This window comes from Mastigoproctus giganteus, chromosome 14, assembly GCF_048544385.1.
Source record: "Mastigoproctus giganteus isolate SK-2022 chromosome 14, ASM4854438v1, whole genome shotgun sequence".
Classification (NCBI taxonomy): domain Eukaryota; kingdom Metazoa; phylum Arthropoda; class Arachnida; order Uropygi; family Thelyphonidae; genus Mastigoproctus; species Mastigoproctus giganteus.
In genome coordinates, this window is record NC_143588.1 from 44,048,911 (window position 1) to 44,120,999 (window position 72,089).

Consider the following 72,089-nt stretch of genomic DNA (forward strand, 5'->3'; position numbering starts at 1 on the left):
GTTCCATTATTTGGATTTGAAAGAGGGAGATGAATCTGACTGCTTTTTATATGTGGGTTGTTTGTGACGATCCAGCTTAGGTTTTTCTTTTCTGGGGAAATTGGGGCGTGTTGAATTATTGCTATCTTCCATTTCATCATCTGCATGTAATTCAAGGAGGTCTTGGGTAGTCGTATCGTCGGTATCCATCCTTGTTGAGGGTGGTTGATTAACCTCGACATTATCTGATTTTTGAGGTTTTTCTGTTACTTTACCTTGGGTTATGATTTGGGTTGGAACTGTGATAGGTGTATTCATACTTTGGTCAACTGTGTTTGGCTTTGATGTAGGCTGGGTCGATAGAACTGATCGAGCCCAGTCTGCAATCGATTTATCTGGAGATAGTGACACTTCCGTCTGACATGCTACTGATTGGTGAGAGTGGATAATCGAGGCATAAGAGCTATTTGGCATGGTTAGTTTAATTTGTTTCCTAGCTTCTTGATAGGAGACTTTATTTTCAGTCTTATATTTTTGAATTTTTTTGCCTATCTTCCAGAGGTCACATTCTTTAGAGTATGCTGGATGGCTTCCCCTGCAATTAGGACACTGTGGAGTTTGTGCTTTGCATTCTAACTGGGTATGAGTTGTGGAGCCACAGTTTGGACATGTTGAAACGCCACGGCATGCTGTCTGGGAGTGACCAAATTTCTGGCACTTGTAGCATCTTAGGGGATTTGGGATAAAGGGTCGAACACGGCAATTTAAGTAACCTGCTTTGACTGATGCTGGTAGATTCGGTGTATTGAAAGTTAGAATTATGTTACGTGTTGGGACTAAGGTACCATCTTTTCGTATCATGATTCTTTTTGCTTGAGTTACATTTTGTGACTTTAGTTCTTGTACTACTTCTTCTTCAGACACGTTCAGTAGATCCCACTCAGTAATCACTCCTCTGGATGAATTCAGGGTGTTATGCGGAGTGACTTGTATTGGAATTCCGCTTAGAGTGGTGAGTTTCAGTAGTTGTTCAGAGTGTCTTGGGAGAGAAGTCTCTATTAACAAGTCCCCGGATTGGAGACGTTTCACCATTTTTGGAGATGATGCTGCATGTTCAAGGCATCGTTGGATGATGAAAGGGGAGAGCTTGCTAACAGGCTGTGCCGACAGAGAATGGATAATCAGGAACGCTGGTGATTCCTGTCTGCCTGCATCTTTTTTCATTCTCTTAGAGGTAGAAAAGTCATGGTCGGGTTCACGATTGTCATATTGAGCACTCTTGGGCTCTAGACGTGGAAATTCATTCGTTTCCATTACTGCTCCTTTTAGCCCCGAGGGTTGATTTATCCCCCAGGTTACCGGCCCCGCCACGTGGAGGCAGGAGCGGTGCCACCAGTGACCAAGCGATAAAAGGTTAGTGGTTAGTGTGTTAGAAAAGTAGTTATATATACAAAAGAAAGGTGTCTTTCCTTTCTTGTAGGAGGCTTCCTTCTTTATTTACAAAGAGCCAGAAAATAAATAACTTTGAAAGTAAAGCCTTTGGAAATCTCTTTATCAACTTCTCTTTAGAGTGTGTGTGTGTGGTATGGGTGTTTATTGGCGCATTAGCTGCTATGGCTATAGTGCGCCTATTCTTAGGAATATTAAAAAATAATCCAGTTTAAATTAGTTTCAGTTCTGTGGCCTATTTATAAAAGATGATACACTCCAATTTGTTTTAAAAAGCAGAAAAGTTTGTTAACATTTGCATCCTCTCCAATGACATGATGTAATGTCAATGTTTCTGAATGATTATCCATATTTTGAAGTATTGCATCTCGATGTTGTTGATACTGCGGACAGTCAATCAGAATGTGTTTGACTGTTAGATGTTCTAAGCAGTGTGGACATTGAGGAGGATCATCGCCCATTAGTAGGTGGAGGTGTGTCAGATGGGTGTGTCCTATTCTCATTCGTGTGAGTACCACTTCTTCCCGCCGCACTGTCTGATTGCTGGAATGCCAGAACTTTGGTTTTTGTTTCAGCTGGAAAAGTTTGTTATTCGTTTGGTTATGCCATAATTCTGTCCACTGTGCATGGCATGCTGCTTGAATTAAGGTATTATAATCGGGCGCTGGAATAGGGACAGAAGTTAGGTCTGAATTTGGACTTTTGGCAGATATATCAGCCACTTCATTCCCTTTTATGCCTGAATGTGCTGGAATCCAGCAAAACTTCACTAGTTGTTGACGATCATAAATCTGCAATAACAAACTCCTGATTTTCATTACAATATGGTGATTCTTTTGAGATGTATTCTGCATTGCTTTGATTGAGCTGAGAGAGTCAGTATAAACTATATATTTTGCAGATGGATGTAAATTCAAATTTTCTAGAGCTAACTGTATTGCATACAGTTCTGCTGAAAAGTTGCTATACTCGGGTGGAAGAGAAGCTGATATGATAGCAGAGGGAAACACTGCTGCTGCTCCAACAGTTGACAGAGATTTGGAACCATCCGTATATATCGGTAAGAAGTCGGCATAGGTATGAATATGGCTAGCATGGAGTTGTTGCACAGTCACTGCCGGTAGGCAATTCTTTCCCCATTGAAGGAAATAGGTATCAGAGGTCAGATGAGGAAAGGTGGTCCATGGTGGATGAGAGTAATTCTTTATCTGTTGCCTATTGTGGAGAGGAACATTCCAGTTCTGCGATATTTCAAGGAGCCGTAGGCCAGCCGGTTGGATTTTACTTGGTTTATTTCTATAGAGATTAACTAGTGGTTGATTAAAAAGGTATGGCTGAATAGGATGCAAAGGGCAAGTCTGTATTTTGGCTGCATATTTAAGTAGTAACATTTTTCTACGAAGATGCAAAGGGGGCTCATTAGCTTCAATGTATAGACTCTGAGTTGGAGATGTCCTGTATGCACCGATTGCAATCCGCAATGCATTATGTTGAATAGGATCCAGCCAGCGTAGCACACTCCTTCGGGCAGAATCATAAACTGGAGCACCATAGTCTAAACGGGATCTAATCAGTGCTCTATATAAGAGCAGCAAAGTTGTACGATCTGCTCCCCAAGAGAGGGCAGATAAAGCTCTTAGCATGTTGATCTTTTTAAGACAGGCAGTACGTATTAATTTAACATGATCTAAGAAGTTGAGCTTACTGTCCAGGATTAGTCCCAAGAATTTCATATTGCTGGCAATCGGAATGGTGGAATTTGAAATCCGAAGTTCAGGATCTGCATGCAATTTGCGTTGACAGCAAAAGTGGATCGCAACTGTTTTCTGTGGGGAAAGACGATATCCATTGAGCTCAGCCCACTTTTGAACTTTATTGAGGGACATCTGCAATTGCCTTTCGATAGATCTCATGTTCTGAGAATGGCAAGAAATAGCGAGATCGTCAGCGTAAAGGTAAGCCTCTACAGTATTTGGGAGTACTTTTGTAATGGAATCAATTTTAAGGGCAAACAAGGTTGCACTCAAAACTGATCCTTGTGGTACACCTTCTTCCTGCGAGAATGTAGCAGAAAGGGAATTTTGATATCTCACCTGGAAAGATCGGCTCTTCAGGAAGTTCCTAATAAATATGGGTAGGTTGCCTCGTAAACCAAGATTATATAGGTCACTGAGAATGCCATACCGCCAGGTTGTATCAAATGCCTTCTCTATATCAATGGAGACCATGACTAGGTGTTCGTTTTTCACAAAGGCATTGCGAATTTCAGATTCCGCCTTGATCATCAGATCTAGGGATGACCTGTTTTTGCGAAAGCCATGTTGACAATTACTCAGTAGATGTTGAGTTTCAATGATCCAAGTGAGTCGACTATGGATCATTTTTTCGAGAATTTTACCAAGGCAACTTGACAGTGATATTGGTCTGTAACTATTAGAACTGGAGGGATCTTTTCCAGGTTTCAAAAATGCCAAAACTGTAGCGTGGTGCCAAGAGGTTGGATAGATATTTTCCAGGAAGATCCGGTTAAAAAAGATTAGAATCATTTGTAAGTTTTTCTCATCGAGATGCTGTAGCATGACATAATATATGCCATCTGGCCCAGAGGCACTGTTTCGTGTTGTTCTGATGGCCTGTAAAAGTTCACAATATTGCAGAGGCTGATTATATGGAAGTGACAGTGAGGTTCGAAAGTTGATAGGTCTCTGTTCTTTGGCAGTCTTAATTTTCTGGAATTTTGGAGTGTAGTTTGATGCAGCCGATATTTCAGCAAAGGTTTTGCCCAAGGCATTGGCTATATATACAGGAGCAGAGAGTTCTTGCCCATTGCAGGAGAGAATTGGGGAAGGAACAGTTGGAAACTTCCCAGAAAGCTGCCTAATTTTTCTCCATATTAGTCTGGAGTCAGTGTTCCTATTGATAGTTGATGCGAACCTAGTCCAAGAATCTTTCTTGGCCTGCTTTTGAATGTAACGCGCCTTTGCCCTTAGTTTCTTGTAGCTAATTAGATTAGCTGTGGTTGGAGATCGACGGAATAAATTAAATGCTTTATTTTTTTCCTTCTTTGCTTTTGTGCACTCTTCGTTCCACCAGTAATTTAAATGCCGTCGGGACGGGGGATTTGATAACGGAGTTGAGTACTTAGTTGCAACTAAAAGGCGGGATGTAATATAATCAGTAACTTCATCAATGGGCTGTAGTTGAATAGTTTTTTTGTCAAGAGTGATTGCTGACTGAAATTTCGCCCAATTGGCTTTAGAGAATTTCCATTTCCTACAGGGATATTGTAATTGTGGTTGGGTAGTGAACAGATTACAAACAATTGGAAAATGATCACTGCCCATGGGATCATCCAGGGTGGACCATTGCATAGCTGAAAACAGTATCGGGGAGCAAATCGATAGGTCAATGGCAGAAGTCTGTCCATTGGGTAACTGTATATGGGTGTGCGAGCCACTGTTAAGAAGAGTGAGGTTTTCTTTTTCCAGTAAAGTTTCAATCAATCTGCCGCGTCTGTCTAATTTAGATGAACCCCATAAAGGGTGGTGGCCGTTGAAATCCCCTAGCAGGCAGATAGGGGAGGGTAGCTGCAGTAAAAGTTCTTTAAGATCGTTATAAGTGTAAGCATGGTTTGGTGGGAGATAAACTGAGACTAGAGTTAATGCAGTTTGAGTAATCAGACGCACAGCGACAGCTTCGATTTGGGTTTGGAGAGTAATTTGCTTAGCTGGAATCCTTGTACTAATTAAAATAGCTACACCACCTCGAGCAGAATCGGATATATTCCGATCTCGCCTATAGACCGAGTAGTTTTTGACGGAAATGGAAATTTGAGGAGTTAAATAGGTTTCTTGCAGGCAGAAACCAACTGGAGAGTAGCGATTAATTAAGTAACGGATGTCGTCAATGTTTCCACGAAAGCCTCTGCAATTCCATTGTAAGATGTTAGACATTATTTGAATTTAGAGGAAGAAGCTGTACCTGACGTGGCTGTCTTATGGCGTTCTGGCTTTGGTTTGTCTCTTTTCGGGAAGGAAGGGCGACCAGTGTCCATCTCTTCTTCAGCAAATATTTCCAGAATCGGATCTTCCTGTTTTGGTGGATACTCTGCCTCCATCGATTTGTCCTGGATAATCTTTTTCAAAGTCGAACTATCTTTATTTGTAGTGGCATTCACTGGCGGAGATTGAGATTTTGCTGGTATTGTGAGAGGCGTATTATTTGCTTGGTCTGAGTGCTTAACGGCACTGGACTGTTGTTGAGAGAGGACAGCCCGAGCCCAGTCAGAGATGGAAGTGTTTGAAGGAACGGTAACATCGGTTTGTGTGGCAATGGTTTGGTATTTTTTTGTAATATTGGCATAGGTACGGTTAGGTATACTCGGTGCAATTAATTTTCTAGCCTCCTGATAACTAACTCTGTTTTCAACTTTATATTTCACAATTTTTTTCTCTGTTTTCCACCTCTCGCATGTCTTAGAGTAGGCCGGATGGTTCCCTTTGCAGTTGGGACATATCATTTCTTTCGCCACACAATCACTTTGAATGTGATCGGAGGATCCACAGTTGGGACAAACTGGGTTGCTTCTGCATGTCGTTTGAGAGTGGCCATACTTCTGGCATTTATAACATCTCAACGGATTTGGTATGAAAGGACGAGTGCGGCAAAGTAGATATCCAGCTTTTACTGATGAGGGCAGGATTGGACTGTTGAAGGTAAGAATGATATTTCTGGTAGGTGTTAGAATATTTTCTTTTTTTATCATTATTCTTTTTACAGCTATTACATTTTGTTCCCGAAGCTCTTCTTTAATTTCTTCCTCCGTCACATTCATCAGGTCCCAACTAGATATTACACCCTTTGATGTATTTAGGGTTGCATGTGGATGTTGTTGTTGTTGGAGTGGGATTTATTGGCGCAAGGGCTGCTATGACCATATTGCGCCTATACCGTTACTTTGGAGTGTTTGTCAATATAGGAAAGGAGACTATTCTAGAAGTGATTGTATGCGTTAATCATTTTTAGAAAGGTGAACAGTTCTGATAAAGTGGCATCATTTCCAAGTATATGGCTTAGTTGCAGAGGTTTTTGTGAGCTAATTAAGGATTTGAAACATGCAATTCTAGCTGAATGATAATGTGTACACTCAATGATAATATGTTTTACAGTAAGTATGGAACTACAATGCGGGCAAAGTGGAGGATCTTCTCCTAGCAGTAGAAATAGGTGTGTAAGATGTGTATGGCCAATTCGTGCTCTTGCCAGCACGACCTCTTCCTGCCTGTTTGATCGGGAACTGGATCTCCACAGCTGTGGATTGTGTTTTATTTCAAGAAGTTTGTTACCGGTTTGATTATGCCACATTTCAGACCACATCTCAGTACATATCCGCCGTATGACTGGTTTGTAGTCAGAAAAAGGAACAGGGGTGGAATCGAAGCAAGTGGGGTGTTTTGCTGCTTCGTCTGCACGCTCATTTCCTGGAATTCCAACGTGGCTCGGTATCCAGCAAAACGTAACAGTCCGATTATTTTTGTTGAGTTGGCATAACTGTGACCTGATTTGTGAGAGGAATGGATGCAAATGTTGTGATTTATTCTGCAGAGCATTCACCGCACTTAAAGAGTCTGTATATATTATTACTTGGGTGTTTGGAACATCGTTAAGGAGTTTTAAAGCCATTTTGATTGCGTATAGTTCGGCCGTAAAAACACTGCATTCAAGTGGTAATTGGACAGAGACAGTGCATGCAGGACTCATTACTGCAGCTCCCACGGAGACATCAGTTTTGGAGCCGTCCGTGTATATCTGAAGACTGTGAGCATTGGTCAATGCGTGATTCGCATGTAGTTGTCTGAGATTGTGGTTCGATAAGGAGTGTTTTCCCCACTGAAGAAAATAGTCATCGCAATGAGGTATATACATTGCCCATGGTGCTTGTACTGCGTCCGTAGCTTGAAAGATATTTCCAAGATAGATGTTCCAATTTTGAGTTACCTCTTGTAGCCGAATACCAGCAGGTTTGTTTTCGTTGGGTTTATTTCTATATAAGTTTTCCCACTGCGGTTCAAAAAGATATGTCCAGATGGGATGAGACGGGTGACTACGTAATTTGACTGCATAACTAAGAAGCAATACTTTTCTCCTAAGATGTAGTGGAGGTTCATTGGCATCTATATACATACTTTGCACTGGGGATGTCTTAAAGGCCCCTAAGGCAATCCTGAGAGCACTATGCTGGACCGGATTGAGCCAAGCCAATGCTGTCTTTCGTGCAGAATCATAAACTGGGGCTCCATAATCTAGACGAGATCTTATTAAGGTTCGATACAGATGTAGAAGAGTGAAGCGATCGGCTCCCCATGTCATGGAAGATATAACTTTGAGGATATTAATCTTTTTCATGCACTGAGTTCTTATTTGTCGTATATGTGCCTGAAAGGTAAGTTTGGTGTCAAGTGTAAGGCCCAAGAACCGGATACTTTTGCTAAGTGGTATTTTTTGGGTTCCTAATATTAGCTCGGGATCTGGATGGAGCTGACGCTTTTTGCAAAAATGGATAGCAGTTGTTTTTGTTGCAGAGAGACGATAGCCATTGTGGGATGCCCATGATTCTATTTTATTTATCGAGAGCTGCAATTGTCGCTCAATGGACCGCATGCTTTGTGAATGATAGGATATAGTAAGGTCATCTGCATATAAATAGGTGTCAACATTAGCCGGAATATTTTCTGTTGCATTATTTAGCCTAACCGCAAAGAGCGTTGCACTTAGAACTGATCCTTGTGGGACCCCTTCTTCTTGGACAAATGTACGGGAGAGTGAATTGCAGTAACGCACTTGAAAGGTCCTGTTTTCTAGAAAACTCTGTATGATAAGGGGTAGTTGACCCCGGAGCCCTGTGGCATACAGATTTTGAAGTATGCCATACCGCCAGGTGGTATCAAAGGCTTTTTCGATATCCAAGCAAATCATGACTAGATGTTCTTTACGGATAAAAGCATTGCGTATGTTGGATTCTGCCTTGACCATAAGGTCTAGAGTTGACCGATTTTTCCGAAATCCGTACTGATTCTTATTCATCACCGAATGAGATTCTAGATACCATACTAAACGGGCGTGGATCATTTTTTCTAGTGTCTTACCAAGGCAGCTGCTGAGAGATATTGGCCGATAGTTTCTTGGATCTGATTGATCCTTTCCAGGTTTAGCAAACGCTAGAACTATTGAGTGACGCCAAGAAAGAGGAAAGTAGCCATCTGAGAATATCCGGTTGAAGTATATTAGCAATGAATTCAAAGCTTGTTTGTTTAAATGTTTAAGCATTATATAGTATATCCCATCAGGCCCTGGTGCACTATCACCCGACCTATTTAGACAGCTCTCTAGTTCAAATGATGTAAAAGGTCGGTTATACGGAGGAGATGCCCTTGTATTGAAGTTCAGGTTATGCTTTTCTGCTTTAGCTTTTAGCTGTTTAAAAGTAGACTCATATGCTGATGCTGCGGAGATTTGGAAAAAGCAATCTGCCAGGGCATTTGCAATTTCTGTTGGAGTGGAGAAGTCTTTACCTTTCCAGCTTATAATCGGCATTGATTCGGGGAACAGTTTACCATTCAGTTTTTTGATTTTATTCCAGATTTTTCTAATCTCTGTATTTTTAGTAATAGTGGAAGCGAACCGGATCCAAGAGTCTTTTTTCGCTTTTTTCTGCACATAACGTGCCTTTGCTTTAAGTTTCTTAAAATTAATCAAGTTTTCAGTTGTTGGATACTTGCGAAATCGATTCCATGCTTTATTCTTTTCTCTTTTAGCATCACGGCATGCATCATTCCACCAGATATTGGCATGTCTGCGAGGACTGGCTGTGGTTTTTGGTATAGCACAGGTTGCAGCTGTTATTAACTGTGCAGTAATGTGGTCGGTAACTTTATCTATGGACTGGCTTTTGATGACTTCATTATCAAAGGAAATTGAATCTGTGAACTTGTTCCAGTCTGCTTTTGAAAATTTCCATTTTATGCGGCTGGCTATATGTGTGGTTCTGTTTGTTTGCAATTTGCAAATAATTGGGTAATGGTCACTGTTTAGTGGGTTACTTGAAACTATCCACTGAATGATTGGGAATAGTTTTGGGGAACATATTGACAAGTCTATGGCAGTAGATACTCCGGTGGGAAAATGAATATAAGTGTCAGCACCAGTGTTTAATAATGTGAGATTCTGGCTCTCAAGAACTGTTTCAATAAGTTTTCCTCGTTTGTCTATCTGGGGAGATCCCCACATAGTGTGGTGCCCATTGAAATCTCCTAGTAGAATGAAAGGAGATGGAAGCTGCTTTATAAGGTCCTCCAGTTCTTTCACAGTGAATTCTTTGTTTGGGGAAAGGTATACAGAGACAATGGTTAAAGTAAAATTTAAAACAATACGTACGGCTACAGCTTCTAACGTGGTCTGCAGGGAGATCTGTTTTGTAGGAACTTTGTTGTCAACTAGTATGGCTACACCTCCTCTGGTTGAGTTAGTATTGCTTATGTCTTGTTGATAGATACTATAATTTTTAATCACTGGAGTCACCTGCGGAGTTAGATTGGTTTCTTGCAAGCAGAGGCTGATTGGACTGTGCTGTTTGATTAGGTCATAAATATCAAATATATTGCTTCGTAGACCTCTACAGTTCCACTGTATAATATTCTGCATTATTTAGTTTTTGGGATTGAGTATGGTTCTGTCTGTTTTTTATATCCAACCTGCTTGTGTCGTTCTGGTTTCATCTTTTCTTTTTTTGGGAAGCTAGGACGCCCAAGGTCCATATCATCTTCTGCATGTAAATCTAATATTGTCTCATCATGCGGGGTACCAGTATCTGTGTCCATATTTCCTGAGTATGGTTGTTGTGCAATATTTGGGGATGATGCTTTCAATTTCACAGTTTCTGGTAGAGTATCAGTTGCAGTTGGTGGGACTGTTAGCGGAGTATTGTTAGCACAAGTCACTTTACATTGTTCTGTAGGTGGCTGCTGTGGGACCGACAGCACTGATCGGGCCCAATCAGCAATTGAGATGGATGGAGGTACTGTGACTGCCGTTTGTGTTGCAGCTGACTGGTATTTTTTGGCTGCCGCAGCATAGGTAATTTTTGGCATACTGAGCATAACTTTTTTCCTAGCTTCCTGGTAGGTGACCTTTTGCTCAACTTTGTATTTCTGGATCTCTTTTCCTACCCTCCAGAGTTCACATGATTTTGAGTATGCTGGATGCTGGCCTTTACAATTTGGGCATTGTGGTGTTTCTGCATTGCAGTCCGTTTGTGCATGAGCTTTAGAACCACAGTTTGGGCAGATGGCGTCTCCTCGACATACTGTTTGCGAGTGTCCAAATTTTTGACACTTGAAGCATCTGATTGGGTTCGGAATGTAGGGACGTATTCGGCAATTAAGGTATCCGGCTTTGACACATGATGGTAAGGTTGGTGTACTAAATGTGAGGATAATATTCCTAGTGGGAACAAGTTCACCATCTTTTTTAATTATTATCCGCTTTGCTTGAACTACCTTTTGATCTTTTAGTTCTTCTACTATCTCGTCTTCAGTGACATTCATCAGGTCCCACTCTGCTATTACTCCTTTGGAGCTATTTAAAGTGGCATGAGGGGTGACCTGTACTGGTATTCCGCCGAAAGTGGATAATTTCAGTAGAGACTGAGAATGCTGGTGCTTAGTTGTTTCGACTAGAAGATCTCCAGATCGGAGTCTTTTCACCATTTTCGGTGAACCAGCCACACTTTCCAAACATTTCTGGATTAGAAATGGTGAAAGTGAACTCACAGGTTTGGCAGAAAGAGAATGTAATATGAGGAACGCTGGATATTCCTGCTGATTCTCATTTTTGCGTAGTCTCTTAGATTGTGATTCGTCACGTTCGGGTTCATTTGAGTCATGACATGAGCGTCTAGGCTCAAGTACTGGAAAGTTGTCATAATCCATGGTTGCTCCTTTTAGCCCCAGAGGATAACTTTTCCTCCAGGTTACCGGCCCCGCCACGTGGAGGCAGGAGCGGTGCCACCAGTGACCAAGCGATTAGAGATTAGTGGTTAGTGTGTTATGTGTTATTTCTATATACAAGAAGAAGAAAGGTACCTTTCCTTTCTTTTTGAAAAGCTTACTTCTTTATTTAGAAGAGCTGAAAATAAATAACTTAGCAAATGAAACACTTGAAATTTCTCTGAAATCTATTAACTCTAGAGAAGTCGCTTTGAAATTCACTTGTAGATTCGCTTTGATCACTCGCTTGGCACTCGGGGCCGTTGCATGTGGAGTTACTTTCACTGGAATACCAGCGAAAGTTGTCTTTTTTAGTAATTTCTCAGAGTGCCTGCTATTTAGAGTTTCAATAAGTAAGTCCCCTGATTGCAGTCTCTTAACCGTCTTGGGAGACCCTGCAATACTTTCCAGATGTTTTTGAATTAAGAAGGGGGATAGCTTACTGAGAGGCTGTTCAGATAGTGAGTGCATTATTAAGAATGCAGGTAAGTCTGTCGCGGAGGGATTGGTTTTCAACCTCTTTGCTTGCGACGAATCATGGTCATGGTCATTTTCTGTGGTTGGCCGACAGCTTGACGGCTCTAAAGTTGGAAACATATTTTGTTCCATGTTGGCTCCTCTTAGCCCCTGGCAGATGGACTTTTCTGCCAAGGTTACCGGCCCCGCCACGGGGAGGCAGGAGCAGTGCCTGGTGTGACCAAGCGAAAAGTAGTAAGTGGTTAGTAGTAAACTAGAAGAAATAAAGATAGGTGCCTTTCCTTTCTTGCTCTGTACAAGTGTTTTTGTTACAAGAGCTGTTTTTAAATGAATAAATTTAATAACGACAAGAACGTAAAATAACTATAGATCACTTTTGGAAAATCGCAGTAATAGCACAGAGAAATCGCTCAGTCACATTCGCTTGGCACCCGGGGCCACTTCTCTTTAGAAAAACGCTTTCAAATTCGCTTTGTAAATCGCTAGATCACTCGCTTGGCACTCGGGGCCTGTTGTGTGGCATTACAAGAATGCGAAATGGGATGATGTGCGAGATTTTTCTTCTTTTCCTTGGTTGGATTACTGTTTCAAATCTTCTGTTGTCAACGTTTGCTGTGATCGGGTCAGTGAAATTATTCTTGTAGGGATGAAATCCTTTATTCCAATAAGTGTAGGTTCGCGAAAAGAATGTTGTATATCCTAATTGGCTGGCATCTAAATCTTCAAGTTCATTTTCTGCCTACACAAAACTTTGCAGCAATTGTAAAGCAGTTATTAATCAATCAAATGGTAGTCGAGCATTTTGGTCTCTTGCCAGAGCTATTTGCCACAACTTTTACCCATCTATACTTCCACCTCTGTTAAAACGTAATGGTTCTACTGCCTCTTTAGCTAAAGATAAAGTTGACTTCTAACGCTTGAATAGCCGATCTTGATAAGCCACCTCCTACCATTCCCAGTACACTCCACTCAATGCTTCTCGTTTTCTTCAGACAGAATGACGTTACAATTCGGTACAATTTGATGCCAAGGAACCTTCCATTCCTGATGGAATTTCTTCACTTGTTCTCAAAATCTGGGCTCCTGAGCTTGATTCTAATTTTGTGTCGCCTTATTACATTTCTTTTCTTCTAAAGTAATGGAGAAATCCATTAACAGCCAAATCCTAAACTGCCTCGAAACCTTCCATCTGATCAATGATCGTCAGTGTGGATTCCGTCAGTGTCGATCCAGTGGTGATATTCTGGCTTACGTTATCCATCTACGGATAAATTCAATAGAAACATTTGATAAACTGAAGCAGTTGATTTTGCTTTTTCTAAGGTTTTTATCGTGTTTGTCATGAAGGTCTTCTAAACAAGCTCCCGTGTTACGGATTTCCGCTCTTTTGCAACTGGGTATCCAGTTTTCTCTCTGACCATTCTCTGCGGTTTTTGATGGCTCTTATCTTCTAACTTTTTCAGTAATGCTGGTGTTCCCCAAGGTTCCAACCTGCTACTCTTTTCATCTTGTATAGTAATGGCCTTCTTCCGCTACTGAAAATCCAATCGAAAGTTTCTCAGATTGCACATTGCGTTCCACCTTCCAGTTTGAGAAACCTCGCCCTGCAATGTCAACCAATGTCAATCACCAGTTCCTTAAATGCTGGTCTCCAGGTAATTCTCCAATGGGACAGAGATAACTTAGTTAATTTCAATCTCTCTAAAAGTCTGTCCTGTCTTGTATCTCGCAAAAAGGAGTCTACTGCCCTATACTTATCCTCGATGACACTCAGATCTCATTTTCCTATTACGGGTTCCTCTGATTTGTAATTTCTCTTTTCGCAGACTACTCATATGCAGCTGTTGATATTTGTTTAGTTTCATGATTCTAGTGATGGATCCAAGATTCCTCCGTGGAAAAAACTTCTCTTGCATTTCCTGGCACATCGACAACCTCCATGTACACATTGTGTCCTTTCCTTCTTCTGCTAAGGGGTTCCATTTAGCAGACTACTGATATGCAGCTGTTGATTGGTGATGATTTCTAGAGACCCTACACTATTTTTGGAGCTCTGTAGCCAGTTCTCGCTAATTGGGCGTTCTTCCAGGATTAATGCCTCAATTTTTGCAACACTCTTCTGTTATTGCAGTTGCTGGGCGTCCTGGAATTTCTTCATCATGCATTGAGGTTCTTCCACATTTGAATGATTATACCAATGTGCAACAATACTTGGACAATCTTCTCTATAAACAGCGACCATTCCTTCGTGGATTGATTTGGGTGTCTTCCCTTGCAGAAAGAGAAAAACGAATCACTGATCTGCATTTCACTTTATACATTGTGACATTTCGTTTCATTCAGTGCTGCAAAGAAAATGAAATGTCAGATAGATTTCAAGGTATCAAACAAAAATTCATCTTTCTGTCACAACTACTTCTGTGTGAATACAAATCTGTTTTTGAATCCCCCACCAGTTCTGGAATGTTACTAACCCCTCTCAGACCCTTATAAACCTCAATTAGGTCCCCTGTAAGGTGGCTGGTTGCCAAGCTCTGTAACCCACATAATCGAAGTCTGTCCTCGTACAGTCGCCCTTTTGCCGATCTCGCAATATATGGTGCTCGTCCTTGGACCCTCTCAAGAAGCTCAAACGTCTTTTTGCCAGATGAGGTTTCCGTAGTTGGACACTGTATTCCAAATATGATCTTGCAATTACAGTGCGATGACAACCCTATATCTACAGGATATTGTTTGATAAATCATTAATAGGACACCACTGGCTTTTCTAGCTGCCTGTTTACACAGCTCAGAGAACTTCATATCTTCCCGTATCGTAACTCCCAGATCCCTTAATTCCTTTACTGTTTTTCAACCTCGCAAGTATATACTTTATTTTGGGGTCGCTATTCCTTGTAAGACATTGTACTTTTCCCCATTAAAACACAGATGCCACTTTTATGACTATTTTTGAAGTCTGTTCAAGTCATCTCCTGAAAGAGCGCTGCTTGGCACTGATCATTAACGACTCTCACAATCTTTGCATCGTCTGTCGTCGATTTTGTTTACGAAAATCAGAAACAACAGTTGTCCAAGAACCAATCCCTGGAGGACCCCACTTCCGCCTTTACACCAATCTGAAGAATGTCTATTAATCACAATCCTCTGTCTTTTGCCTAGCAGACCACCAGTAATCCATCTTAGAATCTTCCCAGTAATCCCAACATGTTCCAGCTTATGCATTAACCTCTCGTGAGGGACTGAGTCAAAAGCCTTGCTAAAATCAAAAATATCATGTCGAAACTGACCCTACATCATCTCATGAGTAGCTGTGCCAAATAACTTAGCAGGTTAGTTGAAGAAGACCATGTCGTGTGTCTTTCAGAATGGCAATGTTATCTAAATGTCCTTGGTGTGCACCTTTGATCACTGTCTCCACGATTTTCATAACACTGAATTCAGACTAACTGGTCTGTAGTTATACGACTTCAGTCTTTGAACAGCCTTTATCTACTGGCGATACGTTAGCAATTCTCCAATCCACAAGAATCTCTCCCGAGTCTAACGATGCCCGCATCATAAACTTTAGTAATTCAATACAATCTCTAGTCTCATTCTTCAAAATTACTAAGACTTTCCAATATCCACTTACAAGGGTCGGATCTGATTCGTTTTATTCTTCGTTGTATTCATATACACGAAAAACTCCTTGTCCCAATTGTTTTGTCTTCTCAACTTCCAACTCACACAGTACTAGAATACCATAGATTCCAATGCCTTTCATGCTTTGGGGTTACCAAAACAAGGTATAAATGAACAGAATCAATTGCAAGATTCGGTAGGGTTTTAGGAGCATCAGCAGATAAGGCCATATTGCACTCTGGTTTTCCTTAGAGATGTTAATGGTAGATCAACGAAGGTCATCTATGCCCAAACTGTTGTAAAGAACGAGGCTAGGAGATGAGCTTTATCATCAGATGTAGATGGAATAGAAGCACCAGAATATAAAAGACCTGGACGAATGGAGAGAAATTGTAGTTAATAGTTTTAACAAGGGATACAAAATTCATATTTGCTGTATTTGGATTGGAGACAAAGTTTTTTTAATATTGGACTTTCCAAAATCAAGTTTCGATTTGTTAACATAAGTACGGCGAGGTGGATAATGAAGCTGGAACCCTGTACAGATCAGTTGTGGTGTCCTTTTTTGTCCTGGATAATCTTAACGGATCTGCTGGTAAAATCATTGTTTAGATAAAGGAACAGAGTGGTGAAATTAGAGATTTCAGCGATGCTATCGGAGAAAATACTAGGAGATTTAAAACAACAGTCCCCCCCAAAGAATTGACGAATAGAAATTAGAGATTATTTTATATGGCACTGTTGTAATGCGAACCAATATGAAGCTGAAAAAATGATCAAGAGAGAGTCCATGGTAGATGAAGTCATCATCAAGTTGCAATCTGGGGTAGCCAACTTTAACTGCGCACTCTGAAGGACTGTTGATGAAAAAGAGATGAAGAATATTGGTAATTTGTTCGTTGTGCTAGCCGTGAAGGACTCATTTAGGAGTAAAACCAATAGTGGATATTCCTTTACTAAAACTAAGTGGGGTTTAGAAAATAGGCGGAAATTACGTCATTGAGTTAAATTAAGGTTACTTATAGATCCTATTTTTAAGACGCGAATTAGGAAGTTTGTTTGGAAGGATAAATGCTTTTCGCAGATTGAATTTGTATTATTAACTTGTGGTCTTGTTGTTGTTGTGATGGAGTTTTATGATACATAGGCTGCCAGGGCCATATTGTGTCTTTCGAATGGGGTCCCGACAGCGTTCTATCAATAGCGAGGATCCAGCCTGTGTTACATTTGGTTCCTTCAAATTTAAGGAAAGATGGACCGTGATAATCATAATCTTAAGAGATTTTCTTTCTCATACATTCTAGTTAATTAAGAATTAAAATAATTGCGATTATTAAATATATTTTTTTATGTTTAAATGTACATATCTAAACTCTCTTTTCCCCCTTTTCTTACTTAAATATCAATTTATTTTAAGCATTATTCATTTCCTTCTGCTCTTTTAATTTTGGAAACTCGGTGAGTTTAAGAACGATTGGGCGGATGGGGCAGAAAGAGTGAGAAAATAAAAACTATAATTGAAATAATGGTCGCCATTAACTTCAATTTGAAGTATGCGAAGGCAGCCACGTAATTCGAGGAAAATAAACATTCATGATAGGGAGGAGGAAACAGAAAAAGAAAAACTTCTCATACATTAAAATTGGAAAGCTGGAGATAAGCCTTTCATCCTTCAATATCAGTATTCCTCGCGATCAAGAAATGCCAAACCAGTGATCATAGAAAATTCTGGAGCAAAAATTTCGTGATAGCTAACTGGAAATTAATCAAGTGCAGCATGAGACGGACCCACGTGCACATCGCCGATAATTTACATGTATTACAGATAAGTTGTGAGAGAAGAAGAAAATGATCCTGACGTGTTAGGTGTGACAGGTGATCCAGTGGCGGTGAGGTTATAATTATGTCAGGTGGGGCCAGGAGAAGGAGTGCATTAAGAACGCCGTAATTTATTGCATTTAGAAGTCGCCGACGGAGGGTTATCGCGTCAGGTATCAATTATATGGCGACGTATACAAGGTCTTAACCTCAGACATAACTTACAATTGGAAGAATTGAACTGAATGCGGCTCAATTGTACTCCGCGCTAGTAGAAGGAACAAAAAACTGTGGAAATGTTCAATGGCGCGTAGAATTTCTGCTAATTCGTTGGGTTACACACATCATGGAGCCTAGTATCTGTCCTTCAACATTCTTGTAGAAATCTTGTGCCTCCCAGCTGTGTAGATTAAAACAACCAAAACAATAAAATCACCAACGCTTTATTTCTTATTGTAGACAAAAAATATACAGAGAAATTCTAGACACACAAGGTCTTTTGCAGTCCAGTAAAAGATCTGAGCTAATATAAAGAAAGAATGGTGTCAAAAACCCAAGGAAACGCCCGTGTTAGCAATCATCAAACCAAAAATTGGGATTTTCATTCAGCGTTTGATTTTTATTCTTAAATGGTCATCTTTTGCTTAAAAGAAGCCGTTGAGTTTTTAGATTGTTAGTAGAGCCTATAAACTTGGAACTTCTTTAATTAGCAGTTGATTTTAGTGATTGTTTCTTTACAATAAAAAGTGGGCCATATCTGTTCTACTTTTAAAATATTTTTGTTGCAGAACAGAAGAGCGAAGATTAACCTATTGTATTCAACAGAAACTCGTTGGACCCCAAGAAGAGTAATACCAGCCACGTTTCTTCAGTGACCTCAAGGTTAATGCGATGGATCGTCTGTGACTTGTACAGTTCTTAAGATGCTAGTTTGAAACATTACCCAGATCCTGCTAATCTTACAACATGGGTTGAATGATAATGGTGATTTATTAGTTCACTTTTAATATTCCTTATTTTGAGAGATTCGTGTTAATTTTAACTATTATCCGTTTTTGTTTAACAGAACAAATATTTGTTAAGATATCTTCCTTTTTTTGAAGAAGAAGACATTAAATTGTTACACCAATTAAATAAACAATTCTCATCCTGAGGTCAGCCCACCGTTAGAGTCGTCTAACCGGATTATGGCGATCTAAATGGTAGTCACCAAGGTACAAAAGGCGACCTACCAGATGAGTTACGAATGTCCTACATCAGGTAGCCTGGAGGTGAAGAAATCTGTGTATTCTTTGCGGTGTAAGAAACGAGGTAAAGTATAGACATCCGCGCCTTAATTGGCATCTTCCTAAAAGAAATTAACAACTGTGTTTCCAGAATGGGATTACAATAATCAATCCTCACGAGCAGTTAAACTAATGGGAAAAACTTTGCACTGAAAGGAACTAAAATTCCAAAAACTTCCTAATACATTTCAGAAATATTCTGATTTCAATGATGTCTCAATAGACATCATTGAAATCGACCCAGAATCATTGAAATCGACCCAGAATCATTGAAATTGACCCTGAATCGATTCTTTTTTTATCTCTTCTGACTCTTTGCAACATCCTTTCAAATTCAATTTTCATCTATTATTCTTCAATTTTTCTTCGCTGCTTTTAAGATTCATAACTCCAACTAGTTTCAGTTTTATAGTTATTTTAAATATGCAACTTGTTGTACCAAATAATCCTAAGCAACACTTTTCATCTTTGCCAAACCTTTAAAGTACACAGTTAACTTTAATTTGCCCTCTAAGCACTTAGGGTAACAACCATTCCAGTGAAATTATTATTGCTGAAACGAAATCCATTATTGAACTCTTGTCCCTCATCTAAACGTTGATGCTCCAATGAATATGCTAACGTTGTTCAATATAAGAATATAGCATATTTCAATTGGCTGCATCCATCCATCCAGCTTCATTTCCTGTACGTATGTTTGGAAGGAACCATAAACTTTTTTTGATCATGATTTTGCATCATGTTCTTCCAAACGATCTCTCATTTTATGGTCTGCTTTCCAATTTTTACCATTGGACAGTATTTTCTCACTGCCCTTAAAACAGCACCCCGTTTCCCAAATAATGCTGGAGTTTCCCAAGGTGGTTTCTTCAAACCACTCTTTCCCCTCCTGTACTTTGACATCCTTTTATTGACTGAATTATTTTCGATTACTATGCAGTAACTAAAGCAAAATATCTTTGCTGATCCAGCTCTGGTTCCAAGAATAGCACAATTTGGGTTGACTGTTCTTTTAAACTACTATGGTTGAGGTATCGTGGTAGATTGCTGCTCATCAAGTCCGAAACGTAAATAGGAGACTATATGCCAGAAAAAGCATGTCGCCATTGCAGAGAAATTGATTGTCTGTATTCAACAAAGAGGAGTCTTTTATTGAATATAGATTGTTTAATATCACTTTGGAAAATTTACAATCATTTTTCATTCCAGCTGCACTACCAAAAGCGTCACTATTTTTTGGTACTGGAGGTCCTAAAGATGAATTACAATCACTTCCAATCTGTCTCGGAGAGACAAAGCTTCTAGTAACAACTTGTCAGGAATGATCCTGCGAGGTTTGGGTAATTCCACCAGCAGAATTCAGTCCGGGTGGTCGAAATCTGGATGATGGTTATGGTCTGTTGTACTGTGCCTTAGTTCCAACAGCGATCGACTCTCAAAGGATTGCGTAGAACTTAAAATGAATCTTGGAAAGTTAAATTCTATATCCACTTTCAGATTTTGTATTTATTTCTGGTATTTTCAGGTTCTTCTTGACCTTAAATTCCACGTACTGTACTTTAAACTTTATTGATCTATGCCATTGAAAGTTATAGTCTGACTGCTTGTTTCTTACAGATAACGAAGTATGGTGTGTTCATTGGTCGAGAGCAGCACCAGTGAGGTTTTATGGTGCAGGTTTTTCATTGGTTACTCGAGAAATCAGCAATACGTCCCCCTACAAGTACAGCGTTTCATTGGTTGTGAACAGTATCTCACTTGCACTGTCTTATCGGTGTATTGCATTGTAAAGCGATTCAAATGGTTATATGGTAATTGCAAAATAGCTTGCCAGATGTTGTTAATATATTCCACGAGTGGTCTAGAATTTTGAATCTACTTTTCAGAAGAAAATTGGTCTTACAAGATCTGCTCTACACGTTTCTATGCGAGTGTATTTCATTTTCCAATAACTTTTAGCGATTACTGTTGTTGTTTCTGGGTTGTTTAGTAAATGCATCCAGGAAACCAAGATCACGAGACGTCAATATATGTCTATAAATTGTACGTAATCTGTTTTCGGATTTCATGATTTGTGGGATGAAAAATACTCTTAGAAGGAAAGGTATGCAACCCCCTGTTTATAGTCCGATTCATATGAATATTTATGGTGTATATTAAGACCTAGGTTACTGCGATATTCATGTCCCCCTGTTGCTTTAAATTCTCCCTATTGAATAGTGTATTCTTTTCTGTTTTTTGATCTCGGTTGGAGAGACACGATTCAGAACTGTTCAGGGACCATGAACATTTGCCTGGAAATTTTTGCTCATTTAAGCTCAATTGAAGCCATTGTTTTTCCTATTTATTGCTTCAACAGTTGATGTAATTACCAAGAACTCAAAAACTTAACCATGTAGTAAGAGCTAATGATTCGTTGGAGTGTTTGTTTACAACAAATAATAGTTAATTTGTTTTTTAAAGCAATTCTATATACATTCTGCAATTAGAAGTCATCATAGCAGTCTTCTGAAACACGCAGGACTTTGTAAAAGACTGTTTTACTATTAGACCGCATCCTATATTGCAATCAGTTTTTTTTCTGATTAAAGAAAGGGAATGTTTATTTACTAATGGAATAAAACCAGGTCTTGTTTCATCATCAGAAAATGGGTCGCTTCCAAACAAAGCAACTTCTTATGTCATTGTAATTGAAAGGATACTTTGAAAAGATTTGGTAAATCATTTAGACTTTTTTTTTAAATGTATTAGGGTGAAAAAGTAATTTTATCACGTTTGTCGTGGTACTTAAATGTTCTTTTAACTCTTGCAGTAAACAGAAGTTGATTTTATCGTTTTCTTTGTAGCAGAACAGAAGAAAAATTAAGATGTAATTCTGGCTCTGCTTAGTTATCTCTTGTCGGCCCAGTTATAATAATGTCGAAGACCTTGGAAGCAGACCTGAGAAATGTAAATTGATAAGTTACCCAAAGACCTAACGCAAACCATTGAGAGTGTTTGCATTCACTCCAAGAAAGCTTGAGATGAGTATTAAGGTCTACTGAGCAAGAAAGATACGTAAAACAGCCTCGAATAGACTTGGACTAAGAGGGCCTCTTTAAGACCTTCTGTACACTTAGATTCTTTGGAGGGAAGCTTCTAGTCCAACTCATAATATATAATAACTTATAATAAAAACAATTTCTTAAATTATCAGCTGAGAATTTACATAGTATTTGTTGTAAATTGAACTCTTCTGTAAATTAGTGTTCTAATAACGAGAGAAATTGCTATTATGAACCTGCTTTCGATTTTTGGTGAAGTACTTCCTTGATGAGCATTTCTCTCTCTGGAAGACCTTGGAATGTTCGTTAAGAAATTCACCTTCAGGCCATGTGAAATTAGTGAGCGAATACTGCAGATCTTGTCCACAGATATACAGTTAGAAATCGACGGTGAAAAAAACCTTCAATAGCAATTTGCCATCATTGGTAAACTGATGAAGAATCTACCATGGAATTTAAACCCAATACCACTCCAAGTGAGCGCCAAGTGCCAAACTGCTGTACTATCACGAAGGGTGGTTTTCTCGCTGAAGAAGTTCAATTTGTTTCTTCCTTTCGTACAGGTCCAAGATTTAAAAAAGAAAAATTAATCCATCTCAAAGAGAATCCAAAATTTCAACCTAGAGAATTCCAAAACGAATAATCGCTTCGGTTTCAATTCCTTAAACTACCCTGACTTTACAATACTTTACGTTTTAACAAACTTTCCCTTTGGAATCATCAAAAGAGTGGGAAATATTGGATTTAGAGCTTTTAGAACACATCCTCTTATATCACTTGGCTCTTCATTTTTTTTAAATAATTCAATACAGTATAAATTATCCACCTGTTTCACAGAATATACAATATTCATATCCCGCCTCTGTACATCCAATTTCATCAGCTACATGCTATGAACAGCTACTCGATTTGAATATTAAAAAAGAATTTTTGTTTTAATAATTCATTGAGTATAATTCATTTGGTACTCTTTGAGTACCAAATTAAACTACGTTACATAATAAATTTATGAATATATTGATGTTATAGATGAAATTAAAAATGTATACTGGTCTTTCCACGTCGAAAGCGTATATTTTATTTTAATTGGGGGTGTTTTGGTTAACGAAAGTGATGCAAAAGTATCCGATCATTACAGCAAAAGCTGCAGAATAACTACAGAGATCTGTAGAGAATTTGAAAGCGAATTGAGTAAGCCTCTATACAATTTCTTAAAGTCCTATTACTCGCAAGAGCATCTCAAACACCTTTATTTGAAATGAGAGAGAAATTGTGTGAAATTAAGTGATCTAGCAAAACCATTTCATATTTCAAAAAATCGTGATGCATGTTGGGAAGCTGTTTGTATGCGCATCAGAAATACACCACGTTCAGCCAACTAGCACTATAATTTGAAAGCAAGAGGCAGTTGAAGGATAATTATATCTGATATTATTAATTATCTTCATATATAATTAGCGAAGGAAATTAATTCGTGGAGTTCAAAGGTCACAAGAGATCTATAGATAAACTAGTAAAGACATGATCGCCAAATGTGTACAGGTTAGCGTTTGATGGGCTCTAAATTACTCCATTTTTTTCGGATAATTAACACCGAAAAGACAACACCTTATCTTTCCACGGTAGTTGGTAACAAGAAGGGCAGAGGGCGCTGTGCACTGCATTCAATCATATAATTGATGAGTGAATTTTAAAATGCCTAAAACCAGAATGACGGTGGAAAAATAAAATTATGTTAAATCGGAACAAATTATAGGTCCAAAAACTCCGAAGGGGGAAGAGGGATCGAACTCAATATTGCGTGATAGCAATGAAATCCAGATTTTTGATCCCAAGAAGTGTTGGGCACATCGCGAGGCTATTAAAATAGCATTATCTTTGGCACTGCTGTTCCCCTGCAAGATAGTAAACTCAAGATAGCAGTGGCAAAGACAAGGGATCTTAATTTGGTAATTTCCGCAAGAGTAAAGAAGAAATTAACCATCCCATTCATTTGTTGAGAGAGTACAGAAATGACCAAAGACGGAAGCTATAGTCCGGATGATCAGATGTCTGTTTTCCTCTATCGAGACCAGAGGACGGAAAATGTCATTTGGGCTATCATCAGTGGAAAGGGTTAGCCATGCCTTTGAACGTTAGTAGACAGCAGTCTTAAGAGGGACTAGTTCCTGTATTGATATAAAAAAACTTGGAAACTTTTCAGAAAATGACCAATGTTGGAAACACTATTTAGTACTTGTGGCCAATATTAGCATTTAAATGCACAGAGGTCGAATTTAACAAAGATATTACGATATTTAGCTTGTTATCTATAACTGATGTTGAAGCTGATAGTTTATTATACGTAAACCAGCCTACATAATTAAATCAAGTGCCTTTTACAATAAACTCATACAAATTCTAAGAACTAGAGGGCAAGTTGAGTCAATTAATTGACAAAATGTGATTTTTGGTATGATATTTGGTAAGGAAGATTTCGCATATTTTTATTTTGTTATTGCTAAAAAAAAATTTGATTTAAATAAATGAAGTATTTTTGTGGATGGTAATTCAAAGATTGTTATTTTTAGATTATAATTGAAAAGTCTGTTTAGTGTCCAAAAATTCTAAGTTTGATTTCCTTCTTTTTTCAAATTAGGTTTAATCACAATTTAATTTAAGGATTTTTCCTGGCGAAAAAAAAAAAAAGCTATAACAGCTATGATTTAGATCTGGAAAACCTTCTTCTATTCATTCCTTGTTGCTGGAGCATCTCAGATCACTAGACCAATTTTTTATTGAAATAAAATGAGAGCATACCCATCAATAGCCATGTCTCAAGAAGAGATTAAAACTATGGTTTTAAAAACTACGTTTGTAAATATAAAACTATGGTTTTTAAAACTAAGTTTAAAACCAGATATTTTTCACTTTATATTTAATTTTTTTAACGTTTTAATGGACACTAAATATAACTTTTCGGTGTCCAAAAATTATTAACTGAATTTAATTCCCAGATAAATAAGAGTTGGTAATTAAACGAAACCTATAAAAATCAAAAATCAAGTTACCAAATTGAACGTTCTTAATTACGTTAAAACAATGTACAAATGTATCGAATTAAGCTGCTCAGAATGTTCGTTGAAGCAAAATAAAACAGCACCACGAATATAAATTATTAATGTAACATTCCTTCAAAGGAGGGCGCCACGGATTAGGTACTCTCGAACGCAGATGAAATATCGATCTTAATGGCTCTGCTGTGTTTGGTTGACATCGCGTGATCCTTGCAGGAGGTACGAGATATGAAGCAGTTGTTTGGTACGAAATCATACGTCCAGTTTTAGTTAAAATGGGAGGAATATTATTTCCAAAATATATTAATTCCCTCAGATCGATAAATAAAATAAAAACAACATTATTTTAACCGAAGTTACCACATAAAGCAATACCACACAACGGAACCATTCCAATACCACCTAGTTATTACAAAACTATTTAATAGGTTGTCTTTTGTCCCAATCTGATTTAAATGATTACAGGTTTGCAAAGACCGTTTCAGTAGACTTTTTTTTTTCTTTTCTTTCTTTCTTTCATTCTCCCCTATACACTCTTGTGTCTAAAGGTTATCGACTTGGAAGCTTTCAAACCGGACGCAATTTAGTTGCCCTGTCTCTTCGCCATTATGCAGCTGCTGACCATGAAATTATTTGCTATTAATTGCAGGGTTCGAGGACTTTGTTCTTACGGCATGTCATGGCAGCTGTGAGAGAAATTCGTGCTAGCGATGCTACATGTGTGGCATGCCTCTTGTATTTTCGACTCTAAAAAAGAGGACTCGATTGTTCTCGACATATCTTACTAACAAGCAAAGAAAGAAATACTACCATTGGTTTTAGAGCGGTGCTTCACACACGCACACTTGCGTGTTATGCATTTGTGTGTGTGTGTCTGTATCTGTGCGTGCTCACATGAAAACTTGTACGACTTTTACGAGGTATTCGAGTCGAGCTTATTATAAGAGTTTAAAATAGGAAATATCGTAGCAAAAAATGCTATATTTTTACGACATTTTCTATGACTCTTTGTACAATTACAGAGAAACTTTTGATGGTGTACAAAAACTTGTAATGAAAGTAGCTTTTTATTTTAAAGCATTCTTAGAACCTGATTTTCAAGATTGGTAGTGGTTAGCATTTTTCGTTTTTAAGATGCAATGATTGTTTTCTGGAAATGCTAACATCTGTGGAAAAGGTCAAAAGGTCAAAGGAAATGTAGTTTTTTCTGATATGCAAAATTTTAATCTTTAAAATTAACAGCGAGAAAAGAAAGAGCACATTGCTGCCTGAAACAGGAAATCGCATTATGCATTTTTATTTCCTCATATCGATTCAGATTTAATTTTTTGAAAGGCGGGGAAATTAGACCTCTAATAAAAAAAGAAGAAATGATTATAATCACATAATATTCTCTTAGTGTTATAAGAAAATATTATATATTTAATTTATTATATATTTAAAACGAATATTTGAATAGAATCACGTGATTTCTATCCATAAAACTGCCAGCTTTAAAATCATGATAGAAACAGTCCGGTTACTCTAATTGCCATGAATTGTGATCTAAGAAATATCACAAAATCCATTGCAATAAGCATGCTGTCTCTACATATAAGAAATCGTTTGAAAGTTCGCTTTATTTCTTAAATGTTTCCAAATGTGCCAAAAGAATATTTTCCATTAGCAAAAGCCATTTATATTCTGAAGGCTTCAGAATATTTATTTCCCTTGCCCACTGCCTGATGGAGTCCAAATACGATCAAAACACTGCGTGGTGGCGAGATGACCTCCGTCTAAGGGAAGTTTAAAGAAATAATGAATTATCTGAAATTTTACTCTATCTGCTAACATTTATTAACTAGTATCTACCCAATTATTTTTACTAAGCCTGAATCATTATTATGTACAGTACACATTATTTAATATATATATTTTTTTATATTGATCACGATTTAGAAGGATAATTTCAAGGTGGGTATGTACCCAGAAAAATGAAAAGATCCGGAATTACTAACCCAACCCCCCATAGCCAAACACAAAGCTCAGCAAAACGATCTAAGATAAGCAGTGGTTCATATTAGCTTGCATAATAATGCTATGATGGGTGCGGTGTCATAGGCCTATGTATCCAACCCCACCCATAGGTTAATCTCTACAGACACACCTTCACTGGCCTTGCTACAGATCAGAGTCGGTGATGCCCATTTGGGGTCTCTTTTCCTCAGTTAGATAGGAAGGATGGATTTCATTGCGTTAGTCATAGATGTCTGTAAACGTACCGGATTCGATGCGGTTATTAAAGAGTACAAGAGTCCACTCTTGGAGTACTGATAGCCAAATAATATTTGGTAAAACCAATAAGTATTTGTTGATGTGTCATCAATTATTATCAATAATTATCAATGATCCCAACAACAGGATCTGTTTAATAAATAAATGGAATGCATAATGGGAAATCTTTATAAATAGTAAAAGTGGTGAGACATGTATGCAGTGAGCTGGTGTTTCTATTTTAATTAAAATAAATCAGTACCAATTTAAAAGTAAAGAATATATATTTCTGTACATCTTCGTTATTAACATAAACAGGTCTTGAATATCAAAACAATAAAAACATAGCAGTTTATGATGGATCATAAACATCTTCAATAATTTCTATTAAAATATTAACAGCACGAACCAAGAGAATCTATGAAATTTTTTATACAATTTCTAAAAAGTAACTCGAGTGCAATGCAGTAGAATAAGTTTTTATATAATATTCCTGTAAATTAAAAAAAAAAAAAAAACACAGCGGGAATAGAGATAAGTTTTTTTTATAAACGTAAAGCCAAATAGAAAATCCTCTTATATATTTTTAAAGTTTCGTACATAAGCACTACATATAACAGGTAGAAAAGGCTTATTACAAAATCTCAAACATAAATAGCACACATCGATGGATAAAACAAACAAAAATGTAAGAATAAATCCGTAATCCAATGGACTTTTGTTTTTCCTTTCTGAACAACACTACAATGTAAATTGCTTTAAAAATCACTATTGACACATTTGATAAATTGCTACCAAAAAAAGATTTCCCCCCTTTTTTTCTTTTCTTAAAGCGGTAAGGACAATACTCTGGTTGCTATCATTTATTTCGAGTTCAGTTCTGATTATTGCAGAAACATCCAAGAAATAGCACTGCGTTGTATGAAAGCCCTGTCAAAGACATTCTTCGTTCTCATATGTATATATAGATGTAACAAGACTCCCCCAACAAAAATTTATTTTCCGGATGATTAAATTATGTTCCTAGCAAACGGGGGGTTCCGTATTTTATCCTATTTTTTCTTCTTTTATTTTTAAAAGGACCACAGTACCAAGCACAAAAAAAGGAGAGGATATAATTTGTTTTTATTTGCGCCCGTATTCGTTTTGTTCTGGAGCAAATGCTATTAGCTTTATAAGAAAATCCTATCTTAAAATTAGGTTCTCTATGTTTGATACATAACATTTCCTAGTTTATACAGCAAAGTGAGTGCCCGTTAAGTTACGCGCGATATACCCATTCTAGCCTTATAAATCATAAGCCGCATGGTAAGCTTTGGGAACAGCGAATCATTCATCATCTTTGCTGAGTTAGGAACATCAGGGAGACCCAAGTAAAAGAAAGACTGCCGACGCTGCCCGAACACATCAATCAAGGTGGCTGGCTACAAGTTGTGTCGGTTTGGAGCGTTTCACGTGATGCCAAGCCAGTAGCGGGAGAAGAGAGCGTGCTGGCTGAGAGACCTGAGAGACAAGAGAGGGAAAAACTGTGTTTGCCGATTCTGTAACACAACACATGAGCCTACAACGCCATCAGGCGGCGAAGTTGGCTATGAGGCTTCTCAAATACCGGACACACGATAGAGCAGGAAGTAAGGTTGTCAGCACAAATACGATCCCTTTTCCACCTACTTCAGAAGCAGTAGAGTAGGCCGGTTAAGAATAAATCACAGCGAATTGTATCCCCCCTCCCCGAGGCAACATGTAATACTATTGTCATCTGCGGGGTTGTCTTGAAGGGTATCTTCCTTAGTTAGAGGTTAGGTTTCGTGTACCCCACACGAACCTCCGTAGGACCGAATTTGTTATACTCACTGTGACAAATTCGGATCTACAGGGTAGATGTAGAGCACAAGACACCTCTCTGCTTCGTTACTTTTCTTCAGGAACTTCAGAATTGATGACTTAGTAACGTTTAGAGTATCGCAGTAGATGCTTTTTCTGGTTGCAACCCTCAACACCCCACGGATTGTACGAAATAGAAATAAATAGTACTCTACAACACGAAGAAAAACAGAAATATTCGTATTTATTGTATTTTTATATGCTGATATGATTTTACACGCGCTCTGATAATAAAAAGTTTATTACATTGATTTTTTGCTGCTTTAGTTGTGATTTGAACGTTTCACGTTCAATTTGGAGCGTTTCACGTTGGCTCGTGGAAACAATGGTTCAGCAGAATTTTCACGTGAATTGGAAAAGCAAAATATCAAGCACGTGAAAAGTATTTTGATAAACTGAAGTTTTGATTATGTTTGTTAATGATATTTAGGTTATAAATTTTGTCTAATGTTCAAAACTAAGTGCCGTTAGGAATTTAAGGCTAAAGTGACTACAATTTATAGTAGGAGATGCAGAATAGAACAAAAAGAAATGGGGAAAAAAGTCATAGTTAAAGGATAAATATTTATATCTGTATTTTTAAAACTATAAACAAATACAGTTTTTAATGAATTTACACACATTAATCGAAATATGAGTTTAAGAATTTCATGGTTTGGTACATATATTATCAAAACTTTTGATTGTAGAAAAATCACCAAGTTAAGCCTATCGGTTTTGGACTCAATGCTCTTGAAAAACTATAGGGAGGGAATTTTAAAAAGAAAAGCGTCCTCGCATATCACAAAAACCCCACAGACTTGAAAAAAAAAAAAAAAAAAAAAAACGTAAAGCATTTCCTCTCGCGAAAACTAAAACGAAACCATGAGACTTTATACGGAAGGAAGAAAGGGAAGGGGGGTTTATGCGGGTCTTTAACCTTTCACATACCAAAACTTGCAATGCGACAGTTTTTCCTAGCAGTCATAGTTGAACTTTCCTTAAGCTGTGAATAACTCCACAACCTCCCTCCTTGAGATCTCCTTCCCGTCTAAGCTTCGTAAGTTGAAGGGAATTTGAAAGCTCTATCGCAGCATGTGCCCGGGATTGTAACCTCAGAATCATGAATCACTTTTGACATTCTAGTAGCCGCCATCTTGGACCAGCTGGGCTCTCCTCTCTCCCCGACAGTTTAGAATACTCCAGCTGTATGTAAAAATGTCAGGGAATCTGGTCGAGAGTGAAAAATAAAGCACGGGGTTTTCATTTTTCGGTAGTGTGAAGGGTAGTTGGACGGCTATTTGATGGATAGTTGAGATATGGATATTTGGTAGCAGGAGTCGCTGTGGGCCAGGCTAAAGGACATTTATGGAAATTAAGGTAAAGTAGGCTCCATCAAAATGTACGCTACATTCTATTAAAGCCGGTAATGCGAAATTAATATTAGCAATTCGCACTTATTTTTTTGTTTACAATTAACATAAATTTAGTTTTCACTATTCAAATGGTTTCTGTAACACTTTGCGTTCTTCTGCCAGTCATATATAACATCAGTATAAAGCGATCTCGAATTTAGTTTCCACGCATCTGGGATCGAAAAAATAAAAGATTTTTAGGAATACTCGGAGGAAAACCTTCCACAAAATTCACTCGATAAGTATTGAAACTTCTATCTACAAGTCCAATTAAAAATCGAACCTGCTTTTTATTTATTTTAACTTACATTGTTGGATGATATAAACTTTTTAGGCCAAGAAAATGATAATAAAATAAGTGAAAACAAATAGAATTTGAGCATTATAATCCTGACATACATCTCGGTAATCCAAAATAATTTTGAGATAGCATCTCCAGATGAAATATAACACGTCAAAATAATGACTGTGTGAGTTAATTCAGCATGCGCGTACGGACAACAATTGAAATTACGATTAATTGTAGCACGATTGTTGCAAATATAGTTGCGCATTGTTTAAATTTGCGTCGTCTGCTTGAAATTAAATACTCAAAATACAACACTCGATCTATTTCTTCTTTATAGATTCTTGAATATGATTCATATTCGGGATTTAACGCGCTAAATAATTAATTCCCCGCAACCGGTATTTAATCCCTCAATTATGTAACTCTCTGTACGAAATCTTCTTTTCCTTAATCTATAATCCAGCGCAATTACTGATATCCACAGGGAAAACTGGGCTTTGATTCTAACCAGACAGTGGAATGATTAAGGACCCTAACAGAACAATCCGTGTAATGTTTGTCCGAAATGTTTTTAAAGAACAAGCGAGTGCGGAAGATTAATTTATTGGCTCGGGTTATAAATAGTTTCCGCCATTGTAGTCATGTTTCATTTCAGACATTCACTCACCAAGTTACAGACTACTCATATTGCAACACAAACACACGGCTTAAATAACACAACGCTAAATAACAACCCTGTTCCTAAACTCCCCGCAATTTCATTGATTCCCTCTATTCTTACCACCTTACTATAAATCGTCAGTGTAGTGTTCGCTTTTAATGCCGCTGATCATGAAGTCTGTACTGGTGGAGTTTGAACTGCACGCATGACCTGTCATACCGGCGAAATCAGCGGTCGCTCCGAGAATTCATGTTTACAGCAAACGTCGATTAATTTTCTGTGTACGTACAGTTACCGTGACAACAGCAACGCTACCTTGTGCGCGCGCCACTGTTCGGCCCTTACAGTCGAGTTCGCGGACTGCAATAATATCGATAATGAAATTTAGTTTTGTCTCAGTCAATAGTAGAGACAGAAAGGGGGGTAAAATACGGGACACAGTTCTTTTTTTTTACCACTTTATGTTGCTATAATAAATCCATATGTCCGTGTCCCGTTGGGGGGTTCTTTTTATGGCCGTCATTAACAAAGTCTGTCAACAAATCATTCTGCAACCTAACATTTCGCTTAGGTGAGGAAACAATTTTCACCCAGTTGTTTGACCATTACGCTGTAGTCTCAGCCGTATGACATAATGGCGATTTGAAAGTACGATAGTAAAACTTGATGAGGTAAAACCGCAAGAAAAGTCTCAGGTCGATATGTGTCGGCAATGTTGAAATTAAAGAAGAATGTAAGAGACAATGATGAATGGATGTCCTTCTTTCGTGCGTGTGTGTGTTACGGTTCTCTCCGTGGTTAGTTGCAATTTTTCACTAGACCCAAAAATGAGGCTTGTTTCGGCACGAGCACAAATTGTATTAACAAAGTTTTCCTTTTTTTTTTTTCACGTCCAGATGAAATATGTACTGAACACTAACATAATTTATTTATCAGCAAATAAATCCTGTTGCGAATTCATTCGTATGTCCGATAATATGCCGATTTTGAGAACGCAATTTCAACAATTGTTAGAATCGGTATATCAAACAAACGAATAGTAAGATAAGATTTTTATTGCATTGTTAGAATCGGCACATTGTCGTGGCAAATTAAGATTTTTATTGCATTGTTAGAATCGGCACATTGTTAATACATTAGGCAATGTTAGTAAAACTCATATAACCTCATGGACCCCCCCAAAAGAAGGATTCTTGCCGAGGGTACTAAAAGTGTTAAATACTTTGCTATTTAAAACAATCTTAGAAAATTTATAGACTTTTAATGAAAATACTAAAATAATTCCTACACAACTTTTCTTAATAACTCCTTCATCATAAAGACATTTTCTAAAGAGTTCCGTCTATAATTTTCATAAACATGAAGAATCCTAGGGAAGGTTTGTCTATTTTAACAAATTTCTTACAATTTGCATATAAAAGAACACTAAATTTCCCAGTTGGTCCCCCACTTCTGATTTTAATTCTAGAATTATTAATTCTGAAACTGGTAAAAGATGAAATTTTAGTTTATAGAATAAAGAAATAACTTTTTCTAGTAGCTCAAAAGTTATTGGTGATTGATCTACCAATCATGATTGCGATGCTTCTTCTGTTGTTCGGGTGTAATAAACTTTAAAACCACTTTATGAAACAAAAGGCTCTTTCGGCTTTATAAATTATTTAACATTGCAAAAATATTTATAGGTGAAACTCTACTAAAAGGGCTTCCCTTCCCACCCTATTTATAGCCTACCAATTCACCAATGAAAGACAGCAGAGGTATCGTACATCCAATCAATGAATGGTGGGAGTATTTCTTTAACCCCTCTATAAAAGCTGTCCTATTTTCAAATTTAAACCACTATAGATGCAATCGTTGCTTATTTATAGAAGTGACATGCATATTATTTAGTGAATTATAATAATTTATTAATTTTATATTAATGTAAAATGTTCTTATTGTGATGCGTTGTCATAACACCCAAAATGTTTAGAATAAAAGTGGGATGGATTGTAAATGCAAATTATATGGTTTATTTCAACATCAACAACGTAGCCAAGTGGTAAACGCGAAGTTACATAAAAATGCGTGCATTGATTGGCAGGGGTTCGAGCCAGTGACTGCGTTAAATACGCTGCTGTTTCTTGTATTCTGTTTTCAGAAAATATATTTATTTAATTTATAACAGCAAAAAAAAAAAAAAACGAAATTACACAATAAACTTCAACTGTAAATCGGTTTCAGAAATTTTTTTTTCCTGATAAAGCATTCATCTCTCATACATACATATAAAATGACAGTTGCGCGTTTTATTCCAGTAGAGACCAAGATTCGTTCGGTCTCATAAATAAATTATCACGTGATTGATGTAGAAGTACCCTTAATCGGAGATTTTCCCCTTTGTCCAATGGTTTTAGCTAACCAAAGAAAAACCCGTAGGCGAATGACAACTGGTCTCTTAACTCGCCCGAAAAGTCTGCCTAAATCGGTCACGTGATCTTTGAATTTGTTGAGAGTCACGTGAGAGTGTTGGAAAACTTTGGCGTCGACTCGTGATCCGACCGATGAGAAAATGTTAAGAAGAATATTTTTGGTAATGTTTTGGTTGTTGTAGCTGCTAACAAATTATGTTTGGTTCCCTTAGACAACTCACGCTTGACCCGGTGGGCAGTTTGCCTTTTGTGTTCTCGATCCGAGATTTACATTCTCTGCACAGTCAGCATAATTAGGGTTGCTAAGATTACAGTTGTTGTTCAGATGAAGCATGATAGATACACATGAAACATTAATCATTACATAATATTTGTCATTTGGAAATTAGATACGGAATATGATACATTAAACAGCAAGAAGAAAATTACAGGCCAAGTCTTATCTTGGGGTAGCCTTAGCTTTAGAAGGTCTGCCTGTCATTTTCATTGGTCCACAATGATAAATTACAGTCTAGAATACATGCGCACGGAGAATTTGCAGTTCAAGGATATATAATTAAGCAAATTGTAATCGGGAAGGCTCTTAACCTCCAGGAAGTTTCATTCTGGATTCCCAAGAAATACATATGCATCCTTGTAGTTTTTAAACCAACGATTTACATACAGGTTTGGTGAAAGAAAGCTCATGTCCCCTGTAATTACACTTTTTCTTCAATATAACACCATTCCTTACGATTTTTATCTGTACGTCTGAGTTTCTACGTCTGTTTCCTTAGTGGCTGGAATAATAATCAGGGGGGCACCGATTAAAATTACTATAATCACGCCGGCTTGGATTGTAGACGGTAATAATAATAAAAAAAAGAAAGGAAAAAAAGGGGCAACCGAGGCCCTGTTTTTGTCGTAGTGAATTTAGATATCATTTATGGTTACTTGGACCTTTCGGGTAAGATATATGGTCTCCTTCCAGTTCGTTATTTTCGCCAAACAGATGGAGAAAAACACAATTTGTCACTGCAATGCCCGTTTTACACAGAGCCGTATTGTGCTTCTTGCTAGGGTAAATCAATATATAACTGTCAAGAGGGAGAAAAATGGACAAGATGTAGAATACAGCGAATAGTTACATCTTTCTAAGACACGATGGTTACAAAATCCACCTCCAGATGGCATATTGCGCAGAGATAGATGTGTTATCTAAAACGAAGACATTAAAAATAGAAAAAGAATTTGAATTGTTTTAACGATCATAATCGCGCCTCGAAGAATGTACGCTGGAAGGAGAAAAAATATATTGAAGCACTTAATAAAACGATTATCACCTATCCTGTTACATTCGGTGTGGGGTGCAAACCGCAGTCTCTTCAGTAATCCCCGAAGACTATAAGAAACGAATGCAAGTCCGCCGTGAAGGCGAAATTAATGCCGCTCACGAGAGGTTAAAAGGCACCGTGAAGGGAAACCATGTCAGTGGGTTTTACGCTGCAGTAGAGACGCCGGGGCAAGCACGGCGTTCTAGGGCGATGAATCATGGAGTCGGCGGAAGATATATCTCAGTTTCAAGCTTCACGGTCATCCCCAGGAGCGAGCTGGCTAGCTGCATGGCGAGAGAAAAGAAAATATAACAGGCAGGGATGGATGAGACAGTCATATGGTACGAGTGAGAGTTTGTGTTGCTTTAAAATATCGGACATCCAAACATTATATATTATTCTCTGAGAGACTTAAAATGTTGCGTTCGTCTAGTGTTTGCAGATTACGTCTCCACTGTTTGATTTTCTCTTCCAGCGAATGTCATTCTGACTGCAAACATAACGTGGAAATAGATTATAATGTATTACGATATTTCTCTTCTTTAAAAAAAAAGTATTTATTGTTCTGCTGAACGTAAATTATTACAATCCAGGAATCTTTTCTTATTTAAGCAGTGGACTGCTGTGTTAATACAGTTATAAATCCTTTCAGTCACTTTCTATAAATAATTTCTATAAATATCAATCTCAGCAAAAGCAGCAATTTATAGAACTAGTTAATACCATTAATGGTCACCGCTATTAAAATTACAGATCTCAAATATCTATTAATTATATAGCAATTTAATTTATATAAATGTTAGGTGAACTAAAAAATAGTGTTACATTGTATTGTGCATTATACTTATTATAAACTTATTATATTGATATTAATTAATTTTCTAATTGTTATTAAATATTACTACTATTTATCTCTTATCAAATAATATTTTTATCGCTTGTTTTGATTCTGTCGAAGTTAGTACCGCTTTCTCAGAAAAAATGTAATATTAATAAAAGAAATGTCATAACATTAGTGAATACCATTACTGATACCATCAATTACCTTTAATACCATTAATGTTACTACTACATCGCTATTAACATTATGAATCTCGAATTCCGAATTAATTATACAGCAATTTAAATTCTGGTGCAATGACGTTTTAGAATTACAGATCATATTTGATAAATAAATAAAAAAAAAAGAATTGCATTTAAAATGTAGTAGATGAAATAAAATGTTGTTTTATGGTTCATTAATGTCTATTAAAAATAAACGTAAGTTAGTAATTTATATAATGTCCATTATAAGCCATTATTAAATTGTATATTTTTATCAGCATTTTTTGTAAAAAAATATATTCTATGCTTTATTAATATTATTTATAAATCTTCATAAAATGATAACTAAATTGTTTATTATATTGTTTGAATAGTAATAAAAGATTCCAGTAATAATCCATAATCAGCTTCCCAGTAAATTTAATTTATTAATCTTTCAGACTTTGTACTAGTAGTAAATTCACAACTATTCATGCGATTAGAAGCAGAAATTAAAGAAATATGTAAAGAGAAGGTTTAAAACCTAATGGTAAGTACAATTTTATTTTAATAACTAAACTTCATTTAACATTATTTTCTAGGAATATTCCACTTCATGTATACGTATTTGTTGATTTTGTTACCAGTATAATTTGTATACTAGGTGTCAGACTTTATGTTAACGAATATTTTAAAACAAAATGTCCCACACATTATATACAGAAATACATTTCCCGCAGATTTAGTGGAAGAATTGTAAATTGTAAGAAAAAATATATACAATTATTTGAAGAGAACGCAGCCAAAAATAAATAAGTAAACAGATATACTAATACTACTAATAATAATATTAATTAGCTCAAAATATTCTAATCAGGGTGTTTACTGTTCTACTATGCAATATTTAAAGTTATTTAAAGAAACTCATAACAAATATATAACAATTTCTACGGGATCTAAACTGCACAACAATTCTAAATGAATAATAAAAAATCGTTAATAAAAAAAATCGCTAAATAAATCTCAAAATGCAATACGTATATCTTACTATAAGGTTATATCTACTCTTAATTTACATAATATACTAAATATGTATACAGTGTTATGGTATTTTTCGATAAATTAATTATAAGCTACTGTTTAATGAGTTAATTTGCAGTTAAGACTGATTTGAGAAGTCTTTCTTTCTGAAGCAAATTTATTTACTCAGCATTTTTCAAATTGGAATTCAAAGGAAGCGGGTAGTGAAAGTGGTGTCTGAATTTATTGCAGTATTAAAATTAAGAAAATTTTTAGCATAAAAATAGTTTCATAATATTAAATTTATAAGAAGAAATATATTATTAAGAACTTTAATTTTGGTATAGTGTTTTTTTTTTAATTTAAAATATGAAATAAATATAGAAATATTAAAGGAATTCTTAAGATTGGGGATCGGCAAAATATGTTTTAAAATTAAAAAATTGGGTCTTTGGGTTAATCATGATTAGACACTGCTGATTTAGTCAGAAATCCTGCCTTTCTATTCAAATAAAACAGCATTTTATTATTATTCTGCCCATATTATTCATATTTAACATCAGCAAGCACAACTATTAATATTTCTGAAACATGAGAAATCTAATAACAAAAATCAAGTTCAATAATTGTTAAAGTGATATGAACTTGTGTTTTTCTTCCTGAATCAATATGAAAATCAACATGAATCCTACTATTCATAAGGGCATTTGTTCATTGCAGACAAGACCTAATAAGCTAAGCCAATTACGCAAATATTTGATGCTATGAGACTTTTTTGGTTGTATAATAATATTTGAATAAAAACAAATCCTCTAGTTAACATCATGCTCGTATGACATTTTCACTCCTCTGGAATAAATAATAAATTTACAAAGTCAAAATTAATATGAAAATGCACGAAACATTGCAATTATTGAAAGAAATATCCTTCTACTAGGCCAATTTGGAACTAAAGCAATTTCATGTATTTATTTTAACAATACGATTATTTTCTACAAGTAAAAAAAAAATACTGTGATGTGAGTAACATTTTAAACAGTTTGGTTAAACATTTCCATTAACAGCTATTTTTTTACGCTATTTATTTCAGTAAACTGAAGCAATTCCTAACCGCTGGCAAAGGAATGTTTTACAAAATGGCCGATAGGGTGTGTTGGACATCAGCCATTACATTCGGCTTTTTCTTTTAAATTCAAAATGTCGATATCCTACTCTGGTTAACATAATATCAACTAATGGGATATTTTAAAAATAAATTAAATAATGAGTAGCTGAAAAACAAAAAAATAAATAAATAAAAATAAACGAATGAAAACTAAAAAGGCAGCTTTATACATATATAACAAATTAAACCATGTCTTATTTAAAGTGACAGTAATATTAATTTTTGATTTCATGATGTTTGTAAATAACACTGCTAACAGCCAGCACAGTTTTTAATAATATTATTCTGATATATTCTCGAGTGTGTCTTATACTAATTTATAATAAGCGAATTTGAAGAATGATCAACATAATTGAAACTAATCATTAATATCACTACAAATAAATTTGAATTATTGATAATATTGATGGCCTATTGTTTGAAAGACCATTCATTACAACTGCGCATGCTTACAAGTAATTTAAAATGAATAATTGTTATATAATTGATTTTATTGACTAGTACAACATACATAAAAAAAATAATCAAAACCTAAGAGGTGAAAATATATTTTTCTTCTTTAATAACTAATGATAGTAATAACATGTAAAATGAATAACTAAAGGGCAAATCAAAAGGAGTGAAAATGTCACGTGTTATTATTCTAGTTCCTGCGACACATTTGCTTCATTATGAAGACAACTGAATATTTTTCAGCAAAGAAATCCATATAACTTCGAAACGTTTGCTATTTTAATGATATTTTGAATATCAATGTCCCTTTAAATTTTATCTTCCACAAATATCATCGCGCACACCACAATAAAAATTATTTATAAGATCTTTTCTTATTCTAGATTCAATTTACTCATTTTGATCTGTAGAGTGAAAATTTTGGACAAATGTATCGCGGTAGAAGAGTGGTGGAAAAAAAATTACATCCCTTAATGTTATTTATTTATTTATTTTTAAGTCTTTCCACTGGTATAATAATCTGGTGAGCCAGCCAGCACGGATTCCCGGTAGTAACAAATGGTCTGATAATTCTGATTGACATGGCAGCTTTAGCGAGATTTCCACTCCTTTCCACAAAGAACAGTAGCACCAAAGGAAAAGATTTGCTTGGCTTACCAACGACTCTCTCTCTCGCTCTCTCACTGCTACGATGGCCAAAGCCATCGTCTCAGTACACCTAAGCATTCCCTAGCTTCGTTATCGTAGGATAACCCTAAAAAAAGTCTCCTAAATTTCAGTCCGATGGTCTGTCCACTGTTTTAAAGTTGATACTTGTGGTCTCTTGTCCGAAGGTACAGCTTACCTCGGCAAACTATGTCCTGAAGTTAGGCCTACTCGTCCTATTATCATGGCGGTTCACCACCTCGACTCGGAAGATCGACGGTTTAAAGCATCGTGCGTAAGGGGCTTATTTACTGTTTCCGAACATTTCTTCCCGTCGACTCTTGGCGGAGGGACAGCGAGCACGCTCAATAATGCTGACGTACACAAGTCGCCAGCAGACTGGCGTCATTTTGCAGAAGGCAGTGCCATCCATGGCGGGTCGCTGCTAGAGAAAACCCCGCCCGTCTGTACGGCAGACCAATGCCGAGTGTTGGGGAGTTACGTTGCTAGGCAGTCGGGGTGAATTAATAATGACAGGAGGGTTGTATGAAAGGCCGAAGTGCACTCCTTACAAAGCTTTTCTTCATCTTAGTCGCACCTATTGTTGCTTGGAGATGTACAGGTATTAGAATAACTAGAGATCAACGTCTTCAAGTCCTGCCTTAATTGGGAGTTTTGAAGAGGGCTTTCAAAAGTTAGGACTGCCTTTGGGCTGAGATATGGGTGGAGTTAAACGACTTTTGTATATATAACAAATGTGGGGCAGAGCTCAAAATGTTAATATGATCGGTACATATAATATGGAAATCATTTATGATAAATGCCTCTACTTCAATGGATGATGGAATGTTTACTTACAAGACAAAGCACTCTGCGCCTGTAGTTGATACTTTTCTTAGCCCGAGGCCATGTTTAATTCACACAACACGCGCAGCCAATGAGTCTTTTTAAATGCAAATGAATAATGACTATAAATTTAGGGAGTTCAATATTTAAAGGGAAATTGGTTTAATACATGGCAGTGGGGTAAAGAAATCGGCGAAAATAAATCGTAGTATCATAAGGCTTAAGAGAGACCGTTGTTGTATTTGAGGTTTATTTGGCACAAGGGCATTTTGGAAGGCTTAAGTGATTGAGGTTATAATTGCGGCATGCTTCTTAAAAAAAGTACTGTTTTGGAATTAGGAACGGCAATCATTAGGGAAATTTAACTTACGAAACATACGTTTTAAATTAAATCTAAATAAAATCACTATAAGAAGAGAATAATTTATAACTAAAATTCATTTAATCAATTTTTATATAAACAAAATTGATAAAGCCTCTTGCATCGCTTTTTAATATATTAAACAGTAAATAAACAGATATTTTTATGACTTTTTCAGGTTTATAATAAAATGGGAATCCGATTATATATAACGGATCAGTAAAACAGAGATCATAAAGAATTTTGATACAATGTTGATGCACGATATGTTCCATCTACAAAACAACACCTGTATTAAAGCGTTTTTAAATGAAATCTCTCAGTATGAATTGTAAAAGCAATAATTATAATTAGTTGTGACCATTAAAGTACTCTAGAAATAGTTTTTAGGTTTAAGATCATAACTTTTTTTTTGTTTTTGCACCAAAACAAAAAGGGCTATGAGGCGTCATTATATTGTATTTTACTGGATGAAAAACACTTGAGTTTTTAGAGGTGGGGGACATGCAACCATTGTCCGAAACAACTGGACCATGGTGTAAAAAAAGCCCATAAATATTCCTCCCGTCTTTAAGGGTTCGAACCCCCTAAATTTTCCACAGGGTGTTGAAGAACAGCAATCACTACCTTCGAGGAGTTATCTAATTAATTATTAGATAACTCATAATCTAATTATTTTAACCTATTTCCAATAACCAGCAATTTAACGGAATTAACTCATTAATCTATAAAATGTACGAAAATGTTTTGAAAGTAACTACAACAAAAAAAAAAATTTGTGCACTATACTAGCCTTTTTATTTATTAAAATGAATTAAAATTTAGTGTGTACGGAGTTATCACTATTATTTCATTAATTAAAAATTAATAATGCCATATTAAATATCCATAATTTCCCATATAAAAATATTAAATAGATAAATAACAAATACAAATAAAAACTAATTAGAAACGTAAGAAAAATAAGTCCGAAATTGTCTCGTTGCTGCTTTTGATAACCACGCAATAAAATGGATTCTTAAAGCAAACTTTCCGACCACATTTACTACACTGGAGACATTAACGGCAACGGTATCTAGTTCGTGTTAACTACGGCAATTAGTCTATTTAAGAACGATGAGAAGACAGTGGTGATTAGAGGTAAGAAGCAGGACGATGTTGGATCTGTAACAGTGATAGCAGCATATCACCCAATTAGGCTTAGCAACAACGCTTATCAGTAAACCGACATGTTAAAGATAACGGAAATGTCTGCTACCACTGTAAGACTTTTTGCACGTTATTTTATACTAAATACCTTTTACAGGTATACGCAGAAGCGTTAGAGTGGTGTGAGATGAGATGACAGCAAGAACGCAGACCATCATGAGGCGAAGGATCATTTAAAAACATAATAAGGCCGAGGAGAAATGAGAAACGGCCCCAAGAGACAGGAGAAAATGAGAAGGAATTTTATCATGTTTGTTATTTCATAATGCTATGGAAAGCCGGATATATTTAGAGTTATTATTAAATCGCTATTATAAATCCAAAATTGCTTTAGCCAAAATCATTAAAATTTGAAGAATTTATTTACCGATTCTGCTAATTATAAATTTTTTTATTAGCATTATTTTAGTGTAGATTTTTATGCATTCTTCGTTAGATAAACACCAAAACAAATATATGTTATTATTATTGTTGTTGTTTTGGGATTTAACGACACAGACTGCTAGGGCCATATATATGTTATCAATAATATATTTTGGTGTTTTCTATAACACGTGGCATTTCAAAAACATAAGTTTGCAAATACATGAAATTTCTTGAACATTTATACCACTGTATAAACATTGATTAAGCGCTTTAAATATGATGGTAGGTTAGTTATACAAAAAGACATTGAATTACATAAATTCGACCTAAATAATTCAATCAGAACTATTGTGATCTGCAGAATATCGTATGGTATGAATATCTCTAAGCCTAAATATCAAATAATAGTGTGAATATGCTTCCAGTACGATTTATAACATATGGGCTTTGATTAGTTGTGTGAAATGAAACCCTGTTGTGACATATCGCAGCAATCATGAAAGAATTAGTCGACTTTCTGTGTTTTAACTATTGCTGGTTTTCCTATAAAGAAACAATGTTAAATATATATGGAGAAAACTGAAAACTAAAGTCCGAAATGATATATTAACTGGGTATTGAAACATGTTTTGGTAAACCTTATGGTGGTCGGTATTTATCGTAGATCGATGAGGATGACGTTAGTTCGGGAATAAAATACAAGTCTAAAGAGACAGGCATGATCAACCCAAGTGTTTTCCAACTTATCATGTCTACTTACAGGATGGATATATGAAGAAATAAATGGTTGGTAAGGAATTTACTAGGATTCAGTAAAATGCTACGCAGTATATCTGCGGTGGATCTTTGTAAACTGTGATGAGGGCGGAAAAGCAACTGCCTGTACTGAGAAACCATTTTAACAGTTCAATATCAGTACATTAATATTTCTAAACTGAATATATTATTTATTGAAATCATCCCAAAAGTCTAAATGAATCCTCAGTAATAATATTTAGTTTATTTCCCTAAATGAAATGTAATTATGATTGAATGAATGTAGTTCTGGCACAGAGGGTATGGCTTTTGTTTGTTTATGTTTTTATTATTTCTGGCGAATTGTCAACATAGGCTTCGCATGGCTGGCAATAGTCAGCAACGTATAAAACAGAAGAGTAATTTGCGTACATTATTCTTTCAGATGTAAATCAGTATACTGAAATATCAACATCATCATCAATATTAAAAAGACCTTGGTGGGAGGGCGGACTATGTCAAGGATACGAAGACTCATAAGAACTATTTTTGATGCAAGGAATCGAAGCATTTAATTCTTATATTTCCATACATACATAAATTGAAACTTTCGGAGGAGGGTAAAGGAAAGGGGGACTGGGAGGTGATGTTCAATGCACATAGCAAAAATGCTAGTATCATTGTTTTTAGCATTGAGTATACACAAACTCACGTATAACAGAGAATGGATAATTCAAAGCTGTATAAAAATTATTTCAAATTGACCATTTTTTTAAATAATACTGATAGAAGGTTCAAGGTAAAAAATCGAAATAATAAATTATCTAGTTCCACTATATATATATATGACTAAATTCGCTAATTCCAATAAACAAATCTGGGCCTTTAGTACAGTAGAAACCTGGATAGAATGATATACTGGTAAAATACACTTTATTTCTTATTATTCTTTAAATCAAATATACTTTTAAATCTCCATCTTCAACACGTTCCTTCAGTTCCCAAGTGTTCTTCATCAACACCTTCAGCCCTTGGTCTAACATAACATTTTGAATGCCAACTTCTAAACACGTGCGAACGCTGCTTCAATTAAATCCGATTTCAAAATAGTTCCAGTACAATCTTAAAAGTCTTCTTATCACTATAATCAAAGATACTGATTTGTCGATCTTTCAGATAATTTTATTTCTAATGAATCCATACAATTCTAGTGTACATAAACTTTGTATTTACTGAAAATGGTATATATAAAAAGATATGGTAATTTGCGAAATATGTTGATGCACTTTCGGCAAATTGTTAAAACATGATATATATATATGCTCGCTAGTTGTTTATATTTTTAGATGGTGGCTGAACTTAACTTTTAAGCATAAATATTAACATATCATGAACCAATTATTTCTATATCAGACACCAAAAAATTGTTTTTAAAAAATCTGTTTTTATTTATAATACGAAGGATTACTGCTGAAGAATTTATTAACACCCTACAGCTTCTTGTGTATGGGAAAAAAAAAACAAAAAAAAAACTAAACAATAGCACACCCTCTTATATTTTATATGCTTCTGTAAGCATCTAAAATATATTTTCTGCTTCAACGTTAGATATGACTTTAAAACTATACAATCCTCTCAAAAATTTACTGCTAGCTGCTCGAATAGTTGGATAAAATTCTGTTAAGGACTGACCAATATATATAAAACTGAGGAGAGCACCATTCAAATATGTTATGTAATGTTCAAGCAAAAGTAGATTAATTCGACTATCGCTATATACTCTTACACGTCATAATAACGTACCTGTATGCTATAGTAACATTTATACATACATAGTTAAAGGCAGTAATAAGGAGGTTAGTAATATCTACTGCTTATAAATACTGCTAGAAGCAACAGTTCCAGTGTAAACTCTATATACACTCTTAGAAGCAAAAAAAATAGTGAATACTCTAAAATAGTGAATAATCTAGAATTATGACTAGAAGAAATTACAATTTTAGCTTTACATGCGATTAATCTTAAGATTATACATCAAATTTTACAGTTCTAATATGCCTTTCTATTATGTAGGCTTTTATTTGAAAGATGTCAGAAGGCAAAAGGAAAAACCGACCCACTAGGGATATGCAATTTAAAGTAATGGAATATCAACCTTATTCGTGAGATCTGACTCATGACTTCTGTTGTTACCAAAACTGAAGGAACGTGTTGAAGATGGAGATTTAAAAGTATATTTGATTTAAAGAATAATAAGAAATAAAGCGGCATATACTAGTATACACAATATTGCTAATTAAGTTTAGGTCTATGTATTATCCCCAAAAGCAGCAATGCCAAGAACAAATTCTTATACATATATGAATGTATAATACGAAACAAATAATAATAACAAAAGCGCTATATACTATTATAATATAGGTAATAATTTAAACTAAAAAAGTGTTTGTAATAGGTTATATACTGTTCCAAACAAAAATAACAACAGTCTTGTACACTTAATACACTATAGGAAACATATTAAATGCACATTATAAAGGAACAATAAAAAATCAACAGTGATATAAAGTTAATCAAATGGTAAAGCACATAAATAGCGATTATTGACGTAATTAATAAGGAAGCACAATATTAACAGCTTTCCTTAAAGTACACTGAATCTTCATGAATATTTTTTGCATGTACATCGATTGGAAGCAAATTTATTTGGCTGTTTACAAGACCCTCACATTTTCAGAAAGATTTATGTTCTCCGTTTAATGTCTCACTTATTGAAATCAAAGAAAATTAGTGATAATCGCTAAATATGAGAGTCCACTCTCATACTATTTTAATCACATTTTAAATGATAATCATTAATCTTCGACAACTGATACGTACTGTAAGTGATTAAGATTTGGGTTGAATATTGACTACAACTGATGGTAAGGATTTCTGTACCTCAGAAACACAAAAATTAAATTTTAGAAAACCAGATATATGCATGTCTAGTTTTAAGAGTTACATGCGATGCAATCATCAGTCGTAGTTTTAAGAACTCGGCATTCAAAAACGAAATTTTAGATGAAACGATCACATGAAGTCCGTACACTTTAAAATTAATCTGCTTAAGTAGTGTACACATAAAACTAGCTAAGAGAGTTCGTATAATCCCATAGAAAAAGAAATTAATTTAATTTAATTCGCATACAAAATTATAATAGTTGCTTTTATGGTGGATACTGGTTTAAAATTAATTTTCATACCAAATGTAAATAAATAAATTTTCTGTTTATACTCTGGGACGACTACGCGATCAGAGGAGTTCAGAATATTGAGAGAATACAAGAAACAGCACCGTATTTAGTTGTCACGCGGACTTGAACTATGGTTACCCATTGGGATGGCTTATCTAATATAGCAGAACACAAAACGAGTTTTTTACTTTGGATTGCTGTTGGTACAGAGTTGACAACAACTGAGTGTATAAACTACCTTAAGTAATATGAGCAGAAAATGTCATTTACTGACAATTAACGCAATGATATTTGCAATTGGTTTTCAAGGAAAAATAGGCTTATATTTGCGATGGATGAAACGATTAGGAAAGATCCTTACAGATGGATTTGGGCTCAAAATAGTTGATTGACATTATACACAGTATCTGATGGCACAGATAACGCAGCCACTCCTTGCTTATAACAGAAAATTTGATTTACATTCCAAAAAAGTTTATCTCCCGATTATGGCACTATTCCAGATAATCTTAACATATTTTGCTATCATATCTCCCTCTTAATTCCACTTTTCACTTCAATATCTTTGTACGCAAGGCGACGTGCACCTGATAAATTATTCTACGAGTGTAATTTATAATTTAGGCTTTATTATACACCTATTTTTGATAAATCGCCTCTGCCTAGTATTCTGGTTAGCATGAGATACTAATTTAAATTCCACACACTAATCAAACTATATATACTGTATGTAAATAGATCCTTGGCGATAGTTTACTTCTATTTTTAATTATCCCTCAGGAGTTGTGTCTAAATGGAAATCGAAACGATATTTTAAAATAGCAGCGAAATTAGCATATGTAATTTAGTCCTAGCATATTAAGTGCATTTTATAGCAATAGACTGCCATTCTAGGAACAAATATGCAGACAATTTAAATTAATTTTTAAATTTTCGTTCTATTTTAGAGGTTATTCTGCGATCATTAGCAATAGGTACTGTTGTTTATCTATACAAGGCCAATATTTATTTTAACAAATTTTTTACATCGCGAGATATAGACCTTTTATATTTTATGATATAAAATACTACATACTGGATAACAAAATTCATAAAAAAAGCGTACATTTCTACTCTATGCAAACTAGTAGACTAAAGCTGAACAAATAAAATAAAACGTTTTTATATTTTAAATACAGTATTAAAATAACTTTCGATTAATGCACGCAATTACCTGTTAACCCACACAAAACCAAACCTTCAACGTTGGTTGCATTTATAAGGAAATAAAAAGTAAAAATTCGCATGAACAGTTTGATAAATAGCCACGCAGAATTACGTAAATCTGTTCCGAAGACACAAACACGATAAATAACTCCAGTGAATATTACGCGCTGCTTTTCTTTTTTATTCGCAGTGTTTGTAAAGATTATAAACAGCGTAAAAGATAATCACAGCCGTTCCTATGAACTATAGAAAATTAAGTGGCGACGTTTACAAAATAAAATTGGGTACGGTTTATTTTTAAATAATTGCTTAATGTTAGAAAATTAAGTGGCGACGTTCACAAAATAAAATTGGGTACGCCTATTTTTAAAAATTGCTCACGTTAATATTCCCAATAGCAAAACGCAACATTTCCTACCTTCTTAACAATAGTTGGTATTTTAGGTTGTTCAAAATTAAACTAATATTCGCGGAATAAAACAGAGCCTACAATCGTCTTGATTTTCTTGACTGTATCGGCGAGGCAGCAAATAAAATAAGATTTAACAAGACACTTAAAGAGAAACCTCTGCCAGACAGCTACGCACAGCCTAAGATGTCCTAACAAGCGATATCCTCTTGAACGAATTGCCACCAGAGTTATTTTTTTATTATTATTTGAAGGGAAGCTTGTTGTGACGAATTACACAAGGGTGCAGACTATCCTCTCCTGTCATCTCCGTATGTTCGGGGCCATAATGCCCGCGTTGAACTGGAGGCCTCGCCGCCGTTCGGAATGAATGCGAGGAGCGGTAAGTTACGGCCAAGCGTCCGCTAAGCCTACTGCTGTCTCTTTTGCCGTAGACTCACTTGAAAGCAAAATTCCGAACAATCAGTTATGTTAAATGTTGGAGGGGCTGTTTTTTTTTCTTCTCCTTTTATTGTTGATTTTCTTCTTTCCTTTTCTAACCAACATTTAGATTCCTAAACTGGGGGCATTCAAGCACAATTCATGCTCATTTGACTTTTAATGTCGATCGTCTCTGGCAAAGAAGAAGACACTGCACTCCTCAAGGCAGTTTCTGAGAGACCCGCTTCAAGCGAATTGCTCTCATCTGCTGTATGCTAGCATTCAGAGTAACTGAGGCGAGGTCTGTGTCGATAAATCACCCGGAGTGACTTCTTCTCTATCTTTCTGCGGCTTTACAGGTCACTCGCTTTAAATATGCTGAATTTCATTCGCTTCAAATGTTGGATAAACATTTAACTAAGTCGGGTTTTTGGTTTGGATTTAAAATTCTAAAAGGAATGCTTCTACCGAATACGTGTTAAAGGAGGAGCTAAATAAAAAAAAAAAGAAAGAGGGAGAAGGGTACGTTTCGGTGGAAGTTCATTACTTTGTCTTGTGTGCGTTCTCCTGTGTCTAATGAGAAAGGGAGAGAGAGAAGAAAAAAAACATTACTTTAAATGCTCTTGGTTTTACCCATGAATGATAAAAGCGAAAAGCTTCCGATGGATATGCAAATCTCTAGAAAACAGAATGCTTTATGTAAATAATGAGCTGGAATCGAACACATCGCTCTCTGGCGAGGGATAATAAGGAATAAAAAAAGGGGACACGGGTGGGATTGGACAAAGCTGAAGTTTTCTATCGGCAGGTATAAACACACATATATAAATATCAAATAGGGGCGAATGTCCATCGAAAAGAATGAGAAGGATGTAAAATATCCTTGTAAATTCTAAAGGGTTACGATGTAAAACAGACTCTGTTTTCTTCTTCACTTTATCGACACACAGGCACGCTAAAAATAAGAAAATCGCCGAGCGATCATGGAGTCAAGAGACTTTTGGCTTTGCTCTAAGACATGTAATGGTTTCGCATATTCGGACTCAAATCAAGAACTGTTAATCACTGTTAGCTGCTTTTAGAGATTTAGTACATCAGTGTCACGCTTAAACAGCTGCAATATTTTCATTCTAGCATGCTGCAGAAGGCACTATTTTGTGGACTCAGTGCTTGCGTGGTTCTACTGACAAATTAAGGTCTTTGGTTAGATATTACCTCAATCTTGTTTTCGTTGTTGTCTTTCGTGTGAAAAAGACGTTAATTCTGGAAAATCCTGTTTATTTTTGCAGAATCATTCCACCAACGAGTGACAGTACTCGGGGGACCAGCTTACTCCAAGGTTGCTGTGCATCATAAACCAACGGTGACGTCCTTCATAATCTTGTCATCTGAAGGCGAAGAGTCCGCAACTGACAGCCAGACTGCTGTGAGAATTCTCGTGATGAGGATAAAATTTAAAGGAAGAATCTTAATAAACCGCACTTTTTACTCAAGATGTTTTCTTTATTTATTATTATAAGTTAATTAAAATTCAATGAGTCAGTGTCGAATGAGTTATTTCTTATTCAACCATAAACAAAAACCTACCTAAATTGTGGAAGTTATATTTCTCATTTATTGCTTCAGTCACTTAGCTAAAATTGACCTTTTAAATTAATTATCTTCAAATTAAAAGTGCTTGATCAGCGTAGTAAAATATCAGACTTGTTTTTAATTTTCTTTGGTATTAATATAAACATTAAAACAAAATGAAGGAGCTTTTTGATTTTTTAAACTTTATCACCGTTCATAGTTTCAGTGTATTGAATTACACAATTTATTTGTTACAGCTCAAACAAAGTTACAAGTGGAAGAGTAGGTGATAGGTTACGTTTCCTTCTCCACATACAGTTTTGTCTTCTATTGTACTCTAAACAAGGTGTAAACACTTGAGTTGCAATCTTAATTAACACTGCTGGTTGACACGTATGATTAATCGGCATTTCTTTCTGAAGTTTAAAGATAAATTAGACCTACAACATACACAGGGCATCGTGATATCCCCTTGAAACTTTCCCCTTTTTAGTAGAAAAATTTTCCCAAATCAGATGTGAGGTTTTCTACAACCTGAAGACTGATGGTACTTGTCATGGACCTCTTACGATCTGCATAGAGCAGGACAGTATTTGCTTCGACATCATTTTTCTTAAGCCTTGTTTATGAGGGGGGAATGCATGCTAGGTAAGGGAGAAAAGTGGGTGGACACAAGGAGAGTTTGAGGTCAGAGGGTAGGTCAAACTTCCAGTCTCATTAAGACAGTAGCTTTAGGGGGGGTTACTTGATGATAGACATCTCTTTTCCAGGAAACTTAACTGAGGGAACAATGTATGTGTACAGTAAGTAACAGTGCAAAGATGTGCAAAGTCATGTCATTTTATTTAGAATTAAGTTTCTGTGGGGAGGTCAAAATTCCAAGAAGGAAAGATGGATGATGGGCGAGCGGTGTTTTCGTACCAGCTATGTCTTCATTATGTATACTAATCTATGCTAGACTTTGTAGATTACAGAAGTCTCGATATTTTCCTTATTTTGCTCCAAAAAGCAAAGCACTGCCCAGACACAGCTTAGGCAATGAATATACGAACCTGTTGTCAACTGCGCAGCTTTTTATTACCAATCCCTAGTTTGTTATGCAATGTTTTCTGAAATAAAGTATTAATGAATGTATCGGAGGATAAATGATGCCAGTATTAATCCCCTTGATTAATCATTACAGAGTAAGAAAATTATTCAGTCAATAAGTGATGAACTCAAAAGCACGTAAATGGATATTAAGTATCTCTCACTACCTTACATTGATATTAAACTTCTTAAACACTTTTCCAGTAATTAGCAAGGGCATCTTAATTTGTGTCTCTTTTGAAAGAGTCAATTGTTTAATTAGGTTCCAGTAGTACAAGACAAAGCTATTGACACACGCTTTTGTATTCTGGATAATCAACAAAAACATTAAATGTAATCAAATGGGAACAAAATTCGGTAAACTCAAAGAGTGTTAATTTTTGCGAGCGTAATCATTCGGGAGAAGGCTTAAGAATGATGAGTGCATGTCAGCTGTTTTTGTGCGTATTGCTATGGTTTTACAAATAGAATTTAAAATAACAGGAGAGGTGACTTCCCCTCTCTTCGAATACGACGTTAAGATAAGCTCAAAATGGTAAGAATTTGGATAAAGTGTCTTACGTTTTTCAATGCCATAAAACTTATAGATTTTAAGCTTGTTTATGTGTTCAAAGGGGTGTTAGTTAGTGTAAGTTACAAACAATTCTTCTTTTAACTATAAGAATACAAAATTTGAGGACTGATTTACATTTGCCAACGTTTTTATTAAAATACACTCAGGCAGAGAAGTCCAATTTGGCTTCAAACGATACGAATTTATATCAAAAACCTATGGAATATTATTTAAATATTAGAATATATGAAAAAAATTAAATAAAATATAGTTTTGACCATTTTTAAAAAAGACAGAATGCTGAAGTTTGAGGATGATGATTATTAAGATACTTCTTTTTTTGTTCCACAAAATAACTAACGAACACCATATAATTACATCAAACTACAAGCAGTTGCCGTTCTGTCATTTCGCACTACATGCATGGAAAAATATACTTTATACTGAATCGAAAAATAAAAAAAATAAGTAGCAGACGACATTAAAATAAGTAACAGACGACATTAAATCAAACTGTATTGTTGTGATCAGCACGAACCAAACGGTTCGCCTTCAACAATATAAAATTCCACCCATGTACATTTCTCAACAATAAAATGGGATTCTTGTAACACGTTTCTCTTCATTAATAAAAGGATAACTATCCGGTTTGATGTTATTAATTTATTTGTCGATTTTTCTCATCTTAATGATAAAATCGATCACGGTGGTTGTTAATGTCGTAATGAACAGATCAAAAACTAAGTTTTAAATGATGTCAAAATTTTAATGGATATCCTTCATCTTTTCTTAATACACTATTGATGTTTTTTCTATTAAGTACACACCACTACAAATGGAATTTATATAAAGAATACGCCATATTTTACTAATAAACATTCCTCGAATGATATAAACAGTTGAAAAATCACAATAAAAGTTTTCTTTTTGTATTTTTATGGTGATTTACCCCTTTTTTTTTAAATTGCTGAGGTAATTTACCACTTTTTATGTCAATTTAAATAAAGTTATTGGAAAAAGAATTGTATATTTTAAAATAGACTGGGAGAATTACGAACAAAACGGGAAAAAATAGAAAAACACTCGTAGGTTCATCAATAAAAGTTTACGTAAAGAAGGATATTCCACAAAAGATCAGGAAACACTTCAATCATCCCTTGAGAATAAACGGAGGATGGAGGAAGTCATTATCGCACAACAAACTATCACTTATTAGAATGACACGGTGATACGAATAGTAATTATCTTTTGGTGACATTCTTTGATCAAATACCGAAAAAAAAAATAACAAACAAACATTTTCACAAACACAATTATGTGTGCATTTGGAACTTGCACTGCATCCCTGACAAGGAACATGGTGAAACGTGTCTAGAAATTAATCACATTTCAGAGCTTCTTATCAGAACACTGAGAACAACAAATCAGTCCGCGCATTTCAAGAATGTACAGCGATGTAGCAAACAGAAACATTTTAGACACAGATACAAAGAAGAAGAAACACCTAGCAATATTTAATCTTCGCGTCGGAATACATTACATTAATGCATTCATCCGACTGATCTTGACATGAGCAGTACCAGGCGTTGACAATCAGGCGAGAAAGCGTTTTGCAAGTAAAATCATCCGCCTGACTCCCTACATAAATCTTTGTTTGCTAACATGGTGAAAATAATTTTACCATTAAAAATGTCTTCTCAAAAGAAAAGCGATGTTATTCGAATTAGAATTTCTGTTTCTTTTGGAATACGGAGTAGTCTGGTGTGTGGTATTTCGAAAATTTCTTACAACACAGCAATTTCGAGAGGAAAAAAAATTAAGGGAAATAAAATGGAAGTGTCTCGAACTGAATGAAGGCATGACATTTGCATTCATTTAAATATTTTACTAAAAGTGTAATTTGGTTTATCTAAAATAGTTTACATAAATATTTTAGTTTTGCATCTCTTAATTTTACTTTAGATTATGTTTTACTGAATTCTGATCGTGCCCATCTAAAGATACATTAAGAATACATTCGCCTTGATTTAAATAAATAATAATTCGATCTCTTTCAGGTTAGCAGTATTTATTTTCATTAGTCTCTACTCAGAGGAAATGTTTTTAATTATTTGTTGAAGTATCTTTCTTAAGGTGTCCTACAAAGCATCCCTTTGTGTTATGTTGGAGGCTCTAAATATGTTTCACTACAAAATTAATGTATATAATTAACATATCTATGTTTTTATATAGAAATAAAGGCTGAACCAATTTTGGTTTTAATTTTACTTTTTTGTCTCTCATGAATACAGCAGTTATTTGCAGAGCAGAAGGGAATGAAATTAAACTTAACTTTTAATAAACCTGAATGGGCAACGTGTTTATATTGAAATTATTACTAAACTCCGTTTCCATAATTCCAGGTGTAATTACTCGATTATCGACTAATAGACATCTAGTCTTTGTGACTCATTTCACTATTAAAAAAATAATAATAAAAATCCAAAATCGGCTAGTTTCTCCTGGAAATATAGAGATTTTATTACATTAGTAGCTAAAAAACTTTTAAGATTTTCATATACATTTATAATTATGGTTTCAGTATCCAAGTATCTGTTTTAACCACAATACACTGTATATTATAATTTATTATGTGTATAAACACATTATATACTGCGCAGCACATTATTTTATACGTTGTGAGCATGCAGGTTAGTCTTATTTGTTAAATAATAAATCAAATATCCACGAATGGCTCAGTGATTGCTTAAATTTCACTATTTTTAGCCATTAGTAATAGAATTAATAATACATCAATTGTTTCATATTATAAAAATGCTTCTGACTAACAAGTGTCGAAAATAATTTGCATGGTCGATTGGATTTATACGGAAGTCTTGCTTCGTATTAGTCACGATTTTCATTACTCGAGTCACGATATTATTTAAATATTGACAGCTGCTGTGGAGGATAAGCAATGAAGCCAAAGGAACATCCTTCAAACGATTCTCTAATTTTCCAACGTGCTAAACAAGCCTGTTAATATGTCACAGTTCAGTCAGAAGAACGGATATTCTTTCCTAAAGCACTTGTGAGCATAGCTGACAAATTTTAAGAGGCTGAAGAAACGTTTTTAGTTTTTTATTTAGAAATCTCGGAAGAGAATTTTAAGCAGCTTAAATCTACTTTGCTCCTTTTAAATAAATAAAAAGTTAACACTATTTCTGTAAATGATTATGTTCAATGAAAACTCAAACTGTAAAAAAAAAAAAAAAAAACAAAGGTTATCCTATTTAGGCTGGAGCATTTTTTACATTTTACAAATAAGATTAATAACAACAGTAAATACATACTAATTCTTTGCTTAAACACCAGGTGGCGCATCGACTATGAATCTACAATTAATTAATTCATTTATAGATTAAAATAGACCATAATTGGGCTAATGGGCATATCACGTGAAACTTGCTTTGATACTAAACATACATTCAATGTTGGGGATAACAGCATTACCAAAAAATAAAAATAGGTTTTAAGTAATCCTGTGTGTGTTATAAATATCATCCATTTGATAAATGTTGACTGAAATTAAGTAATCACGAATTGTAATACGAAGTACAGACACTAAAATGTTCCCAGTGAGTCTATGGCAAGCATATTCATAACAGGAATTTATCTAGCAATTAATATATAGTAGTTTTGAAAGTAATATCCTCCTGGATGCTGTCTTACCACAAATTGTATAAGCTGTTCATTCGGCCCTGTTTCCCCATTCCATTTACAATGTGTCGCTTCCTATTACGACTATGAATTAATCCACTGTTTCCTAGCTATTGGTAATACCATTTCCTCTATTAAATATGTCCCTTTTAAGTCTGCTTTCCGTATATTGAAACGCAATAAAAAAATGATAACATAATTCAGGGCAAAAAACGTCATAATAGCCTTAGTTCTAGAGACCGCTAACTTTCACTTTCAGCTTGCAAAATACAAATAAATCCATATTAGAAAAGATATTCGTAGAAATATATATCTGAACAATTATTTGCACAGATATATTCACTTTTTTATCCTTCACAGCAATCCTACAGTTACCAGAAATGCCAATTGTAAACAACATTCTAAAATTCTATGGTAAACATTTAGGCCTAATTCTAGTCATCATAAACAAGAATGAAAACTTAGGCCGCGACTTTCATCTGAAAACTTTTAAAATTTAGGCCTGTTCTAAAGCCTAATTTTGCAGTCATCATACACAACATATACAAACATAACAAAAAAAAAAAAAACACGCATTTATAATTCTATCACCAAAACGAAAGAGTATTTTTATATAGGCAAATAATACCAGAGACAGCGACCAAGAGGAAGTGTGCACACATAAAAATTTACACGATGCAGACCCTACAAAGTAAAATTAATAATGCAACGGGGACCTTAAGAAGTTTGCCGACGAATTTTGCTCTAGAAGATATAAACAAATAGTTCACTTGAATGTCGCGTTTGTGTACATGATACTGGAACACAGGATCATGTTGAGGGAACATGGACTATGCCCTACATATGGTTTAAGTTCTCAACGACACTAGATTTGAAACTAGAGCCTCTAAGCAAAGTGAAAGAGATAAACGCTTCAAATACTCCCCCTTAAGTCTTTGCTCTCTGTGTGGTTATTTTCCCTTTCTTAATGGATGGTAACTTTACCTTTCATCAGTCCGAACTCGGGTTGTCAGAAAAAATAAACAGTGCGTCTGGTAAGTCTCTGCTGTCGCGAAAGTGTGAAAAAAAATCAAACGTGGTTTCTACTGGGATGACGAATTATTTGAGGAGTTTTAAATGTAGAAGCTGAATAAGTGTTTGGTTTTATTTTGCTATTCAGAATATGTTCCTGTTAGGACTATTAACTGGCTTCTTTATTATGTTCACAGTAATACACGATGTGTTATTTCTCAAAATTGAATTTATTATTAAGGAACAGTAGTCCAGAATTTTAAACTTGTTCCAGTATGGGGATGGGCTGAAATGTATTAATTTCTTTTTAAATAAAATATCTCACAGGGATACTTGCTATTAAAATTCTCTTTTAACTTAATATGCACTTGCTATTTTGAGCCAAATAGCCGATAGCAAACAGGAACTCTGTTTCCGAATGAAATTTCAGACTCTGTGAAAAAAAAAAAGAGAAAGAAAATAAATAAATAAAATAAAAAATACAACAAAACTTCCCTCTGTTCAAATATTTTTCCAAGAGAAAAAAAAAAAGTATTTGGCAACACTCTAGTGAGGGGGAGGGTGGATACATTCGGCAATAATATCATTTGTGTACCTTTAAATCGGGGGAAGAGTCGACAGTCGTAAGAGCGTGTGAAAGAATAACCACCCCTTATTACTAAGGCAACGAGGAAACATTACAGGAGTCAGCCAACCGTCTCCTTGAATATTACCACATCATACCGTGGGAGATAAAGAAAGTAATACACAGTCGCGAGACAGCGAAGACCCTTTTCTCTCTCTGTAGCTGCTTATCTTGTGTTGGTACACAGACGAGTTAGGCCTAAAGCGAGCCGACGTATAATGGTGGTTACGAAGACTCCCAACGGAAACAGCGTATCACTGGGCAGAAGAAAAGAAGAAACGCTCCCACCTTTCTTCGGCGTCTAGCTTTGGGCAGGTTAACCATACCCCCATGCACAGTGCGCACGGCTCCCTCTGAGTCGCTTCTCTGCGTATGATAATTAGCTACGCTGCACACAGAAAAAGAAGGGATTTGAAGACAAGAGAGAGGAAAAAAAAAAAAAAAAAAACATTTCGATTCTCTTACCTTGAAAACATCGCCGGTCGACATCTTACGGGAAGAACTGTATTGGAGCGAAGACGAAGAAAAGTAGAGCACTCGAAGACGCCGTGTTTTCTTTTTTTATTATTATTTTTTTTTCTTTTCATTTTCTTAATTTTTTATTTTTCTTAATTCACCGCCCCGATCTGCCGACTTTAATTACTCCACTTGTCATCAAAAAAAAAAAAAAAAAACTGAACTTAAAAAAACGGTGAGCTAAGCGAGCACGTGCGCGCACACATACACACGCACTCACGGACAGATCGACGAAATTCCTGAACTGCAAGAGCGTATTTTTAACGAAGCAGCGAAAAGCCAAAATTCAGTCGACTTACTCTTTCTGCTTTCCGACGGCTACTGATGGGGCCGAGAGGATACAAATTACGATATTCGCTCGCCTTTGTCTTGATATATAGTCGTATTTTTTCCCCGACACGAGTCATAATTTCTTCACTTTAAGGCCCCCACGTGACCCGGATGTACCAATCATGGCGCGCCATTTGAACCATAAAACTCCCGTTGTTTGAACTCATACAACGGTCTTTTCCACCCAGAAGGCAATGAATGCCGTCAGCACACAAAGGGTATGGTGGCCATTACTATTCGTTTTATTGTGCCTAGACGCTCGTTTCCTCACTTTTATGACCCGACGCGCCGAGGACAAGCGCGCCATGAGAAAACGAGGTCTCTCTCGGAATTAGTTTACCATCTAATCCTAACGACTGGTGCCGGGTCATTTCCTTACCCAGTCTGGGATGGTCCCTTACTAAGAGCCCTGCCCATCAGGGCCATTTTGGTGGTGCTTGCGGGGCAATCTGCATAAATTTACATGGTCGAGACCACCCATTCTTGCGTAAGCCCACTAAACATGTTGACAGCATATTTTACGGCCGCTGAATTAGGCGGGACGATTACACTTTTAATGGTAGGGGGTACGGCTGTAGAAGTAACATTTCTTTTTTTACTTCTTTTTTTTTTTTTTTTGAGTTTGTGGCCGAAATATTTCGCAGGATTACTAGCACGATAAACCTAAATATTTATTAATACGGTGTTATATTACAAACATGCTTTTATTTGTAAGATAAAATTAGCGTGAATTTAAATGCGCGCGTATTTGAATTATTTTAAGTGAATTTGTTTTAAAATTAAACATTTTTGTATTCTTAATTTTGCGATAGGTACACGAGCCAATAGATAAATTGCTTGAAGTAACGAGGGTTTTACAAAGTTTGCAGTGTCACGTGACTCGCGCAAGTAAATTTCGACTTAACTAGAAGTAATTATTTGGTTTTAGTTTATTCCTTAAATTCCTTCAGCTTTTTTTTTTTTTTTTAAAGCCTTTGTCACGTAACCTGTTGATAAAATGTTGATTGTTAACATTCCGAAGGAAAAATATAAGAAAAAAACAAATAAAATTAAACCCTGCTCTAAATATAGGTAGTACAGGAATAGTTGCAATGTTCTTTGGCTATGTTTAGTTAAAATAAATGTACTCTAGTTTGACAGGCAAAAGGAGATAACTACAAAGAAATGCAGTCACTCTGACATGCAGTTAGATCAACAGTTCATATATCAATGTACAGTTGGCCATAGCTACACCTAAATGGAATTACTTAATGACTTCTTCAAATTTTATTGAATGACAAAATCTGTTTGCACCTAGGAGGAATGGTACTTACCGGTATAATATTATATGCTGCTTTCACTGCATTTTTGTAACAGAATTACACTTTGAAATAAAAAAAAAAAAAAATAAAGAAATAATAACAAAATAAGGAAGCTTAATGAATTCAGAATGTGTAGTTTAAATCTCTGCAGGCAGATGGCGCTGCAAATCGTTCAACGGATTTATGCCAGAAATATTTGAAGGTTGGATAGTTTTGGGTAGATATAATAAATAGCTTTTAAAATAGTAATGTTGTTTTATAAATTTGTGTTTAGGATGTGCTTTGAACCAAATGTAATGCAAATTATTAGGTTTTATAAAATTGCAACTTAAGGATGTGCCTTGAAATACAAAGGGGTCTTTATTTTAGATTTTGAATACAAATTGGCATTTAAATTAACAATTTTCAAAGTTAATTATTTGTATAGTGTTGAATGTAGTATGTACACTGCATAAACAATGTAAATGAATATGATTGTCCATCTAGATAGGGAGATTCATGCGCGGATATTTATTAATATTGTGCTTATGTTTATGTGATAAAAGTATATTGTATTTGACTTTTAACAGCTCCGACTAGCCAAAGCATTTTCATCTGATATATCAACCTGTTGTAGCAAGAACGATATTCTTAATTTGCATAAAGGAAACGGAAAGACTTCTGAAAGTTGTTGTTCATATCTTGATAGTGCATTTAATGCTGTTGTCTTCTATAAAGTTAAGATCGATTACATAGGTGCTGTGAGAACAAAATAAAGCTTAAGTCGATGATAAAACTAAGTATAGATCGTATATGATTATAAAATAGACTGATTGATTGAAAGTACGTTGCTTTAAATGGGAACATAACAGAAATGAAAGAAATTTGCAAGGTATAACAGGCAAATCTTGAAAGTTTTAAGAAATACAGAAAAGGAGGGAAGATAAGAAGACAAAATGAATAATGACAGGAGTTGGGAGTATTCTAAAGGGCACATTTACCACAAGATTAGTGTAGAGAGTTAGAGGTTATTAGTAAAATAGGATATTTTAAATTACACTAGCAAACAAAAGTTAAGGTACAGTAGAGGGTACATATTTACCCTTTATAAACTGAATAAAATTGTTCACATAGATGAAATAAAATTACTACCAATGCAAATTGAGTGTATGTACGCCTCACTCTGATGGGGACTATGGGTGGTTTAAATAGAGCGATCTGACCGCGTGTTGCTTAGTTTGTTCACGCGTATTAAGCACGTAGGAACAACGTTTCATGGCTGAAGTGATGAGTGATTCATTATGGTGGAGAGCGGTCGGTAGGACGGAAATAGACCAATCAAGACGGAGGTAGCAAGGGTCCTGAATGTTCACTCAAATGACATTATGGAAGCAGTTCCAGGAGTCAGGAGACGTATCCCGAATTACTGCCCAAGGCCCACCAAGATTCATAACACAGATCGCTTGATATCTCACCATGACTATCAGACAAATTAAGGAGGGGACCTCACGGAAGTCACAGTTCATGTTTGAATAAAGAAGGTGCTGTTGTAAGATATATATGAAATCTTTGAAACTTATCCCAGACTTTCCATGGACGAAGGAGGACCTCAGTTTCTTCTAACTTCTTCCCCAATGTAAAGAGAACTTAGGAGTTCTTCAGAAGGAAGATATTTCTGAAAGAGGTGCCTTCCCCCGGGAGGGAATAGAAAATATTGAATCATAACTCCTCCCTCCCCATCTGAGGAACTTATGTGCTGTTAATAAGAATGTTTGATTCTTGAGCTTTCTTATTAACAACATAAGATCAACAGCGTGTTGCCTAGGGCCCTAGGTTACAGGGATAATCGTACCTAACACTATTAATGTCTGCAATCTCTGGTAGGTATTTTCAGGTATGCATGAGCTAATTTACGGTACTGTTGCATCGTAACATACACATTAAAAAGAAGTAGGAAATGAAAAGACATTGAAGTGTGAAACAACGAAAGAAAAAAATAAATAAAATTTGAAGACTCGAACAGAAACGAAAGAAGTATATTGAAGAGAATAAAGTGAATATAAAATAACCAATACAGAGAAATGTAATTAACTTAATGTTAGGAGTACACAATTAGTTTATTTTGTTTCGTTTAATAGTTTAAATAATTTCTACAGATTTTATGCTATGAACTGATTATATGTCAGATTCTTTCCACGCGCACAAGGCCTGGGACAGATTAATTTAAAGAAAGGAAAAACTGAAAATGGTTCTGTCAGCAATCTCTTCATCCGTTGTTTAGAGCTTGTTCCGATTTATTTTAAAACAAATGAAAATCCAATTACATAGAAACGTAGTGCTTTTTCTTCTAAAGAAACGTAAGTATAAATAAAAAAATATATAGTTAAAGATGGGGCCCTATTCTGTTCGATGTCTTCATTGACACTTGACCTATATGGAAATAGGTTTTCTCCGGGTTTTCCACTACGAAAGGAACCTACTGTCACTTAGCCAAATTGAAGTTATGTCACGCTAAAACTTGCATTATTGAAACTGTCAATCACAGCTGTGTATTTTCTTGCCCACGGATTCGCTGTCTCCCCTATCTCAACTACATTTCTTAACCATATGTTCGTTCGTTTCCAGGTTGTCAACGTTCTCAACTGAGAGAAATTTCAAGTTTTCCAATTTTTACCGCTAGTAAAGATGTGTCGCGTGGATATACCTAGTAGAAAGGAAAATCCTTCAATGTTGACACTTGGGAACAAAGGAAGAAATAGCTACTTCAGGCTGATACGTCTTCACGCCTTGTGCTGTGCACCTACGTGATCTTCGAAAATTTCAACAGCGTATATTCGATTGTATGTATTTGTAAAACGTTTTAGATTTGGGGCAAAAGAAATAACTGCCGAAATAATACAAAAAACTTTGAATTACTCTGAGTATTTAACATTAGTTTTAAATGCAATTTATTATGAAAAGTATCGAGTTACATTTCTAATTCATTATTTGAAAATTAGCATTTTAGTTCTATTTTCAAACTTAAGATAATTCCAATCATTTTAAATTACAAGTAATATTTTTAAGGCTCATCCCTCAATCTTCAGAAGTTCCTCATAATATCTTTTAGTAACTATATTAATCTGAATTTGTATTAATTATAGGAACGATTTTAATACTGCACATATCCTACTGCTTACGATCATCCAATTAATCAACAATAATTACAGATTTATTCTAATTTTAAAGGTTTGTTGTTTGATTTTTTTATTGCTCTTATCAGCAGTTCAGTTCATAATGCGCCAAATAAACAACTGTAAAGGAAATTCAAAAGTACACGTTAATTATATTTTTTCCTACATTTTGATATTAGAAAAAAAAAAATCGAGGGTATTCTAAGAAAACAGTTATCTCTGTTGCACGTACATACGCATTTGTAACTGTTCAAATCCCCCTGGGTGAGGTAACCCATAAACCTGTTCCTACAACCTATATATACAGGCACTCAAATATGCAGTAAGTAAACTTGGTTAATTATGTGATTTGCTGAAAGCCGTTACAGCTTTTTTTTTTTTTTTTTTTGTCCTACATATTTCTCCAAAAATACGTGTGGTATAATTGCTGCTTAGCCCTTTGGCTTGTAATGCGACTGAAAAAGAGGCCTTCACCAAAACAGATTTCCCAAACGTATTTACATCGCATACTCCCTACTACTAATGTTTCTTTTGCATATCCCCCCCTTTCACCCCAAGAAAAAATACCGGTTCGTTCTATAAACGATTAATTAATAATACGATTTTCTTAAAAAACGGACGGTAAAGTGACTGTTCATATATTTATTTATTTGAAGCATAAACGTTTCAAATTCTTCATTATACCAAAGCCATTTATGCAATTAAATGCAGACATTCCAGAAGAATTTAAGAACTAATACCCATTTGACAATGTTGTTTGAAATAGTGCAGTACCATGCAACTCGTAGTAAAGGCGAAGTTCATTTTGTCATGAGGTTTCCTTTTTTTTTTTTTTTGCTTTTAGCAGTTCAAATCAGTTGGCCACGAAAGCTCAGAATTATAAAAAGTAGGAGAGAATATCTCCTAGTTTTCATAATATTAAACATGTAGACGTGTGTACTATCTTATGTTGAACATGCCGAAACAGCATGAGCTATTTTATAATTTGTTTTTCCCTGCCTATTATTACGAGGAACACAAACTGTACATTCTTCTTTACTGCCTATTCTTAGTATAAGGCAGTAGTCTCTCTACTGCTTGTTAACTATATAAAAATAGGCAGCGGAGAATCCTCTCAAATTCTGATGTAATTCTTTAAAAAATCCTCACAAAAATAAATGCAATTGACATTATATTCCATCTCACAACGCAATTTAGAAACGGAAGCACTATCTAAAAATTTTCTTGGTCATTTTACAACAGTCAATAAACAAGATGGCTTTTACTTTTAGAGCTCACCAAGAGGTCTTTAACAACCAAAACTGTTGAAATGTATACCACAAATCGGCAATATTACTTTGAAAATTATCCACATTGTTATAAGATATAAATTAAGAGTAATCCTTTTGGAAATATCATAAACGGTATTAATTGCAAAAATTAAATTTTTTTCGGCTGATTATTTCACGATTTCATTTCAGTAAGTAGAAAAAGTACTTCAATTTCTCATGATTGCTTGCATTTAGAATTGAGCTACGAGGAGACCATATATTGCTCATTAATTTTTTCCCACGGTTTCATGCGAAATATATGAGAAAGGGTACAGTTAAATTTCATTTCGGAAATAGATTTAGCAGACAGATAATCGTACTACTATCTGACACCTTCGTGTAAAAACTAATCAGGATTCACGAATTTAATTAAAATATGTTCTTTATCATTTACTGGAATTTTCGTGAAAAGAAGAAATTACTTTCGCTTGTGGGTAATCTTTGCTTCGTTTTCTTCAGGGGGACGGAGAAAGATAATTTTTTTGCATTTCTTTTTTTTTTCCATTAAGAAAATTTATAAGAAAGTTGAGAAACAATAATATTTGTAAGTGTCTTAAGAGATGGAAGTAATTTATTCCAGAAATGCGTTTACTTTTTTTAATTTCCTCACAAAAACATGGTGAAAAAAGAGAACATAAACTAGAAGAAAATTATATTTTATCCACATTTACTATTAATGGTTGTTAAGATTTAAATAAAATCCGTATTTAATAAAAATGCTACCTAAAAGAGTGAAATGCCATAGGACATATGTTCATATGACTGTCTTATATGTTCGAACGGACACCACTCGACTTCGTAACTAAGCACCTCTGTGGCTACCATAACAGTAATTTTCTAATAATCTTCCTGTAGCTTTTAGCTGTTCCTGTGGATAACGATAATCTTTATTAAGTATTCATGGTATGTCTCACATGGAAAGACCCAGGTGTGCTTGAGTTCTCTTGCCCTAATTCCAATGAATCGCAACCAGACATTCCTTCAGCTCTTCTGCAATGTTGGAAATTAATTAATGTTCCTTGATATCCTACTCTCGTGGTAGCGCAGTCGATATAATCACCGTTCTTCCCACATGGGGTGGGTAAAGCGTGGTTCGAATCCTGTCAATGAGACGAGGAATCCTTATTGGCTTTTTTTCACGACGTGGCTGATTTAAACTGTCTCAAGTGAGTGTTGTACGGTTTTTCTCCCGGAAACTCTGGGTTTTTCATCCAGCAAACAAGCAAATCGATCACAGAATATACGCAATTTAGAGACATAATACCCTGATTCCTCATAGCCTTAGCAAAAGCACTGAACAAAACTGTGATTTCTCACCGGATAAATCGATGTCACCAGTTTATCTACTGGTTACCAATATGTTGTTGATTCTATAAAGATCTCCTTCTTTGTAAACTCCATCATCATGGCTTTCTAAACGTGATCCGATCATTTTTGAAAGCGATACCGAGCCACTTCGGTATCGCTTTCAAAAATTCCTCCTTAATAACATTAACCAGTTTGTTACAATCAATGGTGGCAATGTTTTCAGAGATTCAATGTCTCTCTTCTTATATGTTGTTGTTGTTGTTGGAGGTTTTATGGCGCAAAGACAGCTAAAGGCCATTATGCGCCAACTCTCTTCTTATAGGCCATTATGCGCCAACTCTCTTCTTATAGGCCATTATGCGCCAACTCTCTTCTTATAGGCCATTCTACCAGTCTATTAATTCAAAAGAGATAAGAAAAGAAACGCGTACTGTTTCAAGCACTCTAGACAGTCATTATTATTATTATTGTCATTTTTTATTCACATGGTAAGATCCGGGTTCGCTTGAGTTGTAGCGTTAATTATTATTATTAAAATTATTATTAATAATCCGCGTGAAAATATTTATAATTCCTCATATAATAATAACAATCATGATGGAAAGTATCTGCTTAATTGAATATGTTTAGTGAAGCGAGTATATTCCCTCAAGAAACTCCCATATCACAAACAACACTTGAACATATTGATATCAAAAGAATGCAATTAAATCTTAGACTGCTATTCGAAACCATTACTGAATTCGACAACTCAGTGCTCATTTAGCTTTTTTTTTCCATCCATATTCCCCTTAGGTTCAGTCGAGGTCAGAAACCCTCTCATACAAGACCCTTGAAGGGACTTAGGCAAGTTATTTCACATTTAATTATGGACCAACTGCGGAATTATCTAGTCATTAATTAATGATATCATGTTCCTAATCCATAAACATGAATTTAATTTCCTTTTTAGAGATCATTTGGGTGGAGGGAGTAGGTACGAAATCGGGTGGTGCATCAATAAACTCCACCTCACCCTACTCCCCAACCAACATTGTTCTAGGACTGAAGACTTACCATAGCCACTCTATTTAATTCTACATGCACAAAGCTATAAGAGTCAGATAAGTACACATTAAAACTAATTTAATTTAGTTATATTGGTTAATAAATATGAATATTTACCTGTTCCAGGGAAATCAAGTGGGCTAATTTGACTTATCCTATTTCACTGCTGCCATTTTCAACTTCATGATTTTGTTCCTAGAAAATTAAAAGGTCATAGTTAACATGACATCAAATGTAGTCTGAGACGCCATATTATAAAACAAATGGTGTATCAATAAATATTCCTTTTATTTTTAAAATAAAAAAAGAATACTATTCAGTTGTTGATTTTTTAAACTATATTAATACTACACGAAAGCCATATACTTCTATTACATTAAATCGAAAGTTAAATATAGAAATTCGACGATCAAGAGATAGGCTAACATTTGGTCATAGAGAAAGTTGGGAAATTAATATTTGTTAGTGTTCATCGAACAAGGTATTCGGTTCTGCATATTTTCATATTTTTGGGTTTTTTGTAAGGCCTTTCAAATAATATTTACACAAAGATTTAATACGATATGAAGTTACAGTAAGCGAGAGACGAAATCGGTTAATATTAGCATGAAGTCAATAGTAACGTAGAATTTTAAATCTTCAGTGTCTGAATTACGAGGGAGAAAGAATATTGATATGCAAATGCAGACTCCTGCTCAGTCACCTTTTAGAGATTGCTTAGGCTTTCAAGTAACACTGAAATCCTTCTAGGTTAATATTTTTTGATGCTGCATCTTGAAAAACCACTTGAATAAAAAAAACATTTCAGCTGCAAAATAATAGAGCTGTAAGCGTTTTGGGTTAAAGAATGTTTATGGACTCCACTCAATGGTGTTTATTTTAGTTTCAGGAATTTTCTTTTTACCATTCTTTCTGCATATTCGGTCTTGATAAAGAGATATACTAATTAGCGTTATTTTAAAGAATCCACATTATGCACGTGTACATAATATGGAATGGGAGGTGTGTTTGTCAGTTTGTCAATTGTTTGTTTTGGAAAAAAAAATCCAAAAAATTTACTCATTAGAAAAAGCAATCACCAATCTGTTATACCGGAACATCCGGTTCGTCATACAGAGGAGCGCCACCTGCCGGACATTTATATAGACGCAAATATTATCCTATTTTTTGACTTAGAGTAGTAGATAATTTATGTATAAGTATTGGTTATGCGTCATTTGAACCAATTTACTAACAAAATTGACAATAACTGTTTGCAGGTAAAAGAAAGGACAACACATCTTACGAAGCTGAACTTAATAATATCGAAGAGTGTGCTGGCTCGCGTGGTATTACTTTCACCGCCATTAGGTTAATTCTCCCTTTATGGAGCATGATAAATGAACATATAGCCCTAATTACTTCATTCTGGTTCGAAATAATTTAGAGACAGTTTTAGCATTTAGAAAACTAATTTCGTATTACACAGTCTCCCGGCCACCCGAAACGTACATCACCATTAAAAGGTTAGGGATTGAATATCATTTGTGAGAATATCGACTGCTCCATGACAGTACTAATCCCACTAACCGCTTCTGTTATAAACCAGTCAGTCAGGCAGCGTTCATTAATCACCAAGGATGCTACTGATGTTGCACGGGAACATTCTAGAGCTTCCTTAGTAACCAGATGCTAACTTAAGCCTCACTGTGCCTCTCCCGGTTAATTTTGGAATACTATTAGTTTAGCGTAACAGTTTTCATTTTTTTTTTTAATCATTTATTCTTGGTCGCAGCTGTTGCAAATTTAAAGAAATTTTGAAACCTGTTTTCTATAGCGTGCAAATTAATTATATTGACAATTTTAAAAATAAAATATCGATTTTATTTTTCGATATTCACCGTTGTTGTCTGGAGTTCGGATCGATGTTTACATCACGTATTCAGGACTCAGTTTTGACGAAATAATCTGATGTAGATCTCTTTCTTCTGAATTTATACTGCATGTATTTAGAAGAGTGTTGTTTTATAGATACCACGTCCGTCTAATGCTAACTATTTTTTCTAGGATGTTGCAGAGGCTGCAATTGCTACAGCAACAACCAACGACGTTGGTTGTTGCTGTAGGGTTTTAGACGCATCAGCAACTTAGGCCATATTTCTCCGTATATGATATGTCTGTAAATTGAGTGCGTGCTGTTTGCTGGATGAAGAACCCAAATTCTCCGGGAGAAATAACCATCGTCTGAGACCAACTAACTCAGTCACGTTGTGAAAAAGACCATAGAAATTCTTCGCAATATCGATGGGATTCGATTTCGGATCTTTTCAATCCGGTGCGAGGAGGACAGCGGTAATATCAATGGCTACTCAAGAGGACAGGTTTTGTTTAGTTTGGGCGAGTGGTCTATTGCAGGGGTTCTTAAATTGTGGGTCGCGAAAATTATTGGTGGGGTCACTAATAATTTCATCTTATGAAAAGGGGTCGCAGTTTAAGACCAAACTATTTTTTGTTTGTTCTTTTCATGTGGGAAATTTCATCACAGGTAGCTGTCAATACTAGAATGCCAGCGGTTATAGATACCTTGGCAAAAGCGATGCTGTCTTGGTTTGCTACTTTTGTCCTTCTCAATGAGGTATCGGGAGATAATAATTTTGCAATTCATTTTCCATATTTTACTCTGTATTATTCGGGCTCTGAGTGTTGCTTTAGCTCCCTTAGATTGGATTAGGTCAGCTGTAGTGGGATTAGCTGCGGAATTTGTTTAAGATCAAAGGTTTATTTTATATTGTATTAAAATTTTGTTGAATTAAAGTGAATTAAACTTTGGATGGATTAAAATGGATTAAAGGTTGGTTGGAAAACAAGAAGGGATGATCATTATGGATATTCTTCAGTACGGACTACAATAGCAAATGGGAATCTTTCCTTTAGGATTCTGAGATCCTTTAGGATCTCAGAACCGAGCTGATATGAACAGTTCTGAGATCCTTTAGGATCTCAGAACCGATCCTTTCGGGCCCTAATTTTACCCCTCTCTTCGTTCACGCCTTAGATACCTTATATGGGATTAATATAACCGTCTTAATCTCATTAATCACAGTGTACGATCCCCACATGTTTCAGCTTCTCAATAATCTCTCACGAAAGACCGAGTAAAATGCCTTGATAAAATCCAAATAAATAATATCAAAATTATATCTGGCATCTTGCGCCTGCGTAACGAATACTGACCAGGTTAGTTAAACGTAATTTATCCTAAGGCGCATTTAGGGCTAGAGCCTCAAGCTGCGAACAAATTTAGACTATGTATATAAAGTGCTTAGCATCATAATACACAGCCATTTCTGAATAAACAGAAAATTTTTAAGGTGGCATCGTTTTAGGTTATATCTCATATTGTGAATACCTTCACAACGAGTTGCCATGATATTGCACTACTTCGAATAAGTAACGCTTCACCTAAGGAGAAGACTAGTGTTACTTATTCTCAGATAGGTACCACCACCCAGACAGCACTGTTTCAGGGCTATTTATGTATGTAATGTGAATATCTACTCGAATATCCACTTGTCCCTAGTAGACTGAGAAAAGCAAAAAAGGTAGATGGAAAGTTATAGTAGGAGTGGAAGAGGAAAAGAAACAGTGTAGAAGAATGAAAGGGACAGTAACTCCTTCAACTCACACCACTCAAAAACTCATAAACTCCTCGAATAGGCAACGCTTCCCCAGTGGAGAAGGCTGTTGTTACCTATTCTTGGAAACTCCGGACATCATCAAGCTCCCCCTAGCAGCACTGTTTCAGGGCTATTTGGCCCTTCGTCAGTGAGTGGGTAGGTACCCAAGTGATGCAATGATGGCAAAAACAGTTATGAAGTATAACTCCACAATATGAGAGATGCCTGATGGTGTATGATGTATTTAGACTAATGCGCATTTAGGGCTAGAGCCTCAAGCTGCGAACAAATTTAGACTATGTATATAAAGTGCTTAGCATCATAATCTAAATAGTCTAAATACATCATACACCATCAGGCATCTCTCATATTGTGGAGTTATACTTCATAACTGTTTTTGCCATCATTGCATCACTTGGGTACCTACCCACTCACTGACGAAGGGCCAAATAGCCCTGAAACAGTGCTGCTAGGGGGAGCTTGATGATGTCCGGAGTTTCCAAGAATAGGTAACAACAGCCTTCTCCACTGGGGAAGCGTTGCCTATTCAAGGAGTTTATGAGTTTTTGAGTGGTGTGAGTTGAAGGAGTTACTGTCCCTTTCATTCTTCTACACTGTTTCTTTTCCTCTTCCATTCCTCCTATAACTTTCCCTCTACCTTTTTTGCTTTTCTAAGTCTAATAGGGACAAGTGGATATTCGAGTAGATATTCACATTACATACATAAATAGCCCTGAAACAGTGCTGTCTGGGTGGTGGTACCTATCTGAGAATAAGTAACACTTAGTCTTCTCCTTAGGTGAAGCGTTACTTATTCGAAGTAGTGCAATATCATGGCAACTCGTTGTGAAGGCATTCACAATATGAGATATAACCTAAAACGATGCCACCTTAAAAATTTTCTGTTTATTCAGAAATGGCTGTGTATTATGATGCTAAGCACTTTATATACATAGACGTAATTTATCCTTAACCAAACCGTATTATGTAGACTTCAGAATTCCCTGTCTATCTAAATGTGTCTGTATTATACTCCTTATTATTATCTTCATGATTATCCCTCCCACTGAAGTCAGACTAACCGGTCTGCAGTTACTCGTTTCTATATATCTATCCAGTTATATTAAAGGAGGCGGCAAAGGAACTAAGCAAACCCTTAGCCATAATTATGAGAGCATCCTTGGACTCAGGGGAGGTCCCCACGGACTGGAAATGTGCAAATGTATCCTCAATTCACAAAGAGGGATCGAAGGGTGACACGAGTAATTACAGACCAGTTAGTTGAACTTCTGTTCCTGGTAAAATAATGGAGTCACTGGTTAAAGATGCATTGCAGGATCATCTAGACAAGACTGCAGCAATAATTCAGACACAGCATGGGTTTGTTAAGGGAAAGTCTTGTCTGACAAATTTGATTGGTTATTATGATGTGGTCACAAAGGAACTGGATGCAAAAAATAATTTTGATATCATATACTTGGATTTCAGGAAAGCTTTTGACACTGTTGCGCATGGAAGACTACTGTACAAATTGGAGCAGAATGGTATTAAGGGTAAGTTGCTACAATGGATAAAAGGATGGTTAAGTGTGAGAAGACAGGGGGTGGTAATCAATGGGTGCTGCTCTTCTTGGACTAATGTTATTAGTGGAGTCCCACAGGGTTCGGTGTTGTTTTGTATATTTATCAATGATATTGATGAAGGTATATCAGGCTTAATGTCGAAGTTTGCAGATGATACAAAGTTGGCAGGGTTGTTAATGACAGTAATGGCAGTGTGCTACTGCAACAGGATCTAGATAATTTGGGCAGATGGGCTATGAAGTGGCAACTGAAGTTTAACCTTGACAAATGCAAAGTACTGCATATGGGTAGAAGTAACCCCAGAGAAACGTACCAATTGTGTGGTACTACACTTAAGGTGGTAGAAAATGAAAAAGACCTGGGAGTAATTGTGCAGTCAGATATGAAGTTCTCTGAGCAATGCAGACAGGCTGCCAGGGCAGGTCATGGGGTTTTGTCAATGATATATAGGAATTTTGCTAGCAGGGAAAAGGAGGTGATTATCCCTCTGTATAAGGCAATGGTCAGGCCACGCCTTGAGTACTGCGTACAGGTCTGGAGGCCTCATTTTAGGAAGGATGTAGATTTACTTGAGCGTGTACAGAGAAGGGCAACAAGATTGGTGAGGGGAATGATGGGATCCTCTTACCAAGAGAGGCTTAAGTTCTGCAAATTGCAGTGGCTGGAGACTAGGCGCCTGCGCAGTGATCTGATTGAGGTGTATAAGGCCTTGAATGGGTTGAGCACGCTGAATTCTGATGGGATTCTTCCACTTGCTCAGATTACGAACCTAAGGGGGCATAAATTCAAATTGAGGAAAGTCAGTTATAGAATAAATGTGCGGAAATTTGCTTTAGGCAGCGGGTGGTTAATTGCTGGAACAAACTTTCATCTGTCGTTGTGGAAGTTGATAGGTTGAATAAATTCCAGGAGGAACTGGACAAACGTTTAGAGGAAATGGGTGTGTGAATTTTTATTATTTTTTTGGCTGATACTACATAAGCTAGTACAGATATTTTCTTCCATCACGTGCCTCTATTACTATTGGCTCCTCTCCAGTCAACTTTTTTATAATGGGATTAATATGAGAAGCGTTTTCTTTCTTCTTTTTTTTTTTTTTTTTTGCAGATGCAGAATATGTTCTCTTTCTTGAACCTTAGTATGGTACTTTAATACCAACATTAATTAATACGGAAAACGTGAGAATTTTTTGTATCATATCGAGGATTATTAGCACAAGGACCAAAATGCATATGTTCGTGATTTAAGGCTTTTAATCCAAA